Genomic DNA, 72,089 nt, shown 5'->3' with positions numbered 1-72,089 from the left:
TCAAATAAAGGATATGGCTCAAACTTGGTATACCTAATGGAGAGACAATAGGGCTTTGAGAGCGGGTCCTATAACTTTAGACGTGTTTAGAAGGGCTTTTCTTTAAAGTTTCTTCCCAAGGGATTAAAGTGAGGCCCAAATGGAGGAATTTATCAACCTTAGTATAGGAGGTATGAGTGTGCAAGAGTACTCCTTGAAGTTCACTAAATTGTCTAATTGTGCCCCTTTCTTGGTGTCTAACACAAGGGATGAGATAAATTACTTTGTTACGGGAGTGTATGATGATTTTTTTTGAGAGTTTTTTCGGCGATACTCCATGATAATATGGATATTTCATAGTTGATGGTGCATGCTCAACAGTTTGAGTAGACAAAACTCAAAAGAAAGAATAGGGAATTTAAGAGGGCTAAGTCTAATGAAGAAGGTAATTCGAAGGATAGGCTTGAAATTAAAGACAAGAATAGGTTCAAGAAGAGGGGATCAAAATTTTCCCAAGGCCAACAAGGATTGGGTGTCTAACCCTAAGTCCCAAAAATGAAGAAGTGGCAATTCACCTATCAAGAAACCTACTCGTGCCATGTTTGGTAAGACACATTGGGGTGAGTGTATAGTTTTGACTGAAAATATCTTTGGGTGTGGCAAGAGTGTAAATTTAGGTATTGTACTAATGTGAGGAGTAAAGAGAAAGGGGAGTGGTAAAGCTCGAGAAACTGTCTTAGTTACGAAGCTCCATAGAGGAACCATTTCTATGCCCTACCCTCTAGGGGTGAGCAAGAGGAATATCCCGATGTGGCCACTGGTATGTTACAAGTCTTCTCTATTGCTATTTATTTTTTTCTAGATCTAGGTGATACTTTCTCACTTGAAACACCGATAGTTGCTTGAAAATTTGATGTTCTACTTGATGTGTTGATTGAACCTTTATCAGTTAATACCTCGGTGGGTGACTGTAACACTCTAAAACGAACTTAGTGAAACTATATTCAAGCATGTGGTTGATGAAGTCTAAAATTATTTAAAGGGTTTATAATTATGTCCTTAGTTAGTGAATGATACTTGTTGACGCTTAGATGTCAAATGTCCATGACGTTGGGAAGGTATGCCTCAGAAAGTGCTTATGTGACCTCATGTGTTTTTGAGAATTTTACATGTTAGCTTTGATTGAAATTTATGTTGTACATTAATAAGACTTAGAAGAATTCGTATAGCGGTTTAACGTCTAGGTACAATGCTACTGAGGACCCATAAGGGGCCCTTGAAGAGGACCCCATCTCTTTGGAAATATGCTGGCAAGCAGTGACCAACGACGGCCACAAGGGACGGACCATTGGTCAAATGAAGACACTATGACCTTGGACTTCTATCGTTCCTAAAAGGTAATAATGTACTGATCAAGAGGGAGGCTCATTCCCAATCGGACGGACCCCTTCAATGGGGCGTCCACTAGGCAACGATCCGTTATTAAGGGCGCGTAGGTCAGCCTGTAAAACCTGTAAGATTTTCTTCCAAGGATTGGGTGTTTGGTAAATTCACCCCGAGTCTTTTGTAAACTATGGATGATACCTTTATGGTATTTTAACCCAATTCATCATTTTTAAAAACCCAAAACACTCTCCCAATAAGTACACTCAAAACCCCATAGAAGCTAGGACTCAAGGAAGGGCTTGGAGGGGTATTGATTGAAGTGTTATTCATCAAATATTAGTGGTTTTCATTCTCATTGAGGTATGGTAATATTCATTGAATCTTCTTTCATTCAAGGAGCCACTTCAAAGAAATTTCTAGTAGGGTTTCAAAATTCAATCTTCTTTATTCCTTTAATCTATTTATAAGTCTTTGTATGAAAACATTTTAATTATTAAAATGAGTTTTTCTTAGTGTTTAATTACTATTTTAATGTGAAAACCCCAATAGAAATATGTTTATGTTTTTTATCAATTTTAGTCTTATAAAATAGGTTTAATGAGAATGATCAGTAAATGTTAGGTTGATGGTTATAATGTGGTTTATATACTGTCCTAAGGGCTATTTTATGATGAATTGTTGGATAAATTATGAATAGGTGTTGAAATCTTGGAAAAATTGTAACTTTGTTACACTGTTTAGTTGTTATTAAGAAATTCTCTTGAGTAGTATGGTCCACCTTTGTTGGCGGTGTTTACTTGAAGAATATGAATGTGACTTTGCATGTGTATTGTTAATAAGGTCATGAAGGCATATTATATTAAGTAGATGATAATGATGTTTTTCTTATTGATGTTCTCTATGGCAATCGTTATTTAAAGTATGGAAGATATTATGTCTACATGAAATATATGTCTATGTGAAGCCTGCTAAAGTGTGTGATATGATAAAAGAAAATCAAGCATGTTTGAAGTAAATGTTATGAACATGTTGATAATGTTAAAGGTGTTCTCACATGTACACACACACTCACACATTGAGTGAATGAATGAATGATGTTAAAGAATATGAATAACAAGGGGTTTTTTTTAGGAGAACACTCATTGTGAGTTAGGTTAAGTGTTTATTATCAACCTCACTATTGCGAAGATCTTTCTAAGATAGTTGGAGGTCCGATACCCATTTTGAGTTGAGAAGTGCTTTTTCAATGTAACCTCTAGGTGTAAGTACCATTCATCACTTGAGGTATGGTTCTAATTATCTATCTCTTGACCTAAAGTAATGAATGCTTAAGACTTTATGGGGTAGTTATGCTAAGAACCGAGAAGACATGAAGAAGGGGTGGTTACACTTCCTGCGTTGATAAATTGTATATCAAAATACGTCTTGAGATAAGCACTCCTCATTTGTAGAGAGTGAGTAACTTAGTACAAATCTCCTTACCCCTTAACTATGCGCCCGCATATGTGTAGGTATTGGATAAGCTATGTAAGAGTTATGAGAATGACCCTACCTTTGGCATGTAGGGATCCCTCATCCGATAGAGTGAGTTACTTAGTACAAATCTCCTTATCCCTTAACTATGCGCCCGCATATGTGTAGGTAATTGATAAGCTATGTAAGAGTTATGAGAATGACCCTACCTTAGGCATGTAGGGATCCCTCATCCGAGAAGATATGAAGAAGGGGTGGTTACACTTCCTGCGTTGATAAATTGTATATCAAAATACGTCTTGAGATAAGCACTCCTCATTTGTAGAGAGTGAGTTACTTAGTACAAATCTCCTTATCCCTTAACTATGCGCCCGCATATGTGTAGGTATTGGATAAGCTATGTAAGAGTTATGAGAATGACCCTACCTTAGGCATGTAGGGATCCCTCATCCAATAGAGTTATTATTGGGATTCCATGTCTAGCTCTCATGGTCTATGTCGGTTTAAGATATACCCCATAAAAGAATATAATTATCTAAGTCTCTTAAAAGAGTGTACGACTTAGGGTTGGATGTGGTATGTGACGCTATTTATCCTTTGCACTAAGTAGTATATTCGAGGGCATATCTATTTCATTAGTTTCTACTATAAGACTTATTATGTATTTTCATTAAATGTTAACGGCCGTGTCCCTAAGATAGTTAAGTCGTGTCTTTAAGACGGCTTGTGACGATCATACTTCTCATTACAATTCATAAAATATATTTTGTTTTTATTAGAATTATCATAAAAAGTTTTAATTATATGCTACTTTTCATGTTTTATGCAATGAACGATAGCTAGTAGTCTAGTAAAAGACCCCCAAAGGATTTGTAACACAATTGTCCGACCTAAGGTTTGCCCTATTTCTAAGGGATGCTTTTAGGTCGTTACAACTACTCCATTGTGGCTAGAAGAGTCTTTAGGGGTTGTCTTATATCTTTGCCAAATAGATTTACATGGGTAAATTTTGTAGAACTTTATATGGTTGAGTTTGATATTTTTGGGAATTGATTGGTTTCATGCTTGTTTGCTTCCATTGATTGTCGAACAAGGGTAGTTAAGTTCAATATCCCTAATGAACTCGTCTTAGAGTGCAAAGGGGATTTCTAAATTTCTAGAGGTCGTATCATTTCTTGTATAAAATCTTGTAGAAAGATCTTCTCACTACCGTGGACCACCCCTTAGACGTAAATGGCATCGTAGACCGTGGAAGTATTAAGACTAGCCTCTTAGCATCATAACATATCATATGTTAAAATGCGGAAAAGTTAAAACTGTGTACAAATTGTGGTTTACATAGACCTCTCACATACTACGTATGGAGTTTACTTAAACTACTCGCATATGAAGCTTACTTAGTCTTCTCGATTAGACAATATAATCAACGTATAAGGAATTAGTTTAATAATCTTGCCTTACATTAAACCATCTAAAATGAAGTAGAACATTCGGGCCTTGCCCGTATACAAATCATTAATTCCCACATAGGGCTTACAACAATACTTGAACAATAGGAAAGAAAGAATATCTTAAAACTATACAAAATCCGGTTAAGCTAGATAGAAGGCACCATTCTAGAAAATTGCGGACTTACCAATTAACTTGGCAAAGATGTCCAAGACATCGTCCAATTGACCATTATATCATAACGACCCGAACCTACATATTTGTAGAATCATAAAGAATATGGGATAGCATAACCACCAGCACTAAGTATATATATATGCACATAGACCATTTGAAATCATGCGAAAAAGGAAATTTAGTTCAAAACCATGATAAGTCACTTTCAAAAGCCATTGTGTACCATCAAGAACATGTAAAATCCACAGGACATAGAATCACTCAATATAAAAGAAAATTCAACACAAGAACAATACTATCAGAAAGTCATGTCAACATGGATATTATATACATAAGTCATATAAAGAGTATACAAGCATGAATAACTCCAACATAATATCATAACAACAATTCATGTACCAGATTTCATAACATATATTATACAAGACCCTTAATCACAACCGGTTTAAAAGCCTACCAGTATGGGCCTATGAGGAGTGGCATAACCCCACATAGTCAAGTAAACAAGGAAAGAGATCAAAAGTAATGCCTAACTTCATATAACATAGCATCATGAGTAGTCATCATTATATATAGTAATATAGACCATATTATGTTCGTATATGAATTTAAAATCATATAAGATCATCAACATGTACATTCAACACATGCATATATTTTACTTTATAAGAAATAAGAACAACCTCCTGGGACTTCCCTCAAGATCAACTAGTGCAATGAATAGGTACAGTCCCTACGCTTACCTATACTAGGCATAACCCTTTAGGTCACTGTAGTTAGCGTTCACTTCGTCACTTTTATTTTTAATTTATGGAATAATTCCCTTAACCGGCATTAACATGTTAGATAAATATGAATTCCGTTGTCATGAGTTCCAACACTTAAAGAAGGTGGTAAACTTGTCATGGTAGGACCAACACATGAACATAGCATTCTAAGTGGATATACTAGCTAGTATTCCTAAGGGGGCAACATAATTCAATAACTAGGAGACATACTACATACCCTCTGTATGAACAATTGCATTATAATCTCCATAACATTAGAACCATTGTGAACCAACCTTCCCACATTGGAAAGGGACACCTCTCATAACTACTTCACTCAGTTCTAAGCTAAAGTCCCATTTTGAAATGACATTAACTCATTCCTAACCAATCATACATAAACATAGGTCATAGAAGACTAACACCCTTGTATAGCTTACCATTGAGCTTATTAGTCATAGAATGAGAACTTTCATTCATCACAAACCATCATTCGTGAGATCAATATATCATTATTGCATCATCTAAGGCACACAAGAGAAACTATATTCAAACTTGCATTAGCATAACCTCACAATGATATCATATTCAAAATAATCATATATTACCATCATTGTCATCATGTCATATCCTACTACTTGAATAACACATAATCCTTAAACTACACAATATTATCACCAAATAAAGTCCATCAATATTGATGTAAAGAGTTCAAGATCACAATATGTTATCAAATAACTTCCATGGTCTTCACCAAGAATCTCTCCATAAATTCATCATAATGATCCAACAACTCACTCATCATCATCATAATATAGTAAGTTAAATCATAACATAATAAATTCTAACAACCTTAATCATCTACAAGCCAAATTCATAACTAGGGTTAGCGAAAACATTTTCATTGTGAATTCTTCAAGAAATAGATTCAATCCAAACAATATATGACCCTGGACTGTCCAGGAATGAAATAGAATAGATAAATAAAAGTCTAACAATCAATACATTTATCAATTCCCATCAAATCATAAGCAAGATCCATAATTTGGGAAAATTGGGGAATATGTTTGATCCACACAAAAATCCCAAATTTAACATCAATTACTCAACAATGTAAACTTAATTAACCATAGGTAATAAAAATTTGTTGCAATTAATCATCAATTTAATGTTCATAAGAAAACCACATTTGGAGAGGAAAAACTTAATTGGGTAACTCAGAAATCAACATTGAATGGACATCTTGGGTAAAGGAAACAAAAGAGAGAAGAATCCATATCTTGAAGAGACTTAATGCATTAAATTAGAGTAGAAACTTTGAAAATTCATTCTTCTTCTTCAACTTTCTTTGTTTCATCGATGGAGGTTGAATAGAGAGAGAACGTAGAGATAGGTGAGAGCTCTTGTCCTTTTATTTGGGGATTTGATTTGATTGAGTGAATGTACGGTAAAAAAGATTTAAAATTAATATATAACCCTCCCATAAAATAACTAGAATACCCTTACGTTGACCTTTTAGTAAAGTCAAACTTGAATTCTAAATTTTAGATTTTCGTCAGGAAATAAGTTTTCATCGCGAAGCTATTCTCGCAAGATTTTCTAAATTAATTTTTGAGACAGTGGATTCTTCTACGTGTCCATGATACAGAACAAGGCTTTTGTTCCTTTGGGGACCATGTATGCGACGCGGACTAACTTGTGTTATGTGCAAATTGTTTCTGCCTTGTGCAGCTCTCTTGGCCAAGAGAGAGATACCTTCAAAGGAACCCTAGGGAGGTCCTTTGGGGGTTGTAACTGGGAATTAACCCTATATACATGTTTTTGTATATTTCAATTATTTCTACAAGTTTAAGGCCTCATACAATACATTCAAACTTTCAAGAGACCTAAGGACACGTACAAGTTCAATTAGTTTAGTTTTGGGACGTCATGGTCATCCCATGACATTTAAGATCTACTAATTTATACATATTTCGAATACATTTGTTTAGGCCTTACAAAGTGTTCTATGTCTTAGTTCTTCATGTGAGGCTCCATAAAACCCTAAAACGAACTAAGGTGAACTTGAGCTTCATTATTCATTCGTGAGTTAATATTAACTAAAATGTGTGATATTGATGTTCTTATCAAGTGTGTCAAGTTTCGTTAAGTTTGGAGGTCAAACATCTTAGATCGTCCATGACATTGTCAAAGTGTGCCTAAGAAAATGCTTGTGTGTCTTGGTGTGTTTGAGTGAGTTTTACGTGTCAGTTTGGTTTGAAATTGATGTGGGATGTTCCTGAGACCTAGACTATGTTTAACGGTTTAACATCTTGGTATCACCCTATCTAGGATACACAATAAGGTGTCAATTCCCGAAAGTACTCCTAGAAGTTAGGGAGAGCCTTCATTTCGTTACCGGGCGTACTTGATCCTTTGGGGTCTTGTACAAGCCCTTTAACTATTTTTCATTGCATATTTTATGAAGATTACTGCGAAATTAAAAATTTTCATGATATTTAATATAAAAAGGAATTCTTTATAAATACTAAGAAAATCTCATCATCACAAGCCAACTTAAGACATTATGTAATAAACTTAGGGACACGACCCTTTTCATTTTAAAGATATACATAATAAGTCTTACCATAGGAAAACTATAAACATAGGAATTATGCCCTCGAATATATGAGGACACACTTTGTCTTGAGAGAAACTTTCCCAAGCTTTGTCTGCTAGACATCAACCTTGTTTCCGACATGTACTTAGATAGTATAGAAAACAATGGGGTTAGTACAAAACAATGTACTAACATTTGACATATGCGAAATTATCCCAAAATGGACATAAAGTAAAATAACATTTCGTGCCAATTAAGTAGAACATTCATTAATATAGAAGAAAAACATCATAAGGAACATCATTTAAAATTTAGAGAAAGATTTCCATAATTTTGAACCAAACGAAACACTTCTGAGTAAACGTCAAAATATAACAATGACTCAATTTGAACATTACAGTCACTCACCCTATTCTAAGTAGTGAACTTCTAAAGCCAAGTAAAGAGGTAGTTAACTCATTTATTTAAGAGTTTCCCTAACTAAGGACTATCATGAGACTCACCATAACAAGACATGAAGGAAGTACACATATGCCTCCTTCAATACACACCAAAGCGATTCTCAAGACTACCCCTTTTAGCTTACTCACCTTTGGAAAAGAAGCCCCCACCCAATGACAAGACACTAGAACAACAACCAACAAGCACCAATGTCTTCCCTTTTGGAATGCCTACTTAGTGCAATAAGTAGATGGCGTTCCATACCACCACCTACCCTAAGTAGCACACTTTTTCAGAAGGTTTTACTCCAATTCTTCCCTTCGGAAGTTCCTACATAGTGCAATGGACAGATAAAGTCCCATACCACCACCTAACCTAAGTACTAAGTTCTTTTAGAAGACTTAGTTCATTCAATTAAAAAAATACTCACCAAGACTCCCTTTTCGGATTTCCTAACTAGTGCAATGGATAAATAGAGTCTAGGTAGAACACTCCTTTAGAAGACTTACCACATTCATTGCTTTTTTGGGAGTTATCTTAACCGACATAGACCATGAGTGCTAGACATGGAATCCCGATATTGAACCCTATCGGATGAGGGATCCTCACTTCCTTAGAATGAGGTGATTCTTATATCTTTAAAATGGCTTTCCCAATACCTACACCTACGTGGGCACATAGTTAAGGGATAAGGCCATTACTACTAAGTAACTCATTCTCTACTAAGGAGGATTTATCATGCCAAGAGGTACATTGGAATATAACATCACAACTCATGAAGTGTAACAACCTCTTATTCATATCCTCTTGGTTCTAGGCATAATTTTCCACAAAATCTAACCATTATAAACTATAGGTTAAGGATAACTAGTAAACGCCACATCTTAACTCACGCAGGGCATTCATTCTCCAACTTATCTTAGAAAGTTTATGCGATATAGTGGAATTGATACTAAAAACTTCATATCAACTCACAAATAGTGTTCACCCCAAAAACTCCTCTTTAGGACTAAATTTACCTAATTCATTCATTCAAGTGTGAGTGTGTGTGTACATGCACAGCTTGCACGTAGGTTTCGTTTCACTTACATTTAACTTCTATACATGCTAAGACCTTCTTTCATCACATCACTAACTTTAGATACTTCACATAATCATATAAGTCCATTGGAAATAATCCTTAACATACTTCTCATAACAAGCTTTACAAAAAAAGTACAAGAATAACTTCATTCAAGAATACACTCTAGTCTTCTTCACGTAATAACTTCATAAGGCACATTTTAATAAGAATGGAATATTTATAATCTTACTTCACATAAAAATCCATATAGCCTCATTTACAATAATCTAGTAACTTTAGATTCATACAATTCAAGTAAACACCGCAACCAAGAAGGTGGACCATACCACTCAAGAGAATTTTATAAATAAAGCTTAATCAACCTAACAAACATGCCTTTTAATCAAAGAGTCCATCACTATATCATTTTATTCAATAATTTGTCATAAGTTATCCCTTAGGGTAGTATATAAACATCAATAACAACATAAGTACACCAAAGTCCAAAGATTACAAAATTAAGCTCATTTAACCCATTTCTTAAGCCAACATTAGATAAAAAGCGTTAACATGATTTCAATTGAACTTCTATCCTTAAAGTCTTTAACTAACATACCAAACATCATTATTAAGTCATTAAAAACGTTTTCATGAAAGATCCATAATTAGATTTGAAGATAGAAGAAACTAGGGTTTAAAACTCTTTTGCAATCTTTTAGAAAGGGGCTCCAATTTTTCACGGACAAGACCCCGATCAATGATCCGTCCGCGATTCCACGGACAAGCCCTTCCCCATTCCTCCAATTTTTCTAAGAATGGGATGACGGTGGCCTCGACGCCCCATCGAGCCACTGAAGTCTCATCAACCCCCTCTCATCGCGTGTAATAGTAGCTAGGTAAACAAGATCCTTCACGAATCTTTCTAAGTGTGGGACGACAGTGGCCTCGACGCCTCGTCGAGCCATGCATGGACCGTCGTCAGTCCCGCCAAAGCACACTGCCAGGCAGTGCTGCATCAACTTCAGAGTTACTCCTCAAGGGCCTTTTGTAGGTCATTGGAGAGTAGTATCAAGACATTTCAATCATGGAATGACTCAAACACCCATTAGCTACCTTTACAATTTCGTACATGTTGGACTCCTAAAAGTTAGTAAAAGGGCTAAGGCACTCTAATATTGCTTTGAACCAACTTCCCAGACATTTTTGGATGTTTTAGTTCTTAAATCTTTTAAATGACATATATTAATTAAAATGCACTTTAAACGGTTTTTAGACTTTATGACACCTATGTTAGGCTTTACCAAGAATCTTGGATTTTTAGGGCTTTACATTATCGCCCCCTTAGGAACATTCATCCCCGAATGACACTAAAATTCTTTTGAAGGATGAATAGACCCAAGACTAGAAGCCCAACCAATCAACAACATCCATTTAACATAAATCGTGTCACTTCAACAAGGCAAATATCCAAACTCATATTACCACACCTAAGGCTCAAAGCACTTCATCATGAGGCATTTCCTTCTCACAACACTTATGAGCTCAATATACACATTAATCAATTAGCACTAAGTTTAACTTAACAACATGCTACCTATCATTTCATGAAGACTCACCATATCAAAATGCACAACATAACTCAAAGCAAGCAAAAAGAAAAATTTCATGTTTGTTAATAGCAATACTGCAGTGACTTCACTGTAAAACTTACTGTGAGGTTTTCAAAAAAGCCTTTTTTGGTAACACATCACCCATAAACCAAAAAAACCACAAATCTTTGTCATAATTATACAATTGAAACGAATGGCTAACCTTAATTCTCAAAAAGATGAGGATAACAGGACTTAATATCAGCCTCGGCCTCCCATGTAGCACCCTCAACTAATTGATTTTTCCATAGCACTTTTACGGATGCCACCTTTTTATTTCTCAACTTCCTGACTTTCCAATCAAGAATTTTAATAAGGACTTCCTCATAAAAGAGGTTAGCCTTGAAGCCAAGACCCTCAATTGTAAGAATGGACTCGGGACACCGATAAACTTTTTCCACATAGAAAAACATGGAAAACTGGATGAACCGAAGTCAATTCACTAGGAAGTTTCAATTCATAGGTAACCTTACCAACCATTTGCAAGATTTTATAGGACCCCACATAACGAGGACTCAATTTACCTTTCTTGCCAAACCTAACCACCCCTTTCATTCGTGAAATTTTCATATACACCTTATCACCTTCTTCGAACTCCAAATCCCTTCTCCTATTATTTGCGTAAGACCTTTGACGACTAAGGATGTTTGCAACCGGTTCCTTATTATATGAACCTTTTCCAGAGTCTTATAAATAAAATCAAGACCAATAAGTGATGGCTCACACACATCAAACTATCGAATAAGAAACCTACACCTCCTACCATACAAGGCTCCATAGGGATCCAAGGAAATGGATGAATGAAATTATTGTTGTAGGCAAACGCCACTGAATGTAAATGCCTATCCAACCTCCCTTTAAAATCAACAATGCATGCTCTAAACATATCTTCAAGGGTTTGTACTGTACGCTCCACTTGACCATCAATTTAGGAATGAAAAGCGGTGCACAACTTAATCGTAGTACCTAACCCTTTTTGGAACGACCTAAAAAATTTAGATGTGAATTGTCTGCCCCAATCCGATATGATGGATAACGGAATGCCATGGAGTCACACAATCTCATCTAGGAAGATTCTTGCATAATCCTCCGCCGAATAAGAAGACTCGACGGGGATAAAGCAAGCAGATTTAGTCAATTGATCCACAACCACCCATATGGAATCATAGGACTTTTGGGTCCGGGGTAAACCTACTACAAATTCCACATTGATGTCTTGCTACTTCCAAGTTTGAATTTGGTTTTCTTGTAGTAACCTGCCAGGCTTTAGGTGTTTGCCTTTACTTTTTGGCAATTCGGACACTTAGCGGCAAATTCCGCTATGTTCCTTTTTAGACCTTCCCACCAATATATTTCCAATACATCATGGTATATTTTTGTCGACATTGGATGAATTGAGTAGTGGGACCCATGTGCTTCTTCTAAGATCCAAACCCTCAATGCATCTACATCGTGAACACATCATTTCCCTTGGTACTTTAACGCGCTATCCCCCCTAAGGGAGAAAGGTTCATTCAACTTGCAAAGAGACAATTCTTTAAACTCCATCAAGGATAAATAAAGGTGTTGTTTGGACTTTACCTCAACCATTAAAGATGACTCAGAGTTACGATGAACTATGCCACCCCTATACAGAGAACTCTCCAACCTCACCCCTAATCTAGACAACCCATGTACTTCCCTTGCTAGGTCCTTTTTGGCTTCATTAAGATGGGATACACTACCAACAATTATCCAATATAGGGCATCCGCACCAACATTCTCCTTGTCAGGGTGATAAAGGGCACTCACATCTTAATCTTTCAACAACACAAGCCACATTCTTTGTCGGATATTTAACTTCTTTTGGGTAAAAACATTTGGAGACTGTTATGATCGGTAAAAACATCCACATGAACCCCATACAAATAATCCCTCCAAATTTTAACAGCAAACACCACGGCCGCTAATTCAATGTCATGAGTGGGGTAATTCCTCTCATGTACCTTTAGTTGCATAGAGGCATAAGCTATCACCTTACCATTTTGCATAATCACACATCCCAAACCCACTTGAGATGTGTCACAATACCACGAAACCCTTTGTACCCTCCGGTAAGGTCAACACTGGAGCGAATGTAAGCTTATTTTTCAAAAATTGGAAGCTCTTCTCACATACCTCCGACCATTCAATATTTTTACTCTTTTGGGTCAAAGTAGTCAAAGGAGACGTAATGGATGCAAATTGATTTTGGTATCGATTTGCTACCGGAAACAAATTCTCTTTCGATCCCTCCATATTAGATGGATCCGGTAGAATTTCAAAGAGTTGAAGGAGACGTAAAGATTTTTAATGACTGCTCACCACGTCGGAAGCATGAGATAGAGACAACCGTTTGAGATAATTTTACATGCTTTTAGACAAGATATGATGCAACCTCTAGGAATAGAATTTCCCCTTTTTTACTCAACAACGGGTTCATTTAGAAAGTTAAACCTCACCACTTGTGTCCTACAATCAATGGATGCAAAACATGCATGCAATGAATCAATATCCAATATAATATCAAAATCAATCATATTGAGTTCAACTAGATAAACATAGAAACTCAATTGGGCTATAAAATAGGACAGTTTCAATAGACTCTGTTAGCTACAACCGACACTCCCACCAGAGTAGACACTAGAAAAGACACATGCCAAATATCGGGTAAAACATGACAATTTTTAGCTACTAGTGGTGTAATAAAGGACAAAGTAGCACCCAAAATCAAGTACAACATACACATCAAGAGTAAAGATTTTTAATGACTGCTCACCACGTCGGAAGAGGTCTCTTTCTAAGACCTAGAGCTGAGAGCATAGAAGCGATTCTTCTTTAGGGCATCACTATAACCACTTGTTTGAGCTTTCTTACTACCTCTATCTTGACTCATCATGTTTGGACAATCTCTAATTTCTTGACCACTTTCGCCAAAACTAAAACAATTATCCGTCCCCTTTAGGCACTCCCCATACTGCTTTTTACCGCACATTCCACAAGTTGGCTTCTCCATTGGTGAGTTAAAACCTTTTCCTTTCTTAAATTTAAGGTCAGACACCTTCTCACCACTAGCTCTTGGGAATTTTGTGGGGACTGGATTTGAACCCTACTTCTTAAATTTAGGCTTATCTTGTATCTCAAGCCTATTATTTGAGGAGCCTCCATCAAATGATCAAGCCCTCTTAGCACCTCTACTTTTTGTTTTATCTCCTGCATCCTCAACCCTTCTTGCATAGACCAAAAGATGAAAAATGTTAATATTGTAATGTATCATGGCCGATTGGAACTCCTGTTGTAAGTCCTCTGACACTCTCGTGACAAGATGGCTCAGTTGGTCTCTAGGATCGGAGACTAACGAAGGAGCATATTTGGACAACTTAACGAATTCCATAGAGTACTCATGAACACTCTTCCCTCCATGGAGAAGATTAATGAACTCCATCACTTTCTCCTCCCTCATATCTTTAGAGAAGAACCGATTTAGAAAAGCCTCATTAAAAAATCTCCCAAGTCACCGGACCACCCCTCAACGGCCTATATTCCTTCCATTACACATACCACGTTTAAGCCACATCCTTGAGTTGATATGAGGCCAAATCAGCCTTCTCACTTGAGATCACCCCCATAGCATATAGCACTATGTAGACCTCATCAAGGAATTCTTGGGTGTCTTCATCAAACTTAGACCCATAAAAAGCAGGAGGGTTTATCCGAGTGAAGTCCCTTAGACGGGAAGCCATAGTAGTTACATGTTGATGAGGACGAGGAGAAACAACTCGGTTGGCTTGAGTCATCATAGCTTGGGCTTGAACCGTTGCGGCTTGTTCTTGAGTAGTCATGGTTTGGGCCATTTGAAAAAGAAAAGACCTCAATTCTGCCTCCGTCATAGTTGGAGGGTTAGTCCAGGCTTGATCAACATTAGCATTTTCCATTAGTGGAGGAACTTTCTCATCATGGGGAGGAGATCGTGCATCAAAAACATTATCCTCAAGTCTTCGAGCCGCATTCGTTAGAGTGTTCATGCTTCTTATAAGCACAATAATATAAATAGATGCAAGACGCACAATAAATATACTATATGCCACGATATAAGATTTCCAAGAACGGAAGAGATTCCTAAGTATCATATAGGTTCATACTTAAAAGTGTGTCTCCTTCACAATTACGAATACAAACCTACATATACATGGTAGAGAGAGACATAACTCAACAGTATTTAACCTCATGCTCTGATACCATATTTGTCTCATCCGGGTTTACCCCTAGATGTAACTGGTGTCATCATTCTTTTTAAGAACTAAGACTAGACTCTTAGTTTCATATCATCACATTCGTAGGTTTAGAAAGGCAAAAAAAATAAAAATATTTATTTCCTCTACTTGGAGGTTTACATAGACCTCTACGTACACATAATATGTATTTGTATCGAGTATACATAGACCCTTCATATAGGAAGCTTACAAAGCCTTTTACATTTATTGCACATATGTATAAAAATATAGAAATAGTCTCAATGATTGTCTCGTCAATACCATCTAAACAGATATCACAATATGGGCATAGCTCTTTCATCAATTCAACAATACCATGTATAGGTCATACAAAAGTACAATATTCAAATAGGAAAGAGACAAATGATAGAGTCAATAAGCTCATAAAAAATCCAAAGCTAGAAGATGGCATTGAGGACCTATCCTACTTGGATGAAAGGAAGAATCCAAGCCTTCAACAATATAACCTTCCAAACACTTCATGATTTACTACAACCCTAACATCAAAGAATAATATCACAAGAATGAATAAGAGTTAAACACATCATAATAAGTAAGACAACTACTCACAAGTAATTATCAAGTCAACAAGTTCAATGACCTACCAAAGCCCCATAACCTTACTCGATCAAGTATCCACAACATGAAAACATGACCAATGTAAAACTTTACATATCATGGAATTTAAGCTTGCATTTTCATCTTATATTATAATTATAATCAAAGGCATATTCATTAATAAACTAATAAACACATAGTATCAATAATATGATATGGTAATCATATATAAATTTATACATAATATATTATCATAACATAAACATATAAGAACCTCGTCCTAAGACTCCCCTCAGGACTAACTAGTGCAATGTCTAGGTAGAGTCCCATACCCTTACCTATACTAAGCTATACCTCTTAGGTTATCCAAGTTAGAATTAAAGTCCTTTAATTCATTTTACCTTTTGGAATCATCTTTCCCTAACCAACATGGACCATATGAGTATATGTGGAATTCGGTGACACAAAACCCTACAACGAGAAGGAGTACTACTTTCCAAGGTAGTAACAAACATAAAATATAGCAACCACGAGGATTCACAATCTAGTATTCCTGTGGGGGCAACATATTTCAAGAAATAGGAGATTTAGTTGGGACCCACATTATGCACCATGCATTATAGTCTCCAATATAAAGATTAATGTAGTGTTCCTACCTTCCCTATGTTGAAAAGGACACTTCTCTATCTAGTTCACTCAATGCTAAGCTAGAGTCCCTTTTTGAAATGTCTTTAAGCCTCTAATTATTAATCATAACTTAATTTAGGTCATAGGGTCCACCCCTTGTATAATCATCATCATCTATAGATCAATAAGAATTGTATAAGTATAAGTCATTTCATCACAATTCATATAAGTGAGTTTAACTATTTAGTATTTAATAACACATTAATGCTCATTGATAGTTTTTACCATATTTATAACACATACTCCTTAATCAACCACACAACATAGTTAATACATTTCAATTCAACATCATACCATCCTTTAATCCTAGTATAAGGCGTACTCCAATGTAGTATCATGGATTATCAACAATCAATCACAATTGGAACTGAAGATATAGATTCGAAGACTTACCAAGTCTTTCTCATAGTCTATCATCAAAGTCTTACCATCAACCCATAACTCCACCCAACTTGGGGAGTAACATCATCAAACAATGATAACCAATAGAATAACAAGGCCAATTGCATCTCTATAACACAATTCATCTTTAGATCACAACTTGAGACAAGGTACATGTAGATCACTTCAATATTACCTAAATAATCAATAAGACTACCTAAGGCTTAGATCATGTCCACATAATCAACCATCTTCCCTAACTAGAGTCATTCTTAAGACTTATCTAGGTAAGATATGTAGTGATCATTCCTAAGCCCCATTCACACCTTAACAAGACAACCCTTAACTACTCTAGATAAGTACTTATTCATTTAACATACTCTCTTAACTTAAGTCACAACATTTATTTGTTTATTTATGAGACATTCATCAGATAATAACATTCAAGTAATAGTATTGGAGAAGACCTAGGGACTCTCATTAACATCTTCAAAGCCTATTGTGCAATGTCTAGATAACGTCCTATACCACCACCTAAACTTCATAGAACTCTTTTAATACAAGTGTGTATCCCATTTGATGAGAATAGGCAATAACTGACATAGACCATGATAGCTAAACATAGAATCCGGATTTCTAACCTACCCCGATGAGGGTGTTCAACTTTCCAAGGGTAGAACTAGGACACATCCCATGGAGACACATGGTTTAGGAATATGAACATATTTTATGTACTCTGGTCTCATTCTTAAATAGAGTAACATTATACTCTAGTATCCATCTCAAGAGAGCTAATTCTCACAACATACTCACTCGGTGCTAGACTTTATTCTCATAGATTAATTGACATTAAAGTATCACATGAAGAGGTTCCATAACTAGTTCATAACCCAATGACATTCACCCTACCAAAGAGGTCCACTAGGGATACCTTTCAATGCCCAAGAATATATCTCTTCATAACTTTCCTAAGGATAGTACGATTTCATAACAGCCAATAAAACTTAAGTCAATCAATAATTACATGAAGGATACCGTTACGGCTTTCAACTTCAAGGTTCATAACCTTACCACTTGGTTTAAATTTCCACGTACATGAACTTCTTAACATCATTTAAGGTCTCGCATATCATTCATTCATACATAATAAAGTTGAACTAAACCTGCCTATTCAATACATCACATATGCACATAGCATTCATACATGTATCAAGTAAGGGACACAAATCTACCAAACAAAACACCGCATGCTTTACTTTATTACATATAGCATATCATTCTTTGAAGAACATAGAGATGACCCTTATGATGTTTATGTCATCCTATACATTACTACAACCTCATCAATCTAACCATTATAGCTTCATATAGTCAATTAGGAATAATCATGCATCAACTCTAAGGCTACACATATAAGGACATAGTCATAATCTAACATGATCACCTAACAACATCAATAGAACATATACTTTTGCGTTGCTAACATGTAAATTGATATGATCATACTTCACATAAACCACTACAAAATCAACACAATATATCAATTAATTTGCCGACAAGGCCATGATCATTATTATACACAAAGTAACGCCGACAAGGCCACATCAATTGCATGTAAAGCACATAACACCGCCACTATATGTGGACCATACCAATAGCAGTTTTAGTAAATTATAATTATTATAAAATCAATAGAATTAGGGAATTTTACAACCAATCTATTCTCACCACTTCAATCCATGGCTAAATCATCCATTTTAATATAATAAGGTCCTTACGCATGGCCATGAACCTCAATTCAATACAATTATAAAAATACTCAATGAATCTAGGTCAATTAAATATATTTAACAATATAAGATAAATTAGACATCAATTGATTACATATCTTACATCATTCAGTATCCCATAGAAAACTACACTAGAATTCATAAGCATTAAGTCAATATCACTTAACCCATAAAGCAATCAAAAACTATGGTTCAAAAAATACATGGGTTCATAGGTTAATTGAGTTAAATTTATATAATTAAAAAAATTAAATTAATAATCAATTATTTAAAATCTTTAATTCAAGAACCCATGGATAAATCTCAATAAAGAAAACTTATCTTTGAAGAACTCTTTGAAAATCACTTTGAAGATTGGATCCTTGATAAATAGAGTTTAGAGTATAAAAAAACATGCATTGTTGATGTTAATACACCAATTTTATTGAGAATCACCACTCAAATCTCCAATCCAAGCACTTCCATGAGTTTTGGCTTCAATGGAGTTATAGAGAATTTCTTAGGGATTTTGGGTTTTTATTCTCTAGAATGAATCATCTTAGTGTTCAAATCTTATAAACATGTTTATAATTCAACAAGTACCCCGAAGTAGCTTCCCTTTATCTTATTTAGAAGTGGGTAAATTTACAACTTCACCCTTGAAACATACAATAAGCTGCGCAGTTGACAAACCAAACTACGCCTGGCCATTGATGGCCTGTTTCCCAACCAACGGACCGTTATGTTCGTCCTTAGGTTGGGAATGAGGCTGGTCCTTGGCTGTTTATCTTCCCACTCCTTAGTTTCAACCTACGCCCCTCACCTACAAGGTCGTCGACTGCCATCCGTAAGTGGGGCTTGTTTTGACACCTTTGGCTTTAGGATTGGGTCCTTCCACATGGACCCTTCGATGCTCCTTGGGGACGTTTTCCCAGATATTTCAAACCCAAAATACTTTGTTATACAATATTAGGACCTCCCACATCAATTTCATCCAAATAGAATACGTAAAACTTGGCAAAACATGCTAAGACACACAAAGTCATTTCAAGATAAACCTTTCGAATATCATGGACGTTCTTAGACGTTTGACCTCCAAACTTCATGAAACTAAACATACTGCCTAAAAACACTGTAAAAACTCAATTAATAACCTCATAAGATCATTAAACACACATTTAGTGACATAATCACATAACCCCACATGAGGCACATAGGTGACTTAGTCGTCGAACGTCTTAGTCGTCTCTTGGCGTTTGACTTCCTATGCACCTAAAAATCTAGACACTGCCTCAATACCACATTATATAAAAATATAGGACCTTATACCCACATTAAAAAGATGATAGGATCTAGCTTCACTTAAGTTATTTGAGAGGTATTACATGTGCCTTGCTTGGGTAAGGGCTCATGAGTCATGTAAGTGCGTTGAGGGGAAGGACATTCCTCCATGGACACAAATAAGCATGGAACGTTTGATTATGTTATTCATAGAAATAGATATAATTAATAAAGGTCCTTGTTTATTCAGTTGGCTCAAGTCTATGTGCATTGAAGTATGACTTCCTAATTGTTTCTTGAGTGATATTAAAGCTGCCTAAGTGTGATTGAAATGTGGTTTCATAATTAGATCTTAATGAGTGTACTGACCAAATTATTATTAGCAAAACTATACTTATCCTATGAAAATGAGTGATGCCTTGTGTTTGATGTATTTTGATAGTAAGTAAAAAAAAGTTTATGCTTACTTGTATTGTATTGAGTGTTAAATGTCTTAAAGGTTGGTGTTCCTTGTAATGTGGTGCATTGACTTATATGTAATGATTTTATGAATATTTTTACCGGATATATGATTCATTGAGGTCCGTGTTGTGATTTAAGTGTTCTAAGTATCGTTCGAGGATGAATGATCACAAGTGGGGGATACTGTAAGACCCCCAAAATTAGTTAGGGTGTTTAGAGACTCACATGTCTATATAATCTTGTTAAAATGTTTAATAAGTTTTTTAAATCATGTATTATTGATTTGATGTCATTTGGAAGTCAAACGTCCAAAAAGTTTGAAAGTTTACCCTTGAGACGTTCATGAGTGACTTGAGTGTGCCTAGATGGTTTCGATGTGTTGAGAGTTTTTTTTTATTCTAAAACTTGTATATAAGTTCCTTTACATTTTAAGATGTGTATTTACATTGGAAACGTTTGGGCAAAACTCCCCAAGGGCCCTCCAAAAGGCCCTCAAGGAGGACCCAAAGACTACCTAGACACTGCCTTGGAACTTTCTACCAATGCTTGCAAACAATGGTTAGTAGGCTTACCTACGCCTCGTCTATGGGTCGGAGTAGTTCAAAACTTATCTAGGTGAAGGCTCAAGCCTTTTTATAAGCCTAATATCCAAATGACAGCCAGCAATGCGATCCGTGGTTTGATCTACTGGGTGTCGGTGCAGCCTGTGTTAAGCTGTCAGGCGTATTGTTAGCTGACAGGGTGAACGGGAAATTAACTGCATGTCCCTAACTTAATATAGGAGGTTTATTTAACAATTTTTGGGTATAATAAGTTATTTAAAATCATGAATACCCCATTTTGAATTTCACAATTCAATATTAGAATTCCCTCTCGCAAAATATCGTCTCCAAAATCCTCCATTATGGATGAAGCTCAAGAACGGCTTGGATCTTGGATTCTCATGGATTATTCATCATTATTTTGTGCTTCTCTAATATAATAAGGTATGGTTATCCTTCACCTTTAGATAATCTTTCATCTAAAGAGGTCTTTCCAATGTTTTAAATGAAAGTTCATGATCAAACTCTTAGTTTTTAATCTAGCCAGGGGTTCGTTCTCAAATTGATTTCAAAAGCATGTTTATCATGAATTTATGATAAACTATTGACTTTAAATTCAAATTCAATCAAATTTCATGATGAACCCATGTTCCCTTAAATTCTCAAATTAGCTATGTCATGGGCATTGTGATCTAGCATATGTGTTGACTGAATTATGGTTCTATCATGTTGAATTGCTTATTTATGCTGCCTATTAAGTATATTTATGGTGAACTGTTTATGAGTTATCCATGTGGATGAATGTTTGAACGAAATTAGCCTAGGTTCTTCTATCTCCAATTAATTGGTGATGTAGTGTATACAATGTGATCTTGATCTTATGATAATTGAATAATGGATTTTGATTATGATAGTATACTTGTAGCTACTGTCATATAAATGAACTATTGATAAATTATAAGTATTGATCATTGATGATAAATGTAAGGGAGTTTTGGTGAGATTGATTTATGTTCTCCTATCCTTTATAGATTAATAATCTAATGTACATAATGTGAGCTTAATTCTAGGATAGATGAGACATGAATTCGTTTATGTTAAGATGCTTTTAGATACTTCCATATTATTGAATTGTATATGAAAAAGTAGTATTGATCAATGATTATTAAAGGTTGAACAATTGGTAAGATTGTCTACTTCCCTTACTTTTGTATAGTATTGTTGATAGAATTGGCCTTGTATGGCATTGTGTGGTATCGTCCACTTATGGTGGCGGTGTATACTTTCTTATCAAGCTATATATGTGTTTATTATGGCATTGAAGGAAACTTGATATTATATGAGGGTGTGGTTATGATGATCACACGATGTGAAACTTATGCTTAGTCTACTATTCTACTCTAGTTGTGATCTAGGTTATGTTGTTAATGTATAAGCTTGTGAATGATTATGTTAGGTTTATGTTTAGGTGCTTCCATTAATGATGTATTGATGATCAATTAACCCTTACCTAGGTACCCCTATGTAAATGTGTGATTAGATAATGTTAGGAGTCTTTAATGCAAGTGTTGTAGTTACCTTTTCTCCTATGATAGTATTTTTTGTGTTGTCTATGCTTGGTTGTACATTGTGGTCCTGAGAGAGTGGCTTGAACAAAGTGTTGTTGATAACCATCAGATGATCATGTTGACCAATGTACAGGCAGACTCACACTACATACATGTTTATGAGTAGTATAGGTTCATGGTGTCCAATGAAAGGTTATTATCATATGCAATAATGTTTACTACTATGCATGTTAAGTATATGTCTATGAATATTGTTATGTATTCCCTAACTATGATAACATGAAAGGTGTACTAGTATGGGCAAGGGTATGGGACTTTTTTTATGCATTGCACATGTGTGCCTTGATAGGATAGTTCCTAGGTTTTGTATTCTATGTACATGAATATAAATGCATGACTATGTTATGAACATGTCTTATATGCTATGATATCCTGTATATGGTATGATAAAGTATGATTATTCCTAGCATCTAAATGTGTTCATATTAAAGAATCGCTGCAGTAGTTTTACGTATACCCTTATGCATGAATAAAGTAAAGTATTATTATGTAAGGTCTAAAGGTATTATGTGAAAGGTTGCTCACATGTTTGAACACAGACACGTACATGATGATCTAATCAATGAAGGGGCTTTCAAAGGTGTTCTCAAGTATACCCTAAAGTAGATTGTGCTTTACATATGCTATATCCATGTGAATGGACATCTCACATGATTTAGGTTGATGAACTCTCATCTATAACCTATGAGGTAAGCATATGAAATGTTAATTGTCCTAAGCCTGTATTTCATAAAGTAAAGATAATAATGGCTTTGCATAAAGGCAATCTAGCTTAGCACATAGTGAACTTGAAGATGACGGGTGTCCCTTCCCATTTAGAAAAGTAGGTTGACCATAGTCCTCACAATGTGGTTAGCCTCATAGCCCAAAGGTCTTAGAGTGATATTTCCATAAGTAGATAACTACAATCTCTCAATAGTCATAAAGAGGGTTTCCATGTATTCCTCCAAGTTCAATAAACTATGCTTGCCCCATAGGATCTTGTCAAATCCCAAGACCACACCCTAGAAGTTAGGGTACAATCTCGAATCGTAACCTGCGTACTCGACCTATTGTTGGTATTATACAAGTGCTTTCATATCTTTCATCGAATAAACATAGAGAAAAAAAGTGTGGAATTAAAACTTTTCACAAACTTAATAATGTCTTTCAAATCTCTTTCATATAACAGTAGTAGGAAATACTAAGTCGCAATCTTATTATCTTAAGACACAATAATACTTGAGACACGACCCATACATGAAAATACGAATATAGAAATACTTAATCATTTACAATACTTCAAATGGAAAACATAAAAGACATATATGCCCTTGAGTCAAATGAAGACATACTTAAACTACTATTGAATGTCCATGTCTTCCTATCAAAAAGCTCCTCACCTACCAAGAACTATATAGATAAATAAAAGCATGGAGTTAGTACAACCACATGTACTAAGCATGCCATTGTGCATAAAATTCTTGAAAACGGACATTTATTTGAAATATGCATATTTTCATTTAAAAGTCATAATATAATCATAAGAACAACATTTAAAAACTTCGAAACACATAAGATAATATTTTTTAAAAAAAACACATATTTTGGAGATCACTTTACAGTGAACTCATTCACTGTTACAGTGAATTATTTCACTGTAGAGTAAAGATGTTTATTCTTCACTTAAGACACCCTTTATCATGTAATCTTCTCACTTAAAGCTATCCAAAAATGCATTAAGTCATACAAAGAGAGACAACCCATACACCCTCTCAAGTTGTGCCTAAACGACCATTAAGATTACTTATAATGAGTGACATACACACTTCAAGACATCAAACATATCAACATATTGACACTATGAAATTTCCTCATCAAAGACTATACAAAAGGCTTACTTAAGTAGATCAAGAAAATAAATTACATGATTAACATCTTCAAGACTACCTAAATAATCCTTAAGAATTCCTTTGTTCGGATCATGTCCACATAATAAACATCCTCCCTAATTAGAGTCATTCTTAAGACTCATCTAGGTAAGATACGAACTGACCATTTCTATGCCCCCTTCACACCTTAACTAGACCACCCTTAACTACTCTAGATAGGAACTTATTCCCTTTTCATACTTCATAACATAACTAATTAGTTCATTACTTGATAAAGAATCATACCTCACATAAATGACATTCAACTAATGGTCTTGGACAAGACCTTGAGACTCTATCTAACACATTAAAAGCCTATTGTGCAATGTCTAGATAGTTTCTGATACCACAACCTAAACTTCATAGAACTTCTCTAGAACTAGTAAGTATCCCACCTGATGAGAATAAGCAATAATTGACATAGACCATGATAGCTAGACAAGGAATCTGGAGTTCTAACCTACTTCTATTAGGTTGTTCTACATGCCAAGGTTAGAACTAGGACACATCCTATGTAGGCACATAGTTAAGGACTATGAAGGGCATTTATGCACTCTAGTCTAATTCTTAAGTAGAGGCACATTGTACTCAAGTCTGATTCTCACATGTAGAGGGTTCCTTATCTAGTTCATAACCCAATACATTCACTCTAGCAAAGAGGTCTACTATTTCTACCTTACAATGGCGACTAAGATAGCTCATTATGACTTTCCCAAAGATTAATGTGATATCAATCATGTGAATTAACCTAAAGTCCACCATTTCATTACATATAGGATACCATTAAGGCTCTCGACCTCAACATTCATAACATAGTCTTTACCACGTACATGACCTTCTAAATATCCTCTAAGGTCGCACATATCTTTCCTTATTGCATGACAAGGGTGCACTATTCCTACCTAGTCAAGACATCTTATAATCTCATAACACTCATTCATATATAAAGTAAGGGACGCAATTGTACCAAACAACACACCACATTCTTTCACTTTATCACATATAGCATATCATTCTTTAAAGCACTTAGGAATGACTCTTATCTTATAAATGTCATCCTATACATTAACATATCATTATAAATATACCCATCATAACTCGTATTGTTAAGTAGGAACAATCATATATCAACATCTAAGACTACACATATAAGGACATTATCATAGTCTAACATGATCACCTACATAACATCAATAGATCACATACACTTCAACATTGCTTAACAAATAGATAGATATCATCATACTTCCCATAATAAATTACACAAAAAGCCACATTACTTAAATTAGTGCCGACAATGCCACGTCATGATCATCATATTGCATAAAGTAACACCGACAATGCCACGTCAATTCATATAACACTGCCACCATAAGTGGACTATACCAATCCAAAACAAAATTGAAGTAGAAAAAACATCAAAATAAAAGTATAGTGTAGCTTACCCCCTCAAATTCTCAACTTGATGCTAATTCATCTAATTCAATAACATAAGGCCCTTACCAATTGCCATCAACAATAATTCAATGTAGAAATTATAATAACCAACGAAACATTTTAAATTAATTAGAGATTCATCCATCGAAGATAATGTAGAAATCAATTGAAGAGAGTTCTTATATCATTAGAAAACCCATAGAAATCTACACTAAAATTAAACAACATTAGGTTAATATTAAGTTACCCATAGCTTAGTCAAAATCTAGGGCTCATGGGTTCATAGGTAATTTAGATTAAAATCATCAATACAATATAAATTATATCATTATTCAATGTTTAGAAATCGTTAATGCAAGAACCCATTGTAGAATCACGAAATTGGACAATTCAACTTAAGAAACTTCGAAAACATCTAGGAAATTGGGTCTCCATGATGAAGAGAGTCTAAAGGATTAATATTCATACCTCAATGATGATAATTATTCACGTTGATGAAGAATTTTAACTCTAAACGTCACCTTCAAGCAGTTTCTTCAATTCGGACTTCAATGGAAATTTTGGGATTTTAAAGGGATTGTTGGGTTTTTATTTGGAAGAATGAAATCTTCAATGTGTTTAACACTTACATACACATTTAAAGTAACCAATTTACCACAAAGGAACCGCCAAAGTCTATGTTCGGAAGTGGGGTGAATATACAAATTCACCCCTAGATAGGCAACAAAACTGCACGCAGAAATTGGCCAATCGACGGACTGCACATCGACGTGGCGTAAGCCCACTTACGGGCCGTTTTGGAAATCGTCGATGGGTTCAGAAGCTTGGAGAAGGTTTCTTTGCCACCTACGCTAAGTACCTACCCAAGTCCACCACCTATAGGGAGTTGGCCAGGCTACTGGAGTTGGACTGCCGATATATGCTATAATAACTCATTTATGGATCTTACAACCTCATTGTCACACATAACCATATAGAACCACATATGAGGCACATAGGTGACTTAGTCGTCGAACGTCTTAGTCGTCCCTTGACGTTTGACTTCCAATCCACCTAAAACTTTAGCTACTGCCTCTATACCATATATTAGACCTTTTTAGGACCTTAGACCGTCAAGACCAACATGTTAGTCGCTAGTTCACCTAAGCCATTTTCTGGGTCTTAAAATCTCCCCCACTTGGACAACATTCATCCTCGAATGAAAATTGTAACTCTCCGAAGACTTACAAGAATAGAGATCTAACTATCATATAATAAACATACCATAAAACACATAAACAATAAGAAAAAATCAATTTGACATAGTCAAGATATTCACAACACAACAAGGAACCAGAAGACAATTATATAACTCATTATACTACAAAACTCACACGCTTCATTCCAAATAGCAAAAATTCATTTTATATTTAATATCATACATATATACATCAAATCTACCAACAATTTTAGACCAGCGAATCAAATAGTCATTTTTTCCAAAATTCTACAGTAAACAGTTCAAGCATACAGTGACTTTACCACTTTTTTCAAAAATCCAAATTTTAGGCAATTTATGATATAAACAAGATAATATGCAAAGTAACATCATAAAAACACATCTTTTAATATAATCATAACTTCATAAGATACACAATACAAGAAGTTAATGAAATTCAATTTCAACAACACTCCTAACCATCATACACATGCAAAATGCTTCTATACCATTCTATCTAATTTACTAACTATACTCCCCCACTTAAAAGGAACTCATATTGCAACAAAGAAGGAAAGAGAACTTACCAAAATCATCATCGCTCTCATTCTCATCCGGTTTTGATCCTTTTGCTGGAGTTCATAGAAACTCTTATTTATTGGAGCATCACCCATTGGGGCACTAATAGAAATTTGCTTACTCTCCCTTCCTTTAGCCGCAATGGTAGGACAATCTCTCACCTTATGATCATCCTTACCATAACCATAGCAACTACTAGTACCTACTAGAAACTTTCCAGAGTGTCTCTTCCCATAAGTGACACATCTAGTCTATTCATTTTGAGAACCACCTCTTTTATCAAATTTCACCTTAGCATTCCTTAGCTCTTCTTGAGTTTGAGCACTCTTCTTAAACCTAGTTTGCTCATGATCACTAGAACCACCCCTTTTTAAGTTTCTAGCCATCCTCCTAAGTTTAGACTATTCAATTTCTCTTGCAGAAACTATGAGTCTAGCTACAGTAATATCATCATGTAACATCCCTGTAGGTCATTCTTCCTTTACTAAGTGGCTACACCTGTCATGAAATGACTCTTTTTATCCCTTGTATTTTCCACAAGAGAGAAAGCATATTTGAACAGCTTAGAGAACTTCAAAAAGTATTCCTCAACACTCATATTACCTTGCTTGAGATTTATACACTCCTCTACCTGAATTTTCCTCATCTAACGGGGAATGTATTCACCAAGAAAAACTTCCTTATATTCTTCCCACTCAATAGGAGCGGACTACTCCATCCTATTTCCTTTCCATTGTGTGTACCACACTTGAGACACATCTTTCAATTGATATGAAGCCAACGACGATTTCTCCCTCGATGTTACTCCCACAACAGGCACTATCTTTTACACCTCATCTATAAACTCTTGGGGATCCTCTCCCACCTTAGAGACAAGGAAGATACGAGGATTCATCCTCACAAAATCTCTCAACCTTGATGTCATAGTGCTCTCCACCTTATTCGCTCTAGGCACTATACTAAGATTAGCTTGCATAGTCATGGATCGGGCCATAACAATCAAAGCCTCTCTAATGTCCCTATTAGACATCTCCAGAACCTCAATACCTTTTTCACATTAGGAATAGAATCACCTTGGGGAGGTACTTGGGCACCTTGAACACCTTTAAATCCTTGCCCAACTTGCTCAACTTGCTCAACTTGAGAAAGAATCTCATCATTCATCTCCTCCTCTTTCAAACATCTAGCGGCCATCCTTATAGTATTCATCTCCTAGAAACACAAGGAAATTTATTAAGAATGGTAATCATAACATTTACTCTACCACATGACTTAGGAGTAGAAAAGAAGGGAAACTCTATCATCCTATAGCCTCTCGCCTAGAGATGTGTTGTGACTCACACCGATGATCAAGACTCTACTAGATGTGACTTGATGAGACTTTTCGATTCCAAATACTACTTTAACAAACCTATGCTCTGATGCAAAGATTGTCACATCCAAAGAACACACCCTAGAAGTTAAGGTAAAATATCAAATTGTAACCGGCGTGCTCGACCTATCGGAGGTCTTATACAAGCCCTTTCATATCATCATCGCATAAACATAGTTAAAAGTAGTGTGGAATTAATACTTTTCACAAATATTATAATGTCTTTAAAATCACTTCTATATACAAGTAATAGGAAATACTAAGTATCAATCTCATCATCTTAAGACACAACAATACTTGAGACATGGCCCATACATCAAAATACGAATATAGAAATACTTAGTCTATTACAATACTTCAAATGGAAAGCATAAAAGACATATATTCCCTTGAGTTAAAGGAGGACATACGTCAACTTCTCTTGAATGGTGCTATGGTATAATTGTTCCTTTACAAAAGTTCCTCCCCTAACAAGCACTATATAGATAGATAAAATCATGGAGTTAGTACAACCACATGTACTAAGTATGGCATTATGCATAAAAAATCATGATGATGGAATTTTTTTTGAAATATGCTTATTTTCATTTAAAAGTCATATTATAACCATAAGAGCAACATTTAACAACTAGGAAACACATACGCTAACATTTAAACCAAAAATCATATATTAGAGATCACTTTACAATGAACACATTCCTTGTTACAATTAATTAAATCACTGTACAATGAAGACTCTTATTCTTAACTTAAGACACCCTTTAGCATGTAATCTTCTCACTTAAAAATATCCTATGATTCATTTAAGTCAAACAGAGAGAGATCGCCCATACACCCTCTCTAGATGTGCCTAAACAACCCTTAAAATTACATATTATGAGTCATATACACTCCAAGACATCAAACATATCAACATATAGACACTATGACATTTTCTCATAAAAGCTTATCCAAAAGACATACTTAAGTAGATCAAGAAGATAACGTCCATGATTGACCCCTTCAAGACTACATAAATAATTCTTAAGAATTCTAAAGTTTTGATTATGTCCACATAATCAACACATTCCCTAACTAGAGTCATTCTTAAGACTTATTTAGGTAAGATACAAAGTGACCATTTCTATTCCCCCTTCACACCTTAACTAGACAACTCTTAACTACTCTAGAGAGGTACTTATTCCCTTTTAATACTTCATAACATAAGTCACTAGTAATTATATCATAAAGACTCATACATCACATAAATGACATTGAAGTAATGGTCTTAGACAAGACCTAAGGACTCTAATTAACACCTCCCACGCCTATTGTGCATAGTCTAGATAGCGTCCCATACCACCACCTAAACTTCATAAAAATTTTCTAGTACTACTATGTATCCCACATGATGAGAATAGGCAATAACCGACATAGACCATAATAGCTAGACAAGGAATCTGGAGTTCTAACCTACTCCGATGAGGGTGTTCTACTTGCCAAGGATAAAAAAAGGAAACATCCCATGTAGGCACATGGTTAAGGAGTATGAAGGGATTTTATGGACTCTAGTCTCATTCTCAAGTAGAGGTACATTACACTCTGGTCTCATTCTCAAGAAGTGCTACTTCCCATTAAATAATCACTTGGTTCTAGCCTTGGTTATATCCTTGGTTCTCATAGAGTAATTGACATTAAAGGATCACATGAAGAGGGTTCCTTATGTAGTTCATAACCCAATCACATTCACCCTACCGAAGAGCTTCACTATGGCTACCTTCAAATGGAAACTAAGATAGATCATTATAACATTCCAAAGGATTAATATGATATCGTTCCATCAAATAAACCTTAGGTGCACTATTTCTGTACTTGAAGGATACCATTACGGCTCTCGACTTCAACATCCATAACATAACCTTTACCACGTACATGACCCTCTTAATATCCTCTAAGGTCTAACATATATTTCAATATTACATAAAAATGGTGAATTAATCCTACCTATTCAAGACATCGCATAATCTCATAACATTAATTCATATATCAAGCAAGGGACACAAGTCTACCAAACAGACACCACATTCTTTCACTTTATAACAAATAGTATATCATTCTTTAAAGTACTTAGGAATGAACCTTATCTTCTTAATGCCATCCTATAAATTACCATATCATTATAAATATACCCATCATAACTCATATATTCAAGTAGGAACAATAATATATCAACATCTAAGACTACACATATAAGCACATGGTCATCGTCTAACATGATCACCTACATAACATCAATAGATCACATATACTTTCACATTGCTTATGTAGTAGATAGATATGATCATACTTTACATAATTAATTACACAAAAAGCGACATTACCTCAAGTAGTGTCGAAAGGCCATGATCATCATATTACATACAGTAACACTGACAAGGCCACGTTGATTCACATAACACCTCCACCATATGTGGACCATACCAATCAAAACATAATTGAAGTATAAATAATATCCAAATAAAGGTAATAGGTCAATATCCTCAACATATCAATTGCATGCTATCAACTGCATGCTAATTCATTCAATTAGATAACATATCAACTACATGCTAATTCATTCAATTAGATAACATAAGGCCCTTACCAATGGCAATAAACAATAATTTAATGTAAAAAATATGATAATCAATGGAACTAGGTCAATTAAATAGATATCCACCCATCTAATTTAACTTAGATATCAATTGACTACAACTCTTATATCATTAGAAAGCCTATAGAAATCTACACTAGAATTCAACAACATTAGGTTGATATCAAGTAACCCATAACTTAGTTAAAATCTAGGGTTCATCTGATTCATGGGTTCATAGGTAATTCAGATTAAAATAATCAATAAAATATGAACTAAATCATTACTCAACGATTAAAAATCATTAATGCAAGAACCCATAGTAGAATCATAAAATTGGACAATTCAACTTTAGAAACATCGAAAACATCTTGAGATTTGGGTCTCCTTGATAAAAAGAGTTTCAAGGATAAATATAAATACCTCTATGATGATAATTATTCACTTTGATGAAAAATTTCCACTAAAGACCTCACCTCCAAGTTGCTCCTTCAATTTGAACTTCAATGGAGTCTTTAGGATTTATTATGGGATTTTGGGGTTTTGATTTGGAAGAATGAAGTCTTCAATGTGTTTAACACTTACATACACATTTAAAATACCCAATATACCTCTTAGTAACCGCTAAAGTCTATTTTTGAAAGTGGGGTGAATTTACAACTTCACCCTTAGCTTAGTAGTGAAACTACACACAAAAACAGGAAAATCGATGGACAGGCCATTGACGGGGAGAAAGCTCTCTTAGGGGTTGTGCTAGCAATAATTGGTAGGTTCTTAGGTTTGAAAAAGGTTGCTTTGCCACCCAGGCTAAGTAGCTACCAACGCCCACCACCTACGGGGTGGTTACCAGCGTACTGGCCGTGAATTGTCTTCTGTAGGTGGACTGCCTATACATGCTATAATTACTCATTTAAGGATCTTAGAACCTCGTGAATCAACATAGCCACATAGACCCATATATGAGGCACATAGATGACTTAATCGTCAAACGTCTTAGTTGTCCTTTGACGTTTGACTTCCAATGCACTTAATACTTTAGCTACTGCCTCTATACCATATATTAGACATATTTAGCACCTCAGAATATCAAGACCAACATGTTAGGATCTAGTTCACCTAAGTTAGTTTTGGGGTCTTACAAATCTAGCAAGTCATGTCACTAAGTATGCTAGCATGTTTTGATGTTCTACTTTTGAAAAATAGAGAACCTTCTCTTGGTGTAAGGCTCTAAAACACCAAATTCTATTTAGCACCCATGGTTCTTAGTGTTTTCTAAATATATAGTTTCCCTGAAGTAAAATGGACTATGGAATCAAAGTAGGACCTAACTGGATAACCTAAGGAAATTTACTTAGTGTAGGTGACGGTATGGGACTTTACCTATGCATTGCATAAGTAGATCTTGAAGGGAGTTCTAACGAGGTTTTCTAAAGTATGTGTATATGTTTCTCATGCACAAGATTGTAGTGACCTCTACTTGTTGTGATGATATGCATGGTATGAGTCTATATGAAGTGGTCTTATTCTATATGCATAATGTTGGTCTTGATGACTATATGATGAAGGTATTGCTTGGCATGAATGACGTTGTTTATGTTGCCTTGTTGATTTATGAAGTGCTTGTTAAGGCTTGTAGTGTTTTTGTGGGTTTACTTAGTATATGTAAGGTTATAGGACTTCACATGTACATTGCACAAGTAGGTCTAAAACGGGATTATGAGTAGAGTTCTCTGTTGTTCTTGTGAAGTGAAATCGATTTATGTTAATGTTGACTAGTTTCTTAATAGGACGATTATTAGAAGTCTTGACTTGTATGTGGCCTTGTAATGAGTTCTTCTATGTGGTCCTTAAAGTATGTTGGGTCAAATGTTGAGTTATATGTCTTGATTATATGAAATGGTTCCATGAATGCGTGTGTTGGGTTAATGAAGGTTTGTGTGTATGATTCCCTTGTGGTCTTAAGGAGATGCTTGAGTGTCAATAGTGTAATAGGAAATTATATATACATTGCACAAAGTATAACTATAGTGGTTGCTCTCTGTAAAATGAACTCACTGTAATTGACGTAAACTTACTGTATAGGGAAGGTTGCTCACACTGTAAAATGATCCAAATATGACTTGAATGCTATGTATGATTTTATGTGATATTATGATTATGGTATCAGCCTGAATGTTATGTGTGATTTATGTGATATTATGACTATGGTATATGCCTAAATTATGTAAGTTGAATAATGCTTAATGTATCAAGTTCTATGAAGTTTTCACAAAATGGCATGATTCATAGTTTCCGGTAAAATGTCCCTTTTAGATACATGTTTTTGTATGTTTTTCAAACTTGGTGCAATATTCTTGTACTAACTCCATTCTTATCTTCCTTTTTCCAAAAATTTTAGGTTAAGGATGCTCAAAAGAGGTCTCAATGGTGATGGGCTTGATGCATATTTTCCCCAAGCTCGAGGAAAGGAACCCTTAATATTCAAGGATGTCCAATGTCAAGTTATGTTTAAAGTCATGTAATAGTTTAGAATGTGTTATGTTGAAAGGGTTGTGTCCCTAGTATACTCTAATGATGTTGAGTCTACGATGGAAAAAATAGACTAGTCTTTAACTATGTATTATGATATTTTATACATAATGGATGCGATATTCAGCATATGATGTACTATCAAATATTTAATTTTTCCGCTAAATTTACCTATGACAGTGCTATGAATGATAAATATGAACTTGTATAAGACCTCTGAGAGGTCAAGTATGCGATGCTACTTCTCGGGGGTGCTCCCCAATCCCGACACTTGGCTCTACATTCTATGTATGTACACACGACTCCAAACGATGAAGCGTGAGTCAATCGACGGGGGTCGTTTGCAGACAGTTTTAGACAGTTTCTTGGGTCAATTGTTTGGCTTCTCTTTGAGGGTCCTTAGGGTGGTCCTCGAGGAGTCATACTTGGATTTTTTGGACCTAAACACTCTCTAATGTATATCCTAAGACTTTTCACAAAGTTTGGCTCTCATATAACTCTTGAAACACATTAAGGCACACTAGGTATAATTAAAAATTTATATAAAATTAAACTTTTAATTTTATTACAATAATTGAATAATCGATTCAATTTGATCAGTAAATCAATTATTTTGAAAAAATATCGATAACCATAACTAAATACTTCATCATAATATATCTGAAGTCATAGTTGGTTCATTTCTTTATTTTTTATTTCAATTTCACACTGCTGGAAAAATTTGATAGAAATTCATGAAATATTCACAACATTGAAAAGTCTAAGTTTGTAAGTCGATGTTATCTTTGTATAGTTGTTCTATATATGTGTGTGGAATTACTATTATATATGTACATATTTATAAACACAAGCAAATAGATCGACTTAGTCTATGCAGTTCATCAATCAAAAATCAACAGACCCAGACAAAAAATAGTATAGACTTGAGAAATTATTTTTTTAACGTCTTTATCAATGAAAGTGTATCAAATAAAAAATAAAAGTATGAAACCAACAATTATTAGCGAACTAGTGGTAGAACGGTACCCCACTCACAGTACTTATAACCTTGATTATATTTTTCAAACTATGTACTTTATAATTGTAATTTAACAAAATTGATGTATCGAATTTTTTTAATTTTAAAAAATCTTCTAAATTCATTTGTTTTAATATTTTCCTTCACCTATTAACAAATGAACTTTATCTATTTCTTATCAAACACTTGTATTACTCCTTTCTATGTTGTCACTTGTAATTATAAGCTATTGTAGCAAAAAAAAAATTATCTAGCTATGAATTTTTTTGTAGCAAATAGTTTACTTAATCATTACAAATTTTAAGTCGTCGCTCTTTAACATCTTACATATTTTGTGACAATTGTTATGTCGTCACTAAATCGCGGATTGATTAGAGAATAAAATCATTGTCACCATTTATTTATATTATTAGTGACGGAAATAAATGTCGTAAATTAAATCTAAATTTTTATAACTAAATATTATAATTTTTAACTACGAACTCTAATTTGTCAATCTTGTAACAACATATTTTTTAGATGAACTTTTTTTGTGTACAAAAATTGATAAATTTTAAGACAAAAATAATTTTTCACGAATTAGATACGTTAAATAATGTTTCGCCGATTACTTTAAATTCGTGTATAACACAACGTAATAAATGGCGCCAATTAATTTTTTGGTGGGAAACTTTAGTAGACTAAATTTAATACAAATTTTATATTTCGTCACTAAAAGTATGTTTCTTAGTTTAAGCACGAAAAGTAAATTTTGTCAATAAAAGCGAACAATTAGTGACAAATTTGATGTCACAGCTAATAATTTCGTAGGTAAATTTTTCACTAAAATCGAATAATTTAGTGACGAATTTGATGTCGTAACTAATAATTTTGTGGGTATATATCATATTTGTTATAGTAAAATAAAACGATATTTGTAATTTACTTTATTGAACGCTTTACGCCTATTGATTTATACTTTTTGTAGAATATTATTCTAACTATCACTGATTTGAAGAAATAGAATGAAGAAGGATTTAAAAGCATAAATAATATGAGTGTTAGCGAAGAATTTACTAACACTTTTCGCCTATTGATTTATACTTTTGATAGAATATTAGTCTAACTATCAATGATTTGAAGAAATAGAGTGCAAAAAGAGTTAAAAGGATAAATAATATGAGTGTTAGCGAAGGATATATATATATATATATATATATATATAGATCTATATCCAACCATGTGAGGGAAAAAATGTCTGAGATTAACTGAATCCACACATTAAAGCATGATATACCTTCCATGATATATCTCCTCAGTAAAAGTCCAAGTGAAATAAATTTAAAATAACTAGTCTCTAAGCACGTGTTTTACGTTTATTTTGAGTTAATTAGTACAAAAATAAATTGATATAGATGTTACTAAAACATGCAAGTAATATAGAATAACTAGATTTTGTAAGAGAAGTATAATTGTTTGTAGCTATAAACAATCAATTGAATTTGTATATGTGATATTTTCTTATACAGTTCTTACATATCTTATACTTAGTACAACATGTCACTTGTTTTATTTTTTTTAATATTTCAATAATGAATAATCTATATGTATTATAAGTAACGTTGATTATGTTTGCAACTGTTCCACACATCTTAAAGTATGTATCCTGTGTAAGAAACTGTGACCACATGCATATCAAAAAGTTGTTGCCGAATAAAATCGAATTTCATGTTGTACAAGTATTGATAAAAATATGTTTCTTTAAGGTGGATAATGTATCACATCAATTCATGGGATACACTTAAAAATAGTATTTATTTGTGATATAGATAGTTAATAAATAGTGGCATTAGAAAATTTAATGTATATATAAAAATTCGATTGCACATACCACTTTATTTATTTGATTCAAGATTATGAGTCCTTTCTTATATAAATTTGGATGGAGTATTAAATAAATTATTTAAATTTAATCATATTACGGAATATAAAATAATTGATCTTATATTCAAAAACAAGAAGCTTGATATAATTAAATTGTTGACATATTTTAAATTTCTTATTTAAATATATTGGGTGTATATCTTCAAAAAAAACATTGACTCGAAGAAATAATAATTTTGTATGAATCTAATTTCTACATCATCATGCTACTAAAAAGAGTCATGCATATCACCATTTTCAAAAAGATTACATTATGTTTTTGTGAAACGTACACCGTACCTATTACTTACATAATAATGTAAATGAGATGTTAAGAATTCAAATGTCACGACCCAAAGCAATTCGTGAGTGGCACCCACACTTAACCTACTAGGTGAGCGAATCACCAAATCTAAACCCCAACATTTACCAATAGTTCAACTATGAATAACAAAAATAATGCAGAACATCCAAAACATATTAATGTAACCAATTAATTAAGCTTCTAAAATTTAACACTTATTATCCCCAAAATCTGGAAGTCATCACATCAAGAACATCTATCCTAAAATTACCAAGTCTAAGAGTATTTATGAAACCAAAATAAATAAAAAGATGGTCCATGTCCGAAATTCAAGACATAAGGACGTGAATGAGAGAATCCAGCACGAGCTAGAAATAATATCTCACCCTGAACTCTAATGTGGTGGAGACTGACTAGAGTTGAGGGTGAGTCGAAGTCGATGGTAAACTTGCTGCACTCCACAAAGAACAAAGAAGAAAATACAAGTAGGGGTCAGTACAAGGAACACGTACTGAGTAGGTGTCATCGGCAAACTCAAAATAGAAACCAATATACATTGAATAATAATATAAAATCAACTACGATACTTAACAGGTGGCAAGCAACAAACAAATGAACTATTGACAACAACACCATAATAGGTACACCATCAATCATAACATCAAACACACCTATGAGGACTCATGCCTCCACAGCTTACTCATTTCGGAAATAGGTTCATTGAGTTTGAGTATATTAAGTTAATTCAAGATTCCTTTCCTTTAATGTTATCATGTCGGAACGTGACACTCTGATCCCATATACCGTGTCAGAACGTGACACTCCGATCCAATAATATCGTGTCAGAACGTGATACTCCGATCCAATGATCTCATTATTTTATTTCATCAAGCCTTCTTTATTCAAGGCGCCATTTTAATAGAGGGGGTTCAAGATTAGAAATTCAACTGTATCATAATTTTAGGCCAACCACAAACCACACAGTCAAAATATACAACCACACAATCAAGTAATAGGAGACTTTACAATATCACTCAATACATATCAATAGCTATTTAGAGTTTATCTATCACATAGAAATAAACCATAACCTACCTCCACCGAAGAATCAAATTTAAGCAAGTTCCAATACTTTTCCTTTCCTCAATGCTTTCGAACCTTTCCAATCTATCAATTATATATATCCTTTGTAAATTAATGAGTATATAAACACCCATGCTACTATATGTCTAGTCTAGATCCAAAGATGAATCTTACTACTCCATTTAACATACCTTTAATGTTATTCATATAATATACTACACTTAATATTTAATTACCAAAATCAATATATTAAAACTTGATATATAATACGATAACTAAAAATTTCTTAGATGCAACTCTATTAAACCTATATAATATAAATATATGATTGTAATGACTAAACTTACTGCAAACATTAATTGGTCATTAAGCGGACATATCATGATTCCCAACATAACCCACGTGAGTGCCTACCAAGTTTTAAAACCAATTGTTTAATTAAATTACAATAACAAAAATAGCCAAACCTATATTATTTACTCACAGATTCTTATCAAATAAACAAATACTAACAATTTCCTACACCTTATTTTATTTTATAATCATTAAGTTTCAACTCTTGGAAAATAACAATGTCCTAAATGTCCATTACCACTTGTCAATAAATGATTAAGTGAAATCATATCCGGCCCCCACGTCTGTAACAAAGGGTACTTATATTCTTTCGAAACGGTCTTATAACAATAATAAAATTAACATGTACCAAAGTTGGGGTATTTGGATGAGAACTTTTACCTATAAGACTTGCAGCCACCCTTTCGATTTTTCTTCTTCCACCACCTTTCGTATCTTCCCGTTTCTTTTTCTCAAACTGATTATTATTACCCAAGTTATTATATGACTAATTATAAAAGTGATAAAAATTACCCACTATTAAATTTAAAATTATTTTCTTTAACCACCAACTAAATAAATTATAACAATTATCCCATTAATTTCATAATTATAATTAAGAATAGTCCAAAATATCTTTTAGAACCTATCGAAAAGTATTTCCTGACATAAAAAGTTCTAGTGCTCAATACCATCGAAAATGGTCGTTACAATAGATACCAATTTACCCATTGTTCGTCCTCGAACGATCAAAAGAAGGTCGGGGGCGAGAAAAAGTACGTGAATCGGTAAAAAGATATGGATATCTTTCATGCATATCAACCTCACTCTCCCAAGAGGACTCTTCAACTGGCCGATTCTTCCACAGAACCTTGATAGAAGCAATCTCTTTTGATCTCAATTTGGGGACCTCCCTATCTGGAATAGCAATAGGCTCTTCCTCATAAGAAAGATTCTCATCAAGAAGAATTGAATCCCAACGAATAATATAATTTCCATTACCATGATATTTTTTAAGCATAGACACATGAAATACCGGGTTCACTCCTAACAACCCTGGAGGCAATGTCAATTCATAGGCCACCTACCCCACGTGCTTCAGAACTTCAAATTCACAAATATACCTCGGACTAAACTTACCTCGCTTAACAAACTGCATCACACCTTTCATGGGTGAAACCTTCAGCAAGACATCTTCACCCTCCATAAAATTCATGTCCCTAACCTTTCGATCAGCATATTCCTTCTGCCTACTCCGAGCTGCTCAAAGCTTTTCTTGAATAAATTTCACTTTCTCTAATGATTTCCTAAGGACATCAGTACCCCAAGGTCTAACCTAAAATGCATCAAACCAACCAATGGGGGACCTACATCTCCTCTCATACAATGCCTCAAATGGCGCCATATCAATACTTGAGTGATAGCTAATGTTGTATGAAAACTCAGCCAAAGGTAAAAATTTGTCCTAATGACCATCAAATTCTATCACACATGCACGAAGCATGTCCTCCAACACCTGAATCGTTCGCTCAGACTGACCATCGGTCTGAGGGTGAAATGCAGTACTAAGATCAAGTCTAGTACCTAATTGAGCATGTAATGTTCTCAAAAACTTAGAAGTAAATTGCGTACCTCTATCTGATATGATGCAAAGTGGAAATCCATGCAATCGAACAATTTCTGAGATATAGAGTTTGGATAACTTCTCTACAATGTAAGTCATCTTGACCCGAATGAAGTGAGTAGACTTAGTTAACCTGTCAACAATTACCCAAATAGAATCATACTTACCCAACGTCTTTGGAAGACCGACTACGAAATCCATTGCGATTCTTTCCCACTTCCATTCAGGAATGGGCATTCTCTGAAGTGTCCCTCCGGGCCTCTGGTGTTCATGCTTTACCTGCTGAATATTCTGGCATTGGGCAAAAAAATCAACAATGTCACGCTTCATTCTACTCCACCAAAAATGTTGCTTTAGGCCACGATACATCTCGGTTGCACAAGGATGTATAAAATACCTTTAACTATGAGCCTGTGTAAGAATAGTGTGAATAAAATCATCAACACGGGGCACACATACCCTTCCCTTAATTCTCAAAACACCTTCCTTATCAATTAATACCTCTTTAGCCTCTCCTCGCAATAGCATATCTCGAATTCGGCTCAGCTTCTCATCAGCAAACTAGTTTCCCTTAATCTTGTCAAGAGAGGAAGATTGTGCCTCCACAGAGGCCAAAAATCCTCCTTTCTCTAGTACTTCCAGCCTCAAAAAGTCATTAGTCAGAGTCTGAACTTCTCTAGCCAATGGGTGTCTAGAAACCTGTATGTGAGCTAAACTACCCATGCTCCTTGCTTTTCTACTTAAAGCATCTGCCACAACATTAGTTTTTCCTTGGTGATACAAAACAGTAATATCATAGTCTTTCAATAGTTCCATCCACCTCCTCTGTCTCAAATTTAAATCTTTCTGAGTAAAGACATATTGTAAACTATGATGATCTGTATAGACTTCACATTTTACCTCATATAGATAATGTCTCCACTGCTTTAATGCAAATACAACTGCAGCCACCTCCAAATCATGGGTTGGATAGTTACATTCATGCACTTTCAAATTCCTTGAAGCATAAGCAATTACATTCCTCTCCTGCATTAGCTTTTCACCCAAACAAGAATAAGACGCATCACAATAAACAATAAAATTCATACCTTCTACTGGCAAGGCAAGAAAAGGTGCAGTAGTCAACAATGTCTTGAGTTTCAGGAAGCTTTCTTCACATTCGTCCGACCATACAAATGGAACATTCTGCTTAGTCAAATTGGTCAGCTGGGAATCGATAGAAGAGAATCCCTTAACGAATCGACGATAGTAGCTAGCTAAACCAACAAAGCTCCTTACCTCTGAAACATTAGTAGGTCTTACCCAACTCTTCATTGCTTCAATCTTAGAAAGATCCACCATCACTCCATCCTTATAAACCACGTGCCCCAAGAAGGACACTTCATCGAGCCAAAACTCACACTTGGAGAATTTTGCATAACGCCTTTTCTCCCTTAACAACTCCAATACAATTTTAAAATGCTCCTCATGTTCTTTCCTGCTCTTTGAGTATATCAGTATATCATAAATAAATACAATAACAAAGAGGTCCAGATATGGCTTAAAAATCCCGTTCACCAGGCCCATAAAAGCAGCATAGGCATTTGTAAGGCCGAAAGACATTACTAAGAATTCATAATGCCCATACCTGGTTCGAAATGCAGTCTTTGGAACATCTGTTGCCCGTATTTCAATTGATGATAATCAAATCTCAAATCAATTTTAGAGAAGACACAAGCACCTTGTAACTGATCAAACAAATCATCAATGCGAGGAATGGGATAATTTTTCTTAATAGTTACCTTATTGAGCTGCCTATAGTTTATGCACAACCGAAAACTTCCATCTTTATTCTTCACAAATAAAAGAGAAGCACCCCAAGGGGATGCACTCGATCTAATAAAACATTTACCTAACAACTCCTAAAGTTTGGCCTTTAACTCCCTTAACTCTCCTGTAGCAATTCTACAAGGGGGAATGTAAATGTGGCGAGTACCCGGCTCCAGATCAATACAAAAATAAATATCCCTATCCGGTTGCATTCAAGGAAGGTATGCAGGAAACACATCAAGAAACTCATAGACTATCAAAATAGACTCTATCGAAGGTACTTTGGAAGTATCATCCCTGATATGTGCCAAGAAAGCTAAACAAACCTTACTAACCATCCTTTTAGAACGAAGAAAAGAGATAATACGAAATGGGGTGGAAATATAGTAACCCTCCCACACTATAGGATCTGTCCCACGCTTGGCCAATGTCACAGTTGTAGCATTAAAATCTAAGATTGCAAAATTTGGAGAAATCCAAGTCATACCTAGAATTACATCAAAATCAACCATCTCTAGAATAATTAAATCTCCATAAGTATTGCTCCCCACAAAAGTCACAAGGCAAGACCGATACACCTTCTCAACAATCACAGACTCACCCACAGGAGTAGAGACACGAATAGGCATGTCAAGCAAATCACAATATAAATCAAGACCAGTAGCAAATTAGGTAGATACATATGAAAATGTGGATCCAAGATCAAACAATACAGAAGCCATGCAATCACAGGCCAAAAGAGTACCTATGATAACAGCATCAGATGACTCTGCTTCAGACCTCCCGGGGAAAGCATAATAATGGGCCCTATTATCTGTCTGTCCATTGCCCCTAACAAGTTGCGCTGTAGTTGTTCCAACTTTCCCGCCACCCCGACTGAATTGGTGACCACTATTACCTTGGCCACCACGTCCTCCAAAATGGCCGCCTTTACCATGAATAACTCTACCTCTAACTACTGGGGGTCTGTAATTTGGACAATATTTCCAAATATGTCCAGCCTCTCCACATCCATAACAATTTCTGGAGTCAAGTATAGGTCTCTGTGAAAATGACAAAGTCAGGAGATAACCTCTAAACTCAGAAAAAGGCTGACTAGTCGGCAATGGACCCCCAGCTCAAGCCTGCAATGAAGACTGAATAGGACGGGCTCGATAACCTCCTGAACTCTGCCCTCTGGAGTAAGAACTACTAAACTCACCTCCCTTACGAAACTTCTTAAATGTCGATGTTGTGGTGAAGTCGTCTGGCTTCACTCCCTCTACCTCTATCACAAAATCAACCACATCCTGAAAGGATTTTGCTACAGCAGCTACCTGTATGGATGAAATCTGCAAATCTGACATCAATCCTTTCAAAAAGCGGCAAATCCGCTCTTGTGGACTGAAGCAAAGCTGAGTGGAATACCTGGATATTGCACAAAATTTGGCCTCATAAGCAGCAACAGCCATCCTCCCTTGCACTACGCTCAGGAACTCATCTCTCCTCCTATCCCTAAAAGTCCGGGGTATATATTTCTCCATAAATAAGCTAGAAAATGACGCCCAAGTCATAGGTGGTTCCTGTGCTTGTTGACACTCACTATACGACCGTCACCATATTTTTGCATCCCCCTGAAACTTTTAGGTCACAAACTCAACACCGAATCGTTCTACTATGTCCATCTTATGTAGCAACTCATGTCAATCAACTAGAAAATCATAGGCATCTTGAGATTCAGCACTTTGAAGACTAGAGGTTTCAACTTTGAGAACTTAATGAAAAGTTCATGTTGATCACCTTTCATTATAGACCCAATAGTCAATCGATGAAACGTGCCTACTTCCAATTATGCATCCATGCGGGGAGCCATAGCAGCTGCATGTTTTCCCCCCTGTACCTGAGGTGCGGGTGCGGAAAACACTAGAGGTGTCTGGCCCTGATCAGATAACCCGCTAAGATAAGTAAGAACCTGATTAATCATCTCTAGGGTAGCCTGGGGAGGTACTTCCTTATCCTGAACCTGCTCATTTTCCCCTTCCTCACCCTCTCTCACTACCTCATCAGTCGGTGGAGGAGTCACTGCTCTATTCCTAGCTGGACCAGGTGTTTGTCCTCTGCCTCTAGTGGGCGTCCTTCTGCGATTTCTACCACGACCTCTTGCAACTGCTGTTTCTCGAGTTACAGCCCTAATAATTGGCTCAAATGCACCCTGTCTTGCCAATTTAGGTGTTGTCACAGTTGTGGCTCTAGTTCTAACCATATGCGAAATAGAGTGAAAATGTGAGAGACCAATTTGTATCACCTACATACAAACAGGATCCAAGTAATAGCACGAAAGAAAGAAACAGTGGAGTTTTCCTAGAGTCCTATAGCCTCTCGAAGAAAAGTAAAGGTGTCCCCATGTCGTTCCTCAAGACTCTACTAGACTTGTCCTTGTGTGATGAGACCAACAAACCTAAGGCTCTGATACCAAGTTTGTCAAGACCCAAAACAAGTCGTGAGTGGCACCCACACTTAACCTACTAGGTGAGAGAACCAGCAAATCTAAACCCCAACATTTACCAATAGTTCAACAATGAATAACAAAAATAATGGCGAAGATCCAAAACATATTAATGTAAGCTTCTAAAGTTTAACATTAATTGTCCCCAAAATCTGGAAGTCATCACATCAAGAACATCTATCCTCAAATTACAAAGTCTAAGAGTATTTAAGAAACCAAAATAAGTAAAAAGTTGGTCCTTGTATGAAATTCAAGACATCAAGACGTGAATTAGAGAATCCAGCACGAGCTAGAAATAATAGCTCACCCTGAACTCTGATGTGCTGGAGATTGAATAGAGCTGAGGGCGAGTTGAAGTCGATGGTACACTTGTTGCACTCCAAAAAAACGAAGAAGAAAATACAAGTAGGGGTCAGTACAAGGAACACGTACTGAGTAGGTATCATCGGCCAACTCAAAATAGAAACCAATATACATTGAATAATAATATAAAATCAACTACAATACTTAACAAGTGGCAAACAACAAACACATGAACCATTGACAACAACACCATAATAGGTACACCATCAATCACAACATCAAACACACCTATGAGGACTCATGCCTCCACACCATACTCATTTAGAACAATAGGTTCTTTGAGTTTGAGTATATTAAGTTAATTCAAGATTCCTTTGCTTTAGTGTTATCGTGTCGGAACGTGACACTCCGATCCCATATACCATGCCAGAACGTGACACTCTGATTCCATAATATCGTGTCAGAACGTGACACTCCGATCCATTTATCTCATTATTTTATTTCATCAAGCCTTCTTTATTCAAGGCTTCATTTTAATAGAGAGGGTTCAAGATTAGAAATTCAACTGTCTCATAATTTTAGGCCAACCACAGACCACACAGTCAAAACATACAACCACACAATCAAGTAATATGAGACTTTACAATATCACTCAATACATATCAATCGTTATTTAGAGTTTATCTATCTCATAGAAATAAACCATAACCTACCTCCACCACAGAACCGAATTCAAGCAAGCTCCAATACTTTTCCTTTCCCAATGCTTTCGAACCTTTCCAATTTATCAATTATATATACCCTTTGTAAATTAATGAGTACATAAACACTCATGCTACTATATATCTAGTCTAGATCCAAAGATGAATCTTATTACTCCATTTAACATAACTTTAATGTAATTCATATATTTTACTACACTTAATATATAATTACCTATGTCAATAAATTAAAACTTGATATAATACGATAACTAAAAATTTCTTAGATGCAACTTTAGTCAACCTAGATAATATAAATATATAATTGTAATGACTAAACGTACTGCAAACATTAATTGGTCATTAAGAGGTCATATCATGCTTCCCAACTTAACCCACATGAGTGTCTACCAAGTTTAAAATCAATTCTTTAATTAAATTACAATAACAAAAAAAATAGCCAAACCTATATTATCTACTCACATAACAATATGTGTAACCTCCATTCTTATCAAATAAACAAATACTAACAATTTCCTACACCTTATTTTATTTCATAACCATTAAGTTTCAACTCTTGGCCAATAACTATGTCCTAGATGTCCAATACCACTTGTCAACAAATGATTAAGTGAAATCATATTCGGACCCCACGTCTGTAACAAAGGGTACTTAAATTCTTTTGAAACGATCTTATAACAATAATAAAATTAACATGTACAAAAGTTGGGGTATTTGGAAGACAACTTTTACCTATAAGACTTGCAGCCATCCTTTCGATTTTTCTTCTGCCACCACCTTTCGTATCTTTTCCTTTCTTTTTCTCAAACTAATTATCATTACCCTACTTATTATATGACTAATTATAAAAGTGATAAAAATGATCCACTATTAATTTTAACGTTATTTTCTTTAACCACCAACTAAATAAAGTATAACAATTATCCCATTATTTCATAATTATAATTAAGAATAGTCCAAAATATCCTTTTAAAACCTATCGAAATGTATTTCCTGACATAAAAATTTCTAGTGCTCCAAACGATCGAAAATGGTCGTTTCATCAAAATTGTAAGGTTCAAAAGTGATACAGAAGAAAATTAAACAAGAATTAATAACTAGCAAAAACAAAAAAAAAATAATATATACTAAAGAAAAAACAAATGCAAGGAGTATCAAGAACTATATAGAGATGATAAAAATAAACAAATGATAATAGATTATAATATATATGAATTTAATAAATCTATCTATTCATATTCCTAAGTAGAGATTCTATGCATCTGCTGTATCATTCAATTCAATTATTGAATAATACGTCTACAATATTGGAAAATATCTTGAAGCTTACAAAACTGAAAATATTTTACTGCTTAGATAACTGAAAATGCGTAAAAATGATACAGCGGAGGTGTAACGCGTAACTAATGATTAAAAAACAAACTTTTGTATTGAATTAGTAATGAGTAATTTATTAATTTATAAATATTTTACAATATTTTATTTTAGTGTAGGGGAAAAAGGCCAATCCAATTTTTCTCTTTGATGCTTTCCACTTTCAATATTATTAGATAGACAGATAGATAGATAAATATGAAAAAGCCCGTCAACATGTCCAATATTACAATTTACAATATTAAATATGTTAGCATTTTCAATATGTTATAAGTATTTAATTAGTTTTTGAAAAGAAAAATTGACATCCACTCATTTATATTCTACTTTTTCTTTACCACATTCATCACTTTTCGCGTAACAAAAACTATAACCATGAAAAAGAAAAATTAATGATATCTTATTTATTAAGATAACAAATATTATAGTTGATTATTTATTTTTCATAAATATGATAAAAAATGAACATGAAGAAAAATAATCTTTTTTTACTTCATTTATTGGAAAATTAGTGTTGAATTATAAAAATTTACAAATATAACATAAAGTTGTATGTATAACTTAAAAAACCTTCAAAACTTTGTTAATACTTCAACTATATTTCAATTATATATATATATATATATATATATATTTTGGGATTCACAACATTTTAGGGATTTGATATTATCTAAAAAAGGAAAATATTGTTTAGTATAGGATTTTTCTAATATTTAATATTTTTTTCAATATTTTAATTTAATTAGGCATGTGTTTTGAGATTTCCACCATTATAGTTTATTGATATTATCTAAAAAGAGGAAAATGTATGTTAGGTGTGTAGGAGTATTTTGTATTTTGTATTTTGTATTTTGTTAAAATTTTGTGTCGGCTGAATATCAGCCATATGTAAAAACTAATAGTTTTTATTTTTTTCGTGTTGTGTCGGCTGTAAAAAGTCAATTGTAAAAGTCATAAAGAAAATAGTGTGTATGTCGGCCATAAATAAAGAAGAGGCCATTATGTAAAGTAGTAATAGTAAGTATTTTGTTTTCTTGTGTCGGCCGAATATAAAGAGGCCAAGTGTAAAGTATATGTCGGCCATTTTTGGTCAAAAGTCTGTAAATTTTGTGTATAAATAGAGGGTTTCCCCTCATAAATAAAATCATCAATCCCTCATCTAACAATCTTCTCTCTACTCTCTACTCTCAATTTATAAATCCGCTTCCACCCCCCAGCACCAACAGAGATATTATTTGATGAGATAAAACCAATTATACAAGTTATAAAAATTGGTTTGACCAGAGATATGATAATTCCAGAAGATATCGGAATACAACAAGAAATACAAAAGATTGAGATACCAGAATTCTACGCCAACAAAAGAGTTATAGGAATAGCAACTATCCTAAATGAACTAACTAACAATTATTTAAACGGAAATTCAGTGTGGAGCTATTATGTACGAGAGCAAGTTATGACATATTCAAATTCTAAAGAATTCAGAGAACAAGATATGGAAGAGATACGCCAATGGATACTTAGTCTACTCAAGCCAGAGCAAAAACCAACAACAAGAGCATTAAGGAAAGGGTTTATTTCGGAAGAATTATTGACCAGATATTGCAAAATTATTGGACAAAAATACGCCGACCATATATGTTCAAAATGTCAGGGAGAAGATAATGTCATACCAGACGTTCAAATCGAATAAAAAAAAGTATTTTGTATTTTGTATTTTGTATTTTGTTAAAATTTTGTGTCGGCTGAATATCAGCCATATGTAAAAACTAATAGTTTTTATTTTTGTCGTGTTGTGTCGGCTGTAAAAAGCCAATTGTAAAAGTCATAAAGAAAATAGTGTGTATGTCGGCCATAAATAAAGAAGAGGCCATTATGTAAAGTAGTAATAGTAAGTATTTTGTTTTCTTGTGTCGGCCGAATATAAAGAGGCCAAGTGTAAAGTATATGTCGGCCATTTTTGGTCAAAAGTCTGTAAATTTTGTGTATAAATAGAGGGTTTCCCCTCATAAATAAAATCATCAACACTTAAATCTAATTCTTTTCCTTTTATTTGTTCAAATATCGTATTATCAAATATAATTTTCTGTTCTGATGATTCTTCATCTTGATATTCTTCCTTAGATATTATTTTTATTTCATTTTCAGACATTATATTTCTTCATCTGTTTCGTTATTATCTATGTTAATATTTTCTTCTTCATTCTCAGTTTCTATGTCTGATACTTCATACATACTATCATTTGCACTTAATTCATAATCTATGTACTCTATTTGCATATATTTTTCATTGTCTATAATTAATTCTGCTATTTGTTTTCTTTTTGGATTTTTGGGTAATTTACAATCTTTAGCTATGTGTCCTATCTTTCCACAATTATAACAAGTACATTGGGATATTTTTCTTTTTGGTCTGTATGGTCTTTTTATTTTATGATTTTTTACATAATACCTTCGTCTTGGTTGTTTATATTTATATATAGTTTTGTTTCTATAATTTTTATATCTTTTAAATTTTTATTTTTTAGTTGTGCATCCAAATTGTGGTGCCATTTTATTTTTGCAGCATGATAAATTTTTATTTAATACTTTTTCCATTTTTAATTTTTCTTTTTGGTTTTCACATAGTTGTATGAACCATTGATTTAAAAATTTTATTCTAGATCCTAAAGTATCTACCATTCCTTCATTATTCCAATCCTTTATTACGTTTGTACTAAATGGTTCTGGTAATTTTGTATAATATTGTTTTCTTATTTCTTTTGCTTCGTCTAAATTGTATTTAGCTTTGTAATAATATTCTTTAAATGCGCAAGTATATTCTTCTAAGTAACACATTTTACATATAGCTAATTTTGTCATAAGTTGTCTATTTATTATTTTTTCTCTATTTTGTTCTCTTATATCTGTAGTCATGCCTCCAAATTCATTTCTTATTGCTGATTCATATTTATCTAGTATATCTATATTTGTTGCTGATGCGGATCCATCCATTTTCTTATCATTCCTAAGTACTTCTAAACTTTCCGAGGGTAGATTTTCTATCCATAATTTTGTTGTTCCTAAGAATGTTCTTTCTACGTATCTTGGTGTTTTCGCTGTTTCTATTTTGTTATCTATTAACTGTTTAGACATATTTCCTATCCATAACAATATTGCTTTATTTATATCTGCGACACAATCTAAATCTAAGAAATTGTATTGTTCATTTGCTGGTTTAGGTGTCCAATTTTTATTTAGTCTACTGTTCCATATTGCATTATTTCTGTCTGATTGTTGATAGCTTTCTGTATAGTAAGTTGGTGGTGTTCTCCTAGGACTAACTCTAGGACTATTTCTGGGACTATTATCTGGGGTTTTAACTTTTGACGTACTAGGTCTATTCATATCTCCTGTGTTTATTTCTAATTTTTTTGGTTTATTTATCTGTTCTAGAATTTCTGTATATGTTTCACTTATATCACTTATTTCTGATTGTTGGTCATTTTCATTTCCATCTATTTCATTTACTTCAATATCTTCATTTAGATCTTTTAGATCAATGATTTAGATGCAAAGGTGGATAATCATATGAAGGATTCATTCATTGATAATTCATTCAACAATGATTTTTAAAGAATTTAGATCATCTAAAAAACAGCCAAGTCAAGATCAAAATCTATCGAAGGATTTACATGATATAGGTAACGTCGTTTTATTAAGATTTTTATATGTCAAATTTTATTACATGTATCAAGTCATTAAAAATCTATAGTAATACAAATTAATTTATTATTATATGATAAAAATCACTTCCTTTTCTTGTTATATATATCTTATTATGAAGTTTTCATTTACTAATTCACTTTAAATTTAGACCATCAACAAGAAGTTGATGAATTTGGAAGGGAGCTACCATATTCAATTTCTCTTTCTACTAGCTTTAATATGTATTACGGTAGGAGTACAAACGATTGAAAATCATATATCGAAATTCCTTTCTAATATCAATTACATATCATTTTATATTTTCTAATATGAATATTAGTCATTTATTAATTCATATAGACTTTAGATGAACATTTAAATTCTGAAGTTGATGCATTTGAAAAGGATATGTCAAATTTTTTTCTTTCTATATTGAATATGTAGTATAATATGAATACATATGAAATATTTATCATTCGGTAAAATTATGTGCTAATACTAATTTTATATACTTAAATTCCAGACAACAAAAGATTTCAGTAATGTCTTTGAATATTGACATCTAATCCACAATCTAATGTATTATGATATGCTAATTTCAAGTATACCGGTATTACAAATGTATTATTCATTATTCCTTTATAAAAAATTAATACCAATCATATATTTACTTTATTATTGCAGTTTACCGGAATAGTAATTATATGAACACCTAGTAATCTACTAACAAATTTCAATTTAAAGCTAGCATGTAATGAAGTTTGACCTTGACACTTAAATTTAAGCAGTTCTTTTAGAGATTTGAGATTTCAAATAACATGGTTGATGTTTTTGAAACTTTGACTCCAAAATAAACAAACCTGGATGATTACCCTCCTATAACAGATACACAGATGGTAGTTTTGGAACCAATTGTTAATGAGTCAGTTATACCTCAGACAGTTACGAGTCTAATGGACAAGTATGATACATCTCTGTATGTTATTAGCGCCAAGTATGATACATCTAAATTTGTTAGCTTATCAGAAAGTGGAAACAGTTCTGCAAAGGGCCATGTTTACTTCAATATGAAACACTCTTTTTAATAATTTGACGAATTCAACATTTCCGTTGATTTAAGCAACAAATTAGTTGGGTCAATAAAAATGTCTCAATCAGAGAAAATAGTTATGCATTATAACTCGTAACATGATTCAATATTAAATAAGCTAATTCAATCGCCTATTATTAATATGAATGTTAAACAATAAGAAATTCGACATATACATCAGTAGATGACAAGTTAAAGTTCGATATTGATAGGCATAGTAAAAGTAAATAGAATGGACTACTTTCATATAATGATTCACACTGGAAGGACTTGGGAAGATAAGGTATGTTTCTAAACATCAAATATAAATAGAATGATGTATTCGTTTAAGGATTTTTTTTTAAATGTCATGTTTAGAATAACTTATTATTAGTTATAACATGAGTTTCTAAATATTAATATGTAACACTAGAATTCTTAAAACATTCAACAATTATTAAAATATATTTTTAATATTAAATAAAAAATTTAATATCTAACTAAATATGATATTGTTTTCCATATTTTAAGGGATTATAAAAGATTCTGAAAATGAGAGCTTAAATTTCTCCAATAAGTTTAAAAAATCTTTTATAATACTCATTTTGTATTTCTTTTTATTTTCTTTATGTGATTTGTCGAAAAAGAAATTCAAGGAACATGGATAGTGGTTTGTGCTCAATTTTGATTCAACACGGAGCTTGTTAGGATTCGACAGATTTGTATTTCTGTTATTTTCACATTCAATGATGCTTAAATGTTGGGATTCAACAGTTTCAAGTGATTTTTAATACTGGTTTTTTCATATTTCAAATTTGTTTAAATACGGTTGAATAGGGTATGTTAATTTCATTTCATATTGATAGTTGTTCAGTAGTTTTTCGTTTTCTCTACAAATTATTTTTATAAATTTGAAATTGATACGTCGTTTTCATGTTTTTTTGTGGAGTTTCTTTTTATTTACAGATTCGTGTTTATAAAGTTGGAAGAATGTTATAACTGCTAATATCAGTTTACATTGATAATATCGTTTGTGTATATAAACGAACACTATTATTTTTTTAGACATCATGACTCCTAAAATAAATGTATGTATTGTGCATATAATTGGGTAGCTTTTTTGGATATTGTGTATGAAAATTGTAACCACCTGTTTAGTCGTTTTGAGCAGCCGATTTTATTTTTGGAAAAATTGGCTGAGACGACAGAATCCACGATGGACCGTCATGGGCACGACGGACCGTCGAGGGTGTCTCGTTCCAAAATACTTAGAATTCTCAAAATTGGATACTGAAACAGATTCTTTGAACTTCGTAACAGAATGGCAGGACGGACCGTCGTGGGCACGACGGACCGTCACAAACCCTTTAATGGAATGGAGTCTCTAAACTCTGTGACGGAGCAGCGGGACGGACCGTCGCAGGCACGATGGCCCGTCACAGGCTGCGTAATCCCAGGCGGGGTAGGATTTCTTTAAATGTTTTAAGGGATATTTTGGACTATTCCTTCTATAATTATAAATTTAGTGGGTTAATGTTACTAATTTAACTACTTCAGGGTTAAAAGAGATAACCTTGAATTAATTAATGGGTTAACTAACTATCTTTTATACTTAATAATATGCTAATTAGGGTAAAAGAAAGAGGGTTTGAATAAGAAAAATAAAAGAACAGAAAGAGAGAGAAAGAAAATCGATCGAGAGAAAGGAACGAAGGGGAAAACGAAAAGGCTTGGGAAATTGCTTGCTTGATCACGAATCTTCGGTAGAGGCAGGTTCTGGTTTTTATACAATTCATAGTAAACTCTTAATAGCGAATGATATGTATTGGGTAGTATTGTAAACCCTTCTATATACTTAATTATGTGTTTGCATGTTGTGATTATATAATTGTGATAAAATAAGCATGATGAAGCTATTGAAACCTAAATCTTGAAAAAGAAACCATAATCTACTTTGTTAATGATGATGCCTTAGTATAAAACAAGACTTGATGAACGAAAGTAGTGAGATTAGGGGATCAGGTGCCACGTTCCGGTACCAGGATAGTATATGAGGATCGGAGTGTCACGTTCCGACACCAGGATTAAATATGGATCGGGTGCCACGTTCTGGTACCAGGATAGTATATATGGATCGGGTGTCACGTTCCGACACCAGGATTAGTAAAGAGAATGAATCTTGAAATATGTTAATATACTCAATTTAATGAACCTAATTCCCAAATGAGTATGATGGGGGAGGCGGGAGTTCTCATTGATGAGCTTGGTGTTGCGACCAAGGGTTATGGTAATTGTAAATGCCGCATGTTGGGAATTGTAGTTGATTTTATGATATTATCTGATATATACTGTTTCTATTTTGAGTTGGCCGGTGATATCTACTCAGTACCTGTGTTTTGTACTCACCCCTACTTGTATGTTTTATTTTTGTTCATTGTGGAGTGCAGCAAACGTACCGTCATTTTCAACTCAACCGCAACTCTAGCCAGTCTTCATTACTCTGGATTTCAGGGTGAGCTAATGCTTCTAGCTTGGACTGGATCTTCCTCTTCATGTCTTGATGCCTTGAAGTTCCGGCATGGACTACCTTTTTATGTATTTTAGCTTCTTAGATACTCTTAGATTAGTAATTTTGAGGATAGATGTTCTTGAGATGATGACTTCCAGATTTTTGGGATAATAAATGTTGTTGAGTTTTTAGAAGTTATTTAATTGGTTTTCATTAATGAGTTTAAGTCTTCCGCATTGTTTTCTGTTATAATTGGTCAACGATTGGGGTTAGATTGGTTGGTTCGCTCACATAGTAGGATAAGTGTGGGTGGCAGTCGCGGCCCGATTTGGGTCGTGACAAAAATGATTATATTGTAATTAATTTTTTAAATTTTCGCAATGATTTTTAACCTTTGTTGAATATTTTTTGTGTTAAAAAACGGGTTAATATGTTGATTACAATATAGAAGGAGTTAGTTATGATCCTGCTAAAAATTACAATGGTTTGGTAAATGTTCTGGTTTCTTAACTTGTTATAGGCAGCACTATTAATAAACTTCAAATTAAATTTTTGGCTAATGACAAGAGTCCACCTATGTCGTTACATAAATATATGGGTGTTCATGTATACATGCATCAAGAGAGAGTGAATGTTGATTTTTTTAAGTAGGTTTTCATTATGCATAGCTTTTAAAAAAAGGTCCATGACTAATCTTGACTACGAAAAATATTGTTGATTATAATGAAAATATAATTGATAAAACGGAAGGGTCGCGAGAATTGTATTCAAATAACTCAATGCGATTGAATGGCCTAATTCATAATGAAGAGTTTGATGATATAGATGTTGATAGTGCATCTATAATTAGTGACTCTAGAAATTTAGCAGTCTACGTGACACAACTTTACAAAGATAAGGATACACTTAAGAATGTTATAAAGCACTAGTGATTTGTCAACAAATTCACATTTAATATGAAGAGATCGAGTTCAACATGGTAAGAATTTTTAATTATATAATTTTGATATATATGTAGTAGTTTTTTATAATGTAACTAACTATCTTCTATAGTGTGTTTTCACTATTTTGCAATGTTCTAATTACAGTTATTAAAATCACAACTATTATCTTGTTAGTCCTTTGAAGAATTGTTCTTGGTTTTGGAATGCGTCGAGTTTTAAACAGTATTGTCTTTTCAAGATTAGAAAATTTTGTGTTACTCAATCTCGTACGGTAAGAGAGACAATCTATGCAAGATGGCAAGGTATCAGTGATATTGTCGCTATTATTGTATTGGATAAGTTCGTGGATGTAAAGAAAATATACACACCGTGGGATATTGTCCAAGACATGATACAACTACATGAAGTTTCATTGACTTACTTGCAAGCTTGGAGAGCAATGAATATAAACTTTTTTAGAATGAGATCATACTCCATAACAATATCGTAGAAATATTATACCAAAAATTCATATTTTGTCACGACCCAAAACCGAGCCGCGATTGGCACCCACACTTACCCTCCTATGTGAGCGAACCAACCAATCTAAACCTTAACATTTCAATGTAATATCAACATAAAGTAATGCGGAAGACTTAAACTAATTAATCAAAACCAATTCAATAACTATTATTTCCCAAAATCTAGAAGTCATCATCACAAGAACATCTATCCTCAAATTACTAAAGCTAAGAGTATCTAAGAAGCTAAAAATACATAAAAGCTAGTCCATGCCGGAACTTCAAGGCATCAAGACATGAAGAGGAAGATCCAGTCCAAGATAGAAGCATTAGCTCACCCTGATATCCGGAGTAATGAAGACTGGCTAGAGTTACTTTTGAGTCGAAAATGACGGCACGTTTGCTGCACTCCACAAATAAACAAGAAGAAAACATAAAGGTAGGGGGTCAGTACAAACACAAGTACTGAGTAGGTATCATCGGCCAACTCAAAATAGAAAACAGTATATATCAGGTAATATCATAAAATCAACTATGATACTCAACATGTAGCAACAGCAAGTACTATATCATTAACAATTACCGTCAAGTTCACACATGAGGACTCAAGCCTCAATACCATACTCATTTGGGAATTATGTTCATTAGATTGAGTATATTAACATCTTTCAGGATTCAGTATCTTTATTTCTCTTGTGTCGGTACGTGACACTCTGCTCTCTCATATTCATCAACCCTCTTGTGTCGATACGTGACACTCCGATCCCCTACTACTATGTGTCAGAACGTGACACTTCGATCCCCTAAATCTACTTGTCGGTTCGTGACACCCGATCCCCTAAATCTACGTGTCGGTTCGTGACACCCGATCCCCTAAATCTACGTATCAGTTCGTGACACCCGATCTCCTAAATATACGTGTCGGTTCGTGGCCCCCCGATCCCCTAAATCTATGTGTCGGTTCGTGACACCCGATCGCCTAAATCTATGTGTCGGTTTGTGACACCCGATCCCCTAAATCTACGTGTCGGTTCGTGACACCCGATCCCCTAATCTCCTTTTATCAATTCATCAAGCCTTCTTTCTTACCAAGGCATCATCAATCTCATTGTTTTAGTTCATCACGCCTTCTTTTATACCAAGGCCTCATCATTAACAAGAGATTAGGGTTTTGCAAGATTTGGGATTCAATAACTTCATCATGATTATATAATTACATTCATGCAAGCATACAATTAAGCACATAGCAGGGTTTACAATATTATCAGTACATATCATTCGCTATTAAGAGTTCACTATGAATATTGTAAGAGAAACCATAACCTACCTCCACCGAAGATTAGTGATCAAGCAAGCAAATTCCCAAAGCTTTGTGTTTTCCTCTTCGTTTCTCCTCTCTCGATCAATCCTCTCTCCCTCTTTGTTCTTTCTATTTTCTTTATTCTAGCCCTCTTTCTTTTACCCTAATTAGTATATAATTAAGAATAAAAGATGACAATAATAACCCACTAATTAACTTAAGGTTACTTCTTTTAACCCGCAAGTAATTAGACTTATTAACATTGACCCACTAACTTTATAATTAAAGCATGAATAGTCAAAAACATCCCTTAAAACGTATAAAGAAATCCGACCCAGACTGGGATTACGCAACCTGTGACGGCCCGTCGTGCCTGCGACGGTCCGTCCTGCAGGTCGTCGCAAGTTTCAGAGACTGGATTTCCACTGATGACTCTTTGACGGTCCATCATGCCTATGACGGTCCGTCCTACCATTCCGTCAAGAAGTTCAGAGAGGCGACTTTAAGTACCCAATAACAGATTTTCTAAGTGTTTTGAAACGAGACCCTGCGACATTTCGTCGTGTACATGACGGTCCATCGTGGGATCCGTCGTCTCAGTCAATTTTCCAGAAATAAAATATGCTGCTCAAAACGGCGAAAAGAGGTCGTTACAATAGATACCAATTTACCCATCGTTCGTCCCCGAACGATCACAAGAAGGAAAACAAGGGCGAAAAGGAGTACCTGAATCTGTAAACAGGTGAGGGTATCTTTCTCGCATATCAGCCTCTTTCTCTTAAGTGGCTTCTTCGACGGGTCGATTCGTCCATTGAACTTTGATGGATGCAATCTCCTTTGACCTCAACTTGCGAACTTCTCTACCTAAAATAGCAACAGGCTCCTCCTCATAAGACAAATTCTCATCAAGCAAAACTGAATCCCAACGGATAATGTAGTTTCCATCCCCATGGTATCTTTTCAACATAGACACATGAAATACCGAATGCACTCCGGACAGCCCTAGAGGCAAGGCTAACTCATAAGCCACCTTCCCTACTCGCTTAAGTACTTCAAACGGACCAATATACCTTGGGCTAAGTTTACCTCGCTTACCAAACCGCATCACCCCTTTCATTGGTGAAACCTTCAACAAGACTTGTTCACCCTCCATAAACTCCATGTCTCTAACCTTCCGGTCTGCGTACTCCTTCTGTCTACTTTACGCCGCTAGAAGCTTTTCTTGAATAGATTTCACTTTATCTAACGATTCCCTCAGAAGGTCAGTGCCCCAAGGTCTAACTTCAAATGCATCAAACCACACAATGGGAGACCTACATTTTCTCCCATATAGTGCCTGAAATGGGGCCATATCAATGCTTGAGTGATAGCTATTGTTGTAGGAGAACTCTGCTAAGGGTAAGAAGTTATCCCACTGACCACCAAATTCTATCACACATGCACGAAGCATATCCTCCAACACTTGAATCGTTCGCTCAGACTGATCATCGGTATGAGGATGGAACGCAGTACTAAGGTCCTACCTAGTACCTAATTCCGCATGCAATGTTTTCCAAAACTTAGAAGTAAACTGCGTACCTCTATCTGATATAATGGAGAGTGGAACCCCATGCAATCGCACCACTTCCGAGATGTAAAGTTTGGCTAACTTCTCTGTATTGTAAGTCACCTTGACCGGAATGAAGTGAGTAGACTTAGTTAACCTATCAACAATTACCCAAATAGAATCAAATTTTCCCAATGTCTTTGGAAGACCAACCACGAAATCCATTGCAATCCTCTCCCACTTCCATTCAGGAATGGGCATTCTCTGAAGTGTTCCTCCGGGCCTTTGGTGTTCATACTTTACTTGTTGAGAGTTTGGACATTTGGCAATAAAATCCACAATATCACGCTTCATTCTACTCCACCAAAAGTGTTGCTTTAGGTCACGGTACGTCTTGGTTGCACCCGGATGTATGGAATACCTTGAACTATGAGCCTCTGTCTGAATAGTGTTGATCAAATCATCGACGCGGGGTACACATACCCTTCCCTTGATCCTCAAAACACCTTCCTCATCGATTTGTGCTTTCTTAGCCTCTCCTCGCAATACATTATCTTGGCTGCAGTTTCTCATCATCAAACTGTCTTCCCTTAATCTTTTCAAGAAAGGAAGATCTTGCCTCCACACAAGCCAGCAATCCTCCCTTCTCATTTACTTCTAATCAAGCCAACAATCCTCCCTTCTCATTTACTTCTAATCTCATAAGGTCGTTAGCCAGAATCTGAACCTCTCTAGCCAATGGGTGTCTAGAAACTTGCAAGTGAGCTAGACTTCCCATGCTTTCCACTTTTCTACTTAAAGCATCTGCCACAACATTCGCTTTTCCCGGATGATACAAGATAGTGATATCGTAGTCCTTTAGTAGCTCCATCCATCTCCTCTGTCTCAAGTTCAAATCTTTTTGAGTAAGGACATACTGTAGGCTACGATGATCCGTATAGACCTCACACTTAACCCTATATAAATAGTGTCTCCATTGCTTTAATGCGAACACTACCGCGGCCAATTCCAAATCATGGTTTGATAGTTACGTTCATGCACTTTTAATTGTCGTGAAGCATAAGCAATCACATTCTTCTCTTGCATTAAAATTGCACCCAAACCCGAATAGGATGCATCACAATAGACAATGAAATTCTTATCTTCCACTGGCAAAGTGAGAATTGGTGCAGTAGTCAACAGTGTCTTGAGCTTCTGAAAGCTTTCCTCACACTCATCCGACCATACAAATGGAACATTTTGCTTAGTCAAGTTCGTCAGTTGGGATGCAATAGAAGAGAATCCCTTGACGAATCGGCGGTAGTAGCTAGCTAACCCAACAAAGCTCCTTATTTCTGACACATTAGTAGGTCTTACCCAATTCTTCACTATCTCAATCTTAGAAGGATCCACCATCACTCCATCCTTGGAAACCACGTGCCCCAAGAAGGACACTCATCTAGCCAAAACTCACACTTAGAGAACTTGGCATAAAGCTTTTTCTCCCTCAACATTTCTAATACCATTATCAAATGATCCTCATGTTCCTCCCTACTTTTAGAGTATATCAGTACGTCATCAATAAATACGATCACAAAGAGATCCAAATATAGCTTAAAAATCCCGTTCATCAAACTCATGAATGCAGCAGGGGCATTCGTAAGACCAAAAGACATCACTAAAAATTTGTAATGCCCATACCTGGTTCTAAAAGCGGTCTTTGGCACATCCGTTGCCCGTATTTTCAATCGATGACAACCGGATCTCAAGTCAATCTTAGAGAAGACACAAGCACCTTGTAACTTATCGAACAATTTATCAATGCGAGTAAGAGGATACTTGTTCTTTATGGTTACCTTGTTCAACTGTCGGTAGTCTATGCACATCTGAAAACTCCCATCCTTCTTCTTAACAAATAACACCGGAGCACCCCAAGGGGATGCATTTGGTCTAATGAAGCCTTTGCTCAACAACTCTTAAAGTTGGGCTTTTAACTCTCTTAACTCCGCGGGAGACATTCTATTAGGGGGTATAGAAATGGGGAGAGTACCCGGTTCATGATCAATACAAAAGTCAATATCCCTATCTTGTGGCATACCAGGAAGATCTGCAGGGAACACATCCAGAAACTCGCGGACCACCGAAACCGACTCAATCGAAGGTACTTGGGTAGTGTCATCCTTGAGATGTGCCAAGAAAGATAAACATCCTTTACTAACCATTTTCTTAGCACGAAGAAAGTAGATGATACGCACCGGATTGGAAGTGTAGTCACCATTCCACACTAACGGATCTGTCCCAGGCTTGGCTAACGTCACCGTTTTAGCATTACAATCCAAGATCACAAATTGCGGAGAAATCCAAGTCATACCTAGAATTACATCAAAATTATTCATTTCTAAGATAACCAAATCTACATAAGTGTTGCTCCCCACAAAGTTCACCAAACAAGACCTATATACCTTTTCAACTACCACAGACTCACCACCGGAGTAGAAACACGAATAGGCATATCAAGTAATTCACAATGTAAATTTAGACCATTAGCACATGAGGAAGATACATAAGAAAATGTGGATCCAGGATCAAACAATACAGAAGCCATGTAATCACAAACCAGAAGATTACCTGTGATGACAGCATCAGATGCCTCCGCTTCAGACCGCCCAGGGAAAGCGTAACAATGGGCCCTATTATTTGTGTGTCCATTGCCCCTACCATGTTGTGATGTAGTGGCTCCAGTTTGCCCATCACCTCGACCATTTTGGTGAGCACCATTACCTCGACCACCACGTCCTCTAGAATAACGGCCTCTACCATGACCACCTCTACCTCTAGCCATTGGGGGTCTATAACTCTGTTTTGGATAATTTCTTCTAATATGTCCAGTCTCCCCACACCCATAACACTCTCTGGAGTCAAGCATAGGTCTCTCAGAGAAGTGTTGACCGGTCTGAGTTGGACCCCCAACTACAGTCTGTAGTAAAGACTGAATTGGTCGAACTGAGCAACCTCCTGAACCCTGTTCTCTAGAGTAAGAGCCATTAAACTCACCTCCCTTTCGAAACCTCTTTGATGTCGATGCCATGGTGAATTCATCTGGCATCACTCCTTCCACCTCTACCATGAAATCTACCACTTCTTGGAATGATTTTGCCGTAGCTGCTACCTGTAAGGCTGAAATCCGCAACTCTTACCTCAACCCCTTCACAAAACGACAAATCCTCTCTTGTGGACTGAAACAATGTTGGGTGGCATATCTGTATAGTGCACGAAACTTAGCCTCATATGCATTGACCGACATCCTAACTTGCTTTAGGCTCAAGAACTCATCCCTTTTCCTATCCCTCAAAGTCCGGGGCATATACTTCTCCATAAATAAGTTAGAGAATGAGGCCCAAGTCATAGGTGGTGCCTCTGTTGGTTGACACTCAACATGTGACCGCCACCACATTTTGGCGTTCCCTTGAAACTGATAACTCACGAACTCAACACCAAACAGTTCTACTATACCCATCTTGTGTAGTAGCTCATGACAGTCAACCAGAAAATCGTAAGCATCCTCAGATTCAGCATCCTTGAAGACTGGACGTTTCAATTTCAAGAACTTACTGAAAAGTTCATGCTGATGATTTGTCATTATAGGCCCAGTAGTCAGACGTGGAAATGTGCCTATGTCCAATGAGGCATCTATATGAGGAGCCATAGTGGCTGCATGTTGTACCTCTGAAACCGGAGGTGTTGGTGCAGAAAACACTGGAGGGGCCTGACCCTGATCAGACAACCCACTAAGATAAGCGAGAACCTTATTGATCATCTCTGGGGTAGGTTGGGGTGGCAATTCCTCATTTTGCACTTGTTCATTCTCCCCTTCCTCACCCTCTCTTACCACTTTCTCAGTCGATGGAGGAGTCACTGCCCTAGTATCAGATGAGCTAGGTGCTCGTCCTCTTCCTCTAGAGGACGTCCTCCCACGACCTCTACCACGGCCTCTTGCCGCTACTCTTCCTCGAGCTACAGCCCCAGTGGCTGGCTCAGACGCTTCTTGTCTTGCCGATGTTGGTGTTGGCGCAGTTCTTTCTCTAGTTCTAACCATCTACGAAACAGAGTGAAGATGGTCAGATACCAATTTGTATCACCTAGATACCAATTGGACCCAAGTAATAGCACGAAAGAAAGAATGAAAGAATGGAATTTTCCTTAAGTCTTATAGACCCTCAAAGAAAAGTAAAGGCGTCCTCCTAACGTTCATTAAGACTCTACTAGACTCGTTCTTGTGTGATGAGACCAACGAACCTAATGCTCTGATACCAAGTTTGTCACGATCCAAAACCGAGCCGCGACTGCCACCCACACTTACCCTCCTATGTGAGCGAACCAACCAATCAAAACCTTAACATTTCAATGTAACATCAACATAAAGTAATGCGGAAGACTTAAAATTATTAGTCAAAACCAATTCAATAACTATTATTTCCCAAAATCTTGAAGTCATCATCACAAGAACATCTATCCTCAAATTACTAAAGCTAAGAGTATCTAAGAAGCTAAAAATACATAAAAGCAAGTCCATGCCGGAACTTAAAGGCATTAAGACATGAAGAGGAAGATCCAGTCCAAGATAGAAGCATTAACTCACCCGGATATCCGGAGTAATGAAGTCTGGCTAGAGTTACTGTTGAGTCGAAGATGACGGCACGTTTGCTGCACTCCACAAATGAATAAGAAGAAAACATAAAAGTAGGGGGTCAGTACAAACACAAGTACTGAGTAGGTATCATCGACCAACTCAAAATAGAAAACAGTATATATCAGGTAACATCATAAAATCAACTATGATACTCAACATGTAGCAACAGCAAGTACTATATCATTAACAATTACCGTCAAGTTCACACATGAGGACTCAAGCGTCAATACCATATTCATTTGGGAATTATGTTCATTAGATTGAATATATTAACATCTTTCAAGATTCATTATCTTTATTTCTCTTGTGTCGGTACATGACACTCCGCTCCCTCATATTCATCAATCCTCTTGTGTCGGTATGTGACACTCTGATCCCCTACTACTATGTGTCGAAACATGACACTCCGATCCCCTAAATCTATGTGTTGGTTCATGACACCCGATCCCCTAAATCTACGTGTCGGTTCGTGACACCCGATCCCCTAAATCTACGTGTCGGTTCGTGACACCCGATCCCCTAAATCTACGTATCGATTCGTGACACCCGATCCCCTAAATCTATGTGCCGGTTCGTGACACTCGATCCCCTAAATCTACGTGTCAGTTTGTGACACCCGATCCCCTAAATCTACGTGTCGGTTCGTGACACCCGATCCCCTAATCTCCTTCTATCAATTCATCAAGCCTTCTTTCTTACCAAGGCATCATCAATCTCATTATTTTAGTTCATCACGCCTTCTTTTATACCAAGGCCTCATCATTAACAAGAGATTAGGGTTTTGCAAGATTTGGGATTCAATAACTTCATCATGCTTATATAATCACAATTATATAATTACATTTATGCAAGCATACAATTAAGCACATAGCAGGGTTTACAACATTATCAATACATATCATTCGCTATTAAGAGTTTACTACGAATATCGTAAGAGAAACAATAACCTACCTCCACCGAAGATTAGTGATCAAGCAAGCAAATTCCCAAAGCTTTGTGTTTTCCTCTTCGTTTCTCCTCTCTCGATCAATCCTCTCTCCCTCTTTGTTCTTTCTATTTTCTTTATTCAAACCCTCTTTCTTTTACCCTAATTAGTATATAATTAAGAATAAAAGATGGCAATAATAACCAACTAATTAACTTAAGGTTACTTCTTTTAACCCCCAAATAATAAGACTTATTAACATTGACCCACTAACTTTATAATTAAAGCAAGAATAGTCAAAAACGTCCCTTAAAACGTATAAAGAAATCCGACCCAGACTGGGATTACGCAACCTGTGACGGCCCGTCGTGCCAGCGACGGTCCGTCCTTCAGATCGTCGCAAGGTTCTGAGATTGGATTTCCACTGAAGACTCTTTGACGGCCCGTCATGCCTGTGACGGTCCGTCCTGCCATTCCGTCACGAAGTTCAGAGAGTCGACTTTCAGTACCCAATAACAGATTTTCTAAGTGTTTTGAAACGAGACCCTGCGACGTTCCGTCGTGTCCATGATGGTCCGTCGTGGGGTCCGTCGTCTCAGTCAGTTTTCCAGAAATAAAATTTGGTGCTCAAAACGGCTAAAACAGGTCGTTACATATTTCTATCAATGTGTAACAAGAAACGATATGCTAAATTGATACAAAAGTAACAACAAAACTGATACCAATGTATTTTTTTTAAAAAAAAGGAGTATCATACCAATGTATAATATAATACGAGAAAATCATATTTTATTCTAATGTCATAACTAGAAAATGTGTGCGAAAATGATATCAAACAAAATTTATATCAATGTAAAATTTAAAAAAATCCATACCAATGTAATATTATACTAAAAAAAAAATTCAGACAAATGACTTAACCAGAAAAGGAGTATAAAAGTGATGTCAATGTCATATAAAAATTGATATTAATGCCAAAAACAAAAATTATTACCAAACCAATTTTATATAGAAATAAATAATTCTAAGTTGCATACTTAATAAGTAAAAGAATCAAAAGATTTAACAGTCTTGAACAACAATTTGAACAACTTCTTTTTTAGTGCTTGACCCATTAAGTTCAATTGCAGCCATTCGAGTCACCTCACTTTCAGTGATTGTATCTTCTGTATGTTTTGATGTCGCATACTCCCAGTGTAGTGCACCATATATTTGACGGTAGAATTTTGCATTGATGTTTTGGCTTGGTACTTTGAAACATCCATTTGTTATGAATTCAGCAAACACACATGCAAATAGTCCACAATCACAAAAAAACAATAGAAAAATCAGTGAAATATGCAAATAATTACCACAACTAAAAGAATATTTGTTATTAGAAACATTCTAATGAATTAGAATTTTGTTATGGGATATTAGTAACCAATTTATATGACAACACCTCCAATTGTAACTTTCAAACATACGTTGATTCCATGTGCCATTGATTGTCTTAACGTTTATCGTAATAGACTATGCTACTAAAGAACAATGGTATCATCGTTGCATGCGATTAAACATTCCCTTTCACTCTTTTGGTGTGAAGATCTCCTCCCTTTTTTGAATCATTAACATACAAACACCTATGTTTGATACGAAAGACTATAAGAATCCAATGAAATGAGTTACTCACATTCACGGTCATAATAACTTTATCAACCCTATCCCAAGGGATATTAGCAAGGATATTATAACCAAGAATGTATTGAGAAACAAAATGATTAGGAGATATTGAGCTCATGTTATTATCTGATTCGATCTATGCCGTGTCAGCTCCACACCTACAATATAAAATAAGAGTTAGTCCTTGTATCTGTACTGTCATTACATAAAGAGTATCTTGACTTTTTCCGCAAATAGTACATAGGTTTCAACATGTTGTTTTAAGTAGAGAAATATTAACAAATAAAATACTTGAAGGAACTAACATTGTTTGTACAAACTACATAATACATACAAACAAAATATTTAATATTGTATATGATAGGTGTGTAAACGGAATCATGTATATTGTTTGTATATAAACAGATCTTTGTTCATTTTCTAATAAATAAAAATAGTTATGTGTGTAAATATATGAATTTGTCATTCTATTTACATTTGAAGTTTGAAAATATACCTCATCTTCCCATGTCCTTCCAGTGTGAATCATCATATGAAGCTAGACCATTCGATTTACTTTTACTATGCCTAGATCAAGATTGAACTTTAACTTGTCATGTACTGTTGTATATGCCGATTTCCTGATTGTTTAAAATTCATATTAAAGATTGGTGATTAAATTAACTTATTTAATACAGAACCACAATGCGAGTTATAATGCATAATTGTTTTTTCTTGTTGAGACATTTTTATAGACCCAACTCATAAGTTTATTGATCAAATCAGTGGAAAGTTGAAATCTTCAAATTTTTCACAAGGGTGTTTGTAACACCTCTAAAATGACTTAGGTGAAACTAGATTCTAACACTTGTGTATTAATGTTTCGAATTCCTAAAATGTGTTAAAATGATATTAAGAGTAAGTGTTGTAAGTTTAATCAAGTATGCCGGTCAAACGTCTTAGAACGTCCATGACATTAGAAAGGTTTTTCCTTGATACGACATTGTGTTTCTTAGTGTATTTCGTCGAGTTTTACGTGTTTGTTTTGGATTAAATTGATGTGAGAAGTCCTAAACTCGTATAAAAACAATATTCGAGATTGAATCATCTAGAGAAAGTTCCCAAGGAAGAACCAAGCGTCCTTGAGGAAGGACCCATTATTTGGGCCAAGACTACCTTGACCATCCCAAACGACGGAGGCAATCGACGGCTAGTAGGCTGGTCAATGCCCCGTTGATGGTGGCGTAGGTAAAGACTTAACCAAGGGATATTAATATCCCAAATGAAAATCTATGAACCAAACGATCGACATCCAGGACGGCCCGTCGTTGGACCTATAAGCTGTCAATGGTGCCTGCAATCTATGCTACTTCACTGTTAAGTATGGGGTAAATTGGTAAATTCACCCCACATCCAATTAAATAAAAAAAATGCAGTTTCCTATGGGGTATTTTTTGTATTATAAATAGTTTTATCAATCTAAAACACATAGATGAATTCATTATTCTAAATCGAAATCCAAATTTTCTAAGAAACTCTCTAGAACACCGTTAGAGCCAAAACTCAAGATAGAGCTTGTATTTAAGATATCTTTGGTGATTCTTCATTAACTCTTTATCAAATTCGTTGTCTAGCATCAATTGAGGTTTGACCTTCATCCCTGAATCTCTTTTATTCAAGGAGTCAATCTTTAAAGTGATTTCTAAAGTCTTTCAAAGATGAGCTTGTCCAATTTTGTAATCTATCCATGAGTTCTTGCATAAAATATTTTTAATCATAATCAACTGATTGAATTTTTGTTAATTAGATAATTTTAACCTAAAAGCTCTATGAACCCATGACATTCATCTAACCTTAGATTTGACTACTTTGTGGGTGAATTGTGTAGTTTGATTAAGGCTATTGAATTTTGAGTTGTTTGATTAAAGCTATTGAATTATGAATGAATCATGCTAGAATGGTATGTTGGATGCCCTAATTTCATAAATTCATGTTGCATTTTCCATGATTTATTATCTATTGTGATTATTGGGTTTAATTGATGATTATGATCATTAGTAAGGGCCTTTAAGTATTGTGATGGATGAATTGTCTATGGATTGAAGTTGTGAGGTTGGATCACTTGTACGTTGACCTAAATTTCTCTAAATTTTGTATTATAGGTCTTAGATAGAAATAATGTTTTGTATGGTCCACGTATGGTGGCGTTGCTTTTGTGTTATATTGTTACTAATTTGGCCTTGTCGGCATTACTTTATGAATTGCGAATCAATTTGTCCTCGTTCACATTACTTTATGCATTATGGATTTATCATTTTATAACTTGATTATATGAATATTATGAATGTTAATATGAATTATGTGTTTATGTGGAGTGAAAGCATGACTTCTTCTAGTTGATGATGTGTGTCTCTAGTGGACTATAGTGTAGTCATTATGTGGAATACTTGTTGTTGAAGTATGATGTTTCTTGATAGATTAGAGGATATTTTGTGTAAAAAGATTGAACTCCGTTCTATATTTCATACATGTATGAAATGAATGATGTCAAAGGGCTTGTATAAGACCTCCGAGAGGTCAAATACGTAATGTTGCACTCCAAGAGGGCCATATCTTCTAGGGTGTACTCTTGGAATGTGACAGTATTTCACATTGAAGTAAACAGGGTCCTTTGAAAAACTATTTCAACTTTAAGACAAGCTAACAAATGGAAATGTATCATACTCGGCACTGATAACAAACAGAGATGTATCATACTTGGCCCTTAGACTCATAACCGTGTGAGGTATAACTAATTCATTAAGAATTGGTTTAAAAAATACCATCTGTGTTTCTGTTATAGGACGGTAATCTTCCAGGCTAGGTTTTTTTTTAGAGTAAAAGTTTCAAAAACTTTAACCTTGTTATTTGGAATCACAAATATATATCTTAACAACTTCGATTTAAATGTCGAGGTAAAACTTCATCACATGCAAGTGTTTGTCCTCTATCTAAACTTTAATTGTGTTAGTAGATGACTAGGTGTTTATATAATGACTATTCTGGTACAATGCAATAATAAAGTGAATATATAATGGGTATTAGAATTTTTGTAAGGGAATACTGAATAATTCATATGTATTCATGTTATACCTGAAATAAGCATTAATAATCAAATGCACCAGATTCTGAAATTAAATTTCAATATTCAAAGACATCACTGAAAGCTTTTGTTTTCTATCAAAAAATTAAGTAAATATATAATTAGTATTAGCACATTATTTTTGCTGAATGATAAATATTTTATATGTATTCCAATTATAATACATATTAAACTTAGAAAGAAAAAATTTTGACATATCCCTTTTAAATGCATGAACTTCTGAATTTGAATCTCCATCCAAAGTCTATATAGATGAATAACTGACTAGAACTTCATATCAAAAAATAGAAATTTATATGTACTTGATAATAGAAAGGAATTTCAATATATGATTTTTGATTGTTTGCACTTATTGATAATTATAGTACTATCATTTAATTAGTTAGAATAGTTGTTGCAATTAGTTAGTTAGAATAGTAACAAGTTAGTTAGAACAGTAGAAATTAGTTAGCCTCTTTTCAGTTCTGTTATTTTTCTCTTACACAACCATTAGATATTTTCTGTTTCTACATTGTATAAATAAGTGTTATCTTCATAATAGATTCATTCATTCTCATTCACCAAACTTCTATCTTCTATGTATTCTCTACAAATGTCTATCTTCTCTGTTTTCTCTCCAAATACATCTACAGATAATTGAAGAATGGTTATGGAGTATTCTATACATGGTATCAAAGCAGGAGGCAATTTGCTTTGTTTTGTTGTTGTGTTTTTTATCAACGGCTAGATCGAATTACATTGTTTTGTTCTTTGTGTTGTGATTCTGATCGATTGCTAGATCAAATTCAGATTGAATTTTTTTCCCTTCTTCCACTGCATTCCTTCACTTAGATCCTTGAATTGAATCACTATAGCAATTTAAACTGGTTCGACTTCAAATGATACTACTGTGAATGACAGTGGTGCTATGAGTGAAGAACTAAGTTCTCCTCTGCATATGCATCCTTCGGATAATCTATGTGCTTCACTGGTTCAAGCTCCTTTTGATGGAGTAGCATATAGATCATGGAAAGAAAGTGTTCTTAGAGTGTTATCGGTGAAGAACAATCTAGGATTTATTAATGGTGATTGTAGAATGCCTAATCCAGGAACACCGCATTTTCGTCAATGGGGAAGATGTGATGACATGGTTACTTCCTAGTTTCTCAATTCTCTGTCAAAGGAAATTGCAGAAAGTGTGGAATATGTTTCTGATTCATTTGAATTGTGGAAAGAATTAGAGGATCTATATGACCAAACCAATCGTGCAAAAGTATATCAAGTTCAATGTGTAATTAACAAGTTATCACAGGGAACTTTAGACATCACTACTTACTACACCAAGATGAAAAGATTGTGGGAAGAATTGAATACATTGCATGCGAACACTAAGTGTAACTGTAATTGTACCTGTGGAGCTAAGGATAATATGTTCAAGGTAAATCAGGATAGAAGTTTAATACAATTTCTTATGGGGTTGAATGAGTTTTATACTGTAATACGAGGGAACACTCTCATGATGAATTCATTACCCTCTCTAGCACAAACTTTTTCCTTGTTGATACGTGATGAAAAACAAAGAGAAATTAAGCCTAACACTCAAATGTTCATGGAGTCTACTTCTCTATATGCTAGAGGCTCAGGGAAGAAAATCATTGAATATGTTAACTTTAATGGAAATGGTTCAGAAAGAGCAAGTACTTCTAGGTCCATGAAATCAAATTAGTCTTCCACAGATAATTCCAATTTCAGAACTAATTACTCCCAGACCAATTCTTACAATGGTTACAGGCCTCGAGTCGTATGTGATTATTGCAAAAGACCAGGGCACACTAGGGACAAATGTTATAAGTTGCATGGTTATCCACAGATGAACAATCAGAATCCTCCTAGATTTAACAAAGGCAGAGGTCTTATGGTTGATGCTCAGGGTGAAAATTGTTCAGGAGAAGAAAGGCACAAGGGAAATGATAATGATACAATTCATCAGCTGACAAAAGAACAGTATATTAAGTTTATGGAGAAGTTACAACACTTTCAAGCTGGGAAAGACAATACTCAACACATTGATTTTTTAGGTGGTACTGTGAATTCTGCCTTTGCAGGTGTGATAGCATGTGCTTTCTCAGTTGATTTTGGCAAATTATTATGCAGATGTCCTCACAATAAAATTGACTCTTGGATACTTGACTCAGGGGCCTCTAACCATATGACTTCTATCATAACCCTCTTAACAAATATGGCAAACCTTCCTTGTCCCTTATTGATTACTCTACCAAATGGTTACAAAGTGAAAGTAGTGAAAATAGGTAGGGTGATACTTGCATCAAACATTGTTCTACATGAAGTCTTCTATGTGCCTTCCTTTAAATACAATCTTATTTCCATTAATTATCTCTCAAAATCTATGCCTAAAAACATTGTGTATTTTTATGAATTCTCATGTATTTTGCAGGCCCCTTCAATGAAGTGGCCTCTGGTGATTGGTGAGGCAAAAGATGGGTTATATTTTTTGGGTTCTAAATGCTTGATGAAATCTAATCATTTTGGTGATGCATGTACCTCTTCAATCTCCACTCCTAGATTCATATCAAGTCAAGATGTTTCCAATTTCAAATCTGTTTCTTGTCCTATTTCTTCTAGCACACATGATAAATGTAATCAACACTGTGTTCTATTCAATAAAAGTCCTTATGTCTCTGTCTCTTTTAAATCTCATACTAGTAATGATGTGAATGAGTTGTGGCATAATAGACTTGTACATGTTCCTTTTGTGAAAATGAGGGAAATAAAGTCAATACCTGAGAATTTTTCTACTAAACAACCTTTCATTTGCAATATTTGTCCCATGGCAAGGCAAGAAAGAATGCCTTTTCCGCAGAACACCCATACTTCTACCAAAATATTCCAACTTGTGCATATAGACTTATGGGGTCCATACCATAATGTGACTCATGATAATTGTAGGTATTTCATCAGTCTTGTTGATGATTACAGTTGGT

General features: G+C 34.8%; 1 protein-coding gene across 1 annotated transcript; it reads right to left on the bottom strand.

Annotated features, from left to right (window-relative positions):
- Positions 1-28,706: 28,706 nt before the first annotated feature.
- LOC138347544 (uncharacterized) lies at positions 28,707-40,852 on the bottom strand. The gene is made up of 6 exons (XM_069295840.1): positions 40,701-40,852; positions 40,492-40,616; positions 40,351-40,443; positions 40,000-40,119; positions 39,683-39,915; positions 28,707-28,919 (listed from the first exon to the last, which is right to left on the bottom strand). The coding sequence occupies exons 1-6, from the start codon at positions 40,850-40,852 to the stop codon at positions 28,707-28,709; spliced, it is 936 nt and encodes a 311-aa protein (XP_069151941.1).
- Between the last annotated feature and the right edge of the window lie 31,237 nt (positions 40,853-72,089).

The sequence above is a fragment of the Solanum lycopersicum genome, chromosome 3 (genome assembly GCF_036512215.1).
Source record: "Solanum lycopersicum chromosome 3, SLM_r2.1".
Lineage (NCBI taxonomy): Eukaryota > Viridiplantae > Streptophyta > Magnoliopsida > Solanales > Solanaceae > Solanum > Solanum lycopersicum.
The sequence above is the reverse complement of the archived record's forward strand: the minus strand, read 5'-3'. Positions and strand labels throughout refer to the sequence as shown.

Bases quoted from the DNA above. Each gene is read 5' to 3' on its own strand.
- LOC138347544 (XM_069295840.1), bottom strand. From the start codon at position 40,852: ATGTATCGTGGCCTAAAGCAACATTTTTGGTGGAGTAGAATGAAGCGT. The intron at 40,617-40,700 runs GTGGGAAAGAAT...AATTGTTGACAG, and splicing joins ATGCCCATTCCTGAATGGAA to GTTAACTAAGTCTACTCACT. The intron at 40,444-40,491 runs GTACGCAATTTA...ATGCTCAATTAG, and splicing joins TTGCATCATATCAGATAGAG to GTACTAGACTTGATCTTAGT.